This window comes from Manacus candei, unplaced genomic scaffold (assembly GCF_025592945.1).
Source record: "Manacus candei isolate 608988 ecotype Guabito, Panama unplaced genomic scaffold, ASM2559294v1 h1tg000026l, whole genome shotgun sequence".
NCBI classification, from domain to species: Eukaryota; Metazoa; Chordata; class Aves; order Passeriformes; family Pipridae; genus Manacus; species Manacus candei.
The window spans coordinates 7,223,670-7,295,758 of NW_026138074.1; the positions used below are offsets into that span (position 1 = coordinate 7,223,670).

Consider the following 72,089-nt stretch of genomic DNA (forward strand, 5'->3'; position numbering starts at 1 on the left):
GCATGGTGGGGCATGGAGGCATCAGCAGTGAAAACTCTTGCTGATGACCAGGTTGACATCTGACTGAGCCCACACATTGCCCTTACTCCAGGTGGAGCTAGAAAGAGCAGCTCCTATCCACTTGATTCCCACCTTGCAGGCAGCAGTATCCCCACAGACCCTCAGCATCTCTGAGCACCATAGCTCAGCACAAGAAGAAGAGGACCTGGGCTTGGCTCCATTCTCCCAGGATGTCCTGCACTTTCAAAATGAAGAATTGTTTTTATTATTTTAAAGAAAGATGTTTTTATTTCTGACTTTTACCTTCTTCCTAAATGGGCATTTCTAAATTTAGGGTCTTCATTAAGAAGATTCTGAAGGAGCCTTGTTCTTTAAGATAAATTTTTAATCACCTTGACTTCCAAAACAATCTGAATAATCCAGCTCTAAGTCTCCTCATTAAGGCCAGATTTATAAACTCAATCAGACTTTTGCTTGAGGTTTTGCAAACTTGGTCCTACGTATCAGTGTACTTGGACCTGGAACACAGATCAGTTTGAAACTTCAGGGAATTAAAAGAAATTTAAACCTGTACACCAAATATTCCTTCCCTTGTAGCTGTCATGAGAGAACACACACACTTTGTATGGTGCTTTTCTTCCCCATTGATTTGGTGGCTAAATTACAGCTGGGTAAAGTACAGATGAAGAGAATAAAGCTAAACCCTTCTTGATTTTCTTTTACCTTAAATCTTTCTGAAAGATACTGACTTTAGTCTTTCATGCTTTCCAAGACTTGATAAAGGATGCATCAAGGATGTTTGAGTTGCTGCATCTCCATGAAGAACCCAAATTGTTATTAAAACTTTATGATCTCTTTTATCTGAAGTTAATTAGCCACTGAAAAAAAATTACATGCTAACTGAGTCTGAGGCAGTCTGACTTAAAAAATCCCCTTTCATTTCTCTTGTTAAACATCATCTCATTTGGCTGTGGCAATTCACTACTTTGCTATTTCTGCAATCACTGTAACATTTTGCAGCCCTGGTAGGACTTCAATTTCAAAACTGAAAAGTATGCAAGAGAGAAACAATAAAACTGAACCATCTGTTTTCTGAACACCTTTCCAAGCGTCCTCCATATATCTTTTCCTTTGCGGGTGACCTGCACCAAGGTGTATTTGTCTAAAAGTTGAAGAACACTCCTGTATTTATTTCATTTGGAGTTTGTTGATATCAAGCATCCCAGCAGATTGGTCTCCCATCCATACCGTTCCCATCTAAGAATGATGAGGTCCTAGAAGAGGCTGGTAGCAAGCAACAAGGGTTTACCTTTATGGACTTGAGTATATTTCATGGAATAATAGTGATAATAGTTCTGAGTAATTCTCATTTCCTTGACAATTATAAGGATCTTATGTAGAGACAGTAACCGTACCTAAAACATTAAATAAGTCTTCAAAAAAGGTTATTTTTAAATGCAGGATGCCTGCTTGCAAACTATTTCACCAAAAATTCCTTACAGAAGCAATGGACATAATACTAGCATAATAAACGCTAACCTTAATAACCATTAACCTCTGGTTCAAAAGTACAGTTTTTAACTTACAACAAAGCCTGAGACTGAAATTTTCAGAGTTCTTTAATTTTTTTAAATCTTTTTGGATGAGGGAGATATCTCCAGACTGAGAGGAAGGTGGTCTTGAGTCAACAAGAAAATTTTTGTGTTTTAGCATGAAAGGTAGAGCATCTCATAGGTTCAGTTTTAGAAACTTGCTAATCAGACCCTGTTCATTGGCAAACAATTAATGTGATGTGAAAAAAGTTGGGGAAGATTTAGCTACATCAGCACGCTAGGAATTGGTAGAAGGGTATGAAACTTGGAGAAAAATATCAGAAAAAATGGTTCAGAGTATGTCATTTTGTGCTCACAAGATACCACTCACCCTGCTATGTACATGTGTGTGCACTCTCAAGAGGATAAATACAAAGCAAAACTAACATGGTCATAGTAGGCCTTCTGAACACACAGGTTTCTTGCTTCTTCTGCCTTCATGTCTTTGTGGTATACTAGCAGGCACTTATAAGAAGAAGGAGCAGAGACACAAGTCTTCACCACTCCCTGGTACTTCTTAGTTAGATTATAACTTCTGTTTCTTAGCTCTGTTTTACTGTCCTTGCAGTATGGCAATAACACTTGCAGTATGGTAATAACTTTGCAGTATGGTAATAACAACAATAATATTGTACTGAATAATTCCAGGGAAAAAACCCAAAAGTCGTATTGGCCTTCATAGGCTTTGGGTTAAAAGCCAGGATTGTGACTAGCTTTAAGGTGGGAGAGGAGTTCATATAGATGCTTCTTGTCCTTCCATGCACTGATGAAAGAATCCGATCTTTTCAAAATTCCCTGAAGAACATAATTAAAATTAGATTCTCTTAGTTATCTACAAAGCCTTGCAGCTGTCATAATTTGAGTGCTACTCTTCTTGATCTACTTAGCCCTGACAGCTTAAGTCAATGTTGAATTAAACTTGTGCCAAACCAACCCCTTTATCAGTATCTTTTTCTCTGATAAGAATCCCTAGGCACAACTGAAATAGGAACACCTTTAAACTAGACTGGTTAAATATTCCCCCCCAAATTACCATGGATTTCTTTCCCTCATGCTCAGTGAGGATGCTGGCAGTTAAAAATGCTTTCTGCAAGAGGACCTTCAATGAGATAAATGAGAACACCTTCTTTGATTTTAATGGAATTACATTAAACTACTGCAGGTAGGGATTTGACCCTCTACACTACTGGATTTCACCCAGGAAGGCACTACAGAGGGATAGGTGGTCTCCCAGGTCACAAATTTTTAAAAAGACATACAAAGCAGACAGGAGCAAGCAAGGGATGACTTGATTATATAGCCTGCTCCCTTCTTCACTGCATCTTCCCTGTGTTTTCAAAGGTACATACAGCTGGTTTAAACAGCTTTCAGCGGGAAAGCAGAGCATGGACATTATTTAAAAATTGCTTCCAGAAAGGTAAAATATCTTTCCTATTCAGTCTTTGATGAGGGCTGAGCAGGGAAGAACCAAGTATCAGCTTGAAGAGCCAAGCCGTGGGGTGGAAATATGGCACTGTGGGATCAACCCAGCAGCCACCATAGATTTGCTGGCACCTTTTTTCCCCTACCCCACTAGGTGGGAACTGGCCTTGCAGCAGCAGCTGCAGCAGTGGGATGCCTTCTCCCAGCCCAGGTCACCAGGCCACTAAGGTCTCAGAGGCTGCAGGTGGCACGGGAGAAACACTCTGGCCAGCCCAAATGGAACTGGGGAACTGACCTATTCATCAGAAGCATAAGCATCCCAATACCCCTCTCTCCTAGCTCAGCTTTGCCCTCAAAAGGCCTTTTCAGAGCAGAGAGCAGCATCAGAGGTATTATGGGAGGCAGAAAACAAGTCATGGTGTCAGCAAGGGTTGTGGTGACTGAACAGGAGAATTCCCTCTGCATCCCCCTCTCCCTCCCAGCAGCTGCCTGAATGAATGCATATCTCCATCCATCCTCTCCAGGGAGTTTTCTTACCTCAGCCTCTCTCACTTCTTCCTTCTCTCTCTGCAGGGCTTCTCCCATATATAGATTGCAAGCTTTCTGGGTTTTACTGGCTTTTCCAGGCATTCCTGTAGTCCCTTGCTTCAAATCAGGTCCTCTTTCATCCACCCCAGCTACTCTTTTCTCCCTGGGAGCACAAGGTGCAGATTCGCATCATGCTTCACCCTGACCCTGTGAACGACCTCTTTTCTCCAATAGGAAATGAAGTTTTCATGTGGACATGCACAATGTCTGAGAGACAAGTGGATGGTTTGGCATTGAAAGACAGAGAACTCCCCCAGGTGTAGCTGCCCGGTGAACAAAGTGTGTTTTGCTCAGACACAGATGTCCTGCGTTCAGTCAGGGATGTTCCAAGAACCTGGCTGACTCCTTGCCCTGGGGTAGTGCCCTCAGACAAAAGCAACCTGGCAGGCTCTGACATGACATATATCATGCAGTAATTAAGTGTTTCTGCATTATGGCAGTGATAAGTATTGATTTAATTACTCTGCTTTCATTTTTACACAAAAAGTTCCAGTATTAGGCCAGTAAGAGAACAGAAAACAAAATAAACATGAATCTCTTATATGAATACTGGAATAGCACATGAGTACAGCAAGCACCCTCTGACCCTCTCCCACCCACTCTCCAACATGTCTCCAGATAGTTTCCCTGGGATGCCGCCCAAGCCCATCATCTTTATACGCACTAACTCACAATGTTGGGCATAAAAATTCCTGCTCTCCTACCAGCAAGACCCAGTTGAGTCAAATCCTGCTGCACCCACACAAGTGCACACACACGTGTATGGGAACAGGAAGCTGGAACAGCTGAGGTCCGTGCTTCATGAACCACTGTGGTTTTCCACAAGGGATGAGAACTGATGTTTCAAACCAAGTTCATCAGAAACAGCATCATCAGGCCTGCAGTGAGGGGTGCCATCTGCTCACTTTCCCCAAATTCAGCCAGCCCACGCAGTGCAGGCATCTTCTCAGTTTGTGTGGAAAAGCTGGTTCTCTGTGGAGCTCAATGCAACACCTGCAGCAGAAGGAGCACGCTCGTCAGACACCCAATACTGCGCTCACGTAACGTGAGCAGTTGTCACCCATACACCCCTACCAGCTAAAACTGACTGCTGTACCTATACTCATCACCATGCTATGCCAAAACAAATCTACTGGCAGCAGAAGGAAAAGCATTTCAACAATGATTAAAGACTTGCCTGCAGGATTTTCCAAATGTAAAGCCTATTTAATCATTGCATTTCTGTGTGCTTTCAGGAAAAGAAACTCAGCTCTAAATGACTCACTCTTCTCAGCCCAAATAATTTGTTCTCTGTGCTAAGTATGGCATCTATTTACTGAGACAGTCAGGGGCCAGGCATGAAATGTGTGTCAGGTCTCCTCAGGTCCACAATTATGTACAGTCATATTTTTAATTGAGGTACTTTCCATGAAAGACCTTTCCTCCACACCCTCACAGCTTGGAAATTCAGACCTTGTTCATCCCAAGGCAACTTTCTGCTCACCTCCACAGTGGTATTCACAGAGAACACAGTGGTGCAGAAACAAAAGTAATTGGAAAAAACATCGGAATACAAGCATTTAAACAATAATGGTGCGTATTTTCCAGAAGCCTGCTGACTCCAGCAATTTTGCTATAAAGTAACTTTGTGGGTGATGCTGCCTGAACTGTGACCCATTACTAGAAGCTAATAACATGTAGTCAACCTTGTTAGATTCCTTTTTTTCACTGACAAAGCCTGCCCTCATATACACAGACTTAGGGATTCCAGAGGTCTATGTACAGGAAAATACGAAAAGACACAATGTGTCTTTTTTCATATAAGAAATAAAAATTTAAGGCAATTGTCATTGCTAATTGTCACCAGCATAAGGAAAGGCTAGTCCCTCATTGCTACTCTAGAATTCTGAGAGTGCACCACTGTAGAGCTGTGTGACATAATTTTTTGGAGGCTAAACTCAAATTAACCCCTTCAGTACAAAAGCAATTGCCAGAACGGTCACTCAGTTCACTCAAAATCAATAACCCATTTATTGCAGAAATGCTGATCCCACTGAAGGCAATAGCAAAACTTCTGTTTCATAAGCAGCCCAAAGTACATTCCTGGGTGTGGGAAGAAAGTTTTCTAAAAAAACAAGCACAAATTCAAGTTCTGCCAGGAATTTTGGTGCATTACAACATAAAAAGCCAAGACAGATATCGATTTCCTTTAATTATTTTCGGCATTGCAATTTGCATCTATTATCATGCATAGTTTCAGCGTTGCCACAGCTTTTGAAAACAAACAGATGCTTCCAGGTACTGCAGAGCTTCTTTGTTTGAAGGAATACCTTTATACCTTAACCAGCTCTTCTAAGTAGATAGCTTTTTTCTACTTCAAAACTTCAGAATATAAAATGGTAAATTTCACTTTATTCATTTAATGACTAGTCATGTTTTAAAAACAGCTTGTGTATACACATCATCTCTCATTTACTTTGTAAAAATCCCTAATATATTAATAAGTTCATGAATCTTGCAAAAACCACAAGAAAAGATCAAATCTCTGCCCACCCGTGCACATATCTCCTAGTGAGGTCTAACATTAATAGCGACAGGAAATAATTTTTGATAAGTGAAAACAAACTTGCTTGAAGATTCAGTCTGAAGAGCCATGAAGTTTATTGAACCACAAATGTAATACTAAATAACAAAAGACTAAAGATGGGGGAAAAAAATCTAGTTTGCATATAGCTGTGATGTGGTTAGACGCCCCCTTCTCGGAAATCCAACTGGCTCTGCTGGTGCTTTTCCATTTGTAATATGGAAGAGTTTGATGTCCCCAAACTAACTTGTACCACTCTGTAGAAAAGAAAGTTCCCTATGGTTTTAAAGGATCAGCTGTCTGGGATCCTGACCTGTGGTGTATCTGCTACTAGTGGTAACCAAGTCACTTCAAGGAGAGGGTTCACAGACGTCATGCAATCAGCAGTTTCCCTCCTTCTACGTATGTCCTACAACAAAATAGCTGCCAGTGCTGAGGTGGGACTCCGAACAAACTGCTCTCAGAGTGGCATTTCCCAGGCATGGTATTTCCCAAAGCACTCATCCTTAGGGACTACATGAAGAAAGAGACAAGATGTTTTGTGTTCTGTAATAGCAACCAGATCCATAGCTTCTGAAATAGGATAAAAAAGGTGTGTTGGTTGCCCCATATACAGCCACATTAAGAATATAAAAGCCAGCATTTACTTGAGAACCAGAAATCTCCTTAGTATTACCTTAATTCAACAACAACTCCTTTCCTTTGCCACTAAATTTAATTAACAGGGTAGAGCGATATTGTCTAGAGAGCTTATCTGTTGCAGTCACAGGTTATTTTCAGTCAACTTGATATGCCTCAGTACTCTCTGTAGCTAAGAACTCCATTTAAAAGAGACTGCTGAAAAAAAAGTTAATCTGGCTTAGGTACAGAAATAAAAAATTGGTAAGCCATGAAATGCAGCATTGAACACAAAGCTAATCCTCAAAGGAAGAAACAAGAATGGGTCCTGGTAGTGTTTTTTCTTCTCTCCTTTTTGTCTAGCTTTGATGTCCGAAGACAACCTGAAAGTTCTGGAGTCTGTTTTTCCTTTCCAATTTTTTCCTTGCTTTTATACATTAAAAACTTTCAGAGCATATCTGAAAGAGCATGGTTTTATAGCCACACCTATATAAAGAAAATGTATATTTTTCTGATATATACCTAAATATCTTTTTACAGATGTGCAGACAGGCATACAAACAGACCTCAGTGAGACATGGTTTAGCTAATATGTTAAACTTCAATCCCCATTTAAATATAAGTAGTGTCAGGCCATATAGTACCAGTATTGGGGCAGATGTAGTTAAAAAGACCTATTTTTCCAAATTAAGATGGAGCTATGAAGAAGTCTAGAGATCACAAACTCTTTGACTATGAGGCAGTGATTAATAATTATGAAGGATGAAGATGGACATTTTTTGTTGTGTGGGTTTTTTGTTTGTTTGGTTGGCTGAGGTTTTCTAGTTTGTTTGTCTTCCCCTCAACGTCCAGTTTAATCTCAAATTGGAGATTGCTGTGTCGTTACGAAATCTGCTTGCAGACTGCCCCACCAACGCAGCAGGATGCTCACAATGTGCTTCTGAATCCTCACAACAGCATTAAGAATAACACAGATGTTTGATTTCCCAAATAATTAACTGCTTCTCAAGTTTCCTTGCAGTAGGGAAAGCTTAAAACCATCTCATTTTTCATTCTGGAGTTTTTTTGGAATTAACAGCTGTATTCAGATTCACAAGCATCTCAAGAAATCCCCTCCAAGGGCCATAACTATCTCCTAGGAGAAAAACACAGCCAAACACATTTGTAATGCCAAGAATCTACTCATTAACAAGTGCAGAAGAGAACAGATTCAGGGACACTAGCTGCACTTGCACACTGGTTTTTACACACAGGACTGTTCCTTATGAGCTAGAAGGCCTTACATCATCCACCTAACTATTTTGCTTTCTAGAAAATTGTACTGCTTTCTGAGACAGAAGGAAAACAAAAGGTTCTTCAGAAAGGTCTGTAACAGCTTTATATGGTAACCAATGGATGTGACTAAGGATCTCAGAAAGAGGATGAGCTGTGCCAGTGTCACATTTTCTTACACATCGCGTGCTGGTACTTGGACCAGGGAACATTGCTAAAGGCTGAGGACGGAGGTGTACTTGGCTTAGAGGCAGCGTGAATCATGGCTTTGAAGCAACAAAGCAACATGTTTCATGATTAAATACAGCAAATCAAAGCATCCAAAGGAGTTCCTGTTTTATCTGTGTGCGTGTGTATATACACGTATCTGATATAGTCATGTACGTGCCTAACCGCAGGGAAATGAGTGAATTTCAGAGACGTATGGATGACCCGCACACATACATACTCGTGTATTTACTGCCATGCAAAAACCACCTACTTCATATGTTGCTATAGTACGGCACGTATAAGCTGAGTTTAATGCTTGTTGGCTGGTTTCACTCCTCAGATTAACTGACTCGGGTAAAACAAAACCAAAGCTTCCAGGGTATTTCCCTGTCATAAGTGGCATTGTGAAGTACTTTCAAAAAGTCATCACACCAGTTTTCACTTGAAGAAACAAAGATGAAGGGATTTCTTCGTGAAAAAGAAGTCTTTAGCCTCGTTTTAATGAAGAATCTGCAGGGAAATTCCCATCCTTTCTAGATGAACCACCAGGTGAGCTGCAATAGTATCAATGCAACTTGACATGTCAGGCAAGGTCTTTGAATAACTTTCCCACAGGTCCCCAGTGGGAAGCTGTCACTCCTTTAGTTAACACGATCTTGGCACAACTCTACACTGAGCATCCGAACCCTGTCCAGCTGTTAGTACTGCAATTCACCGCGAGGAGATACCAACATTTAAACATGATTTTGCTTTTCCTGGACTTCATTCCCACTCCATACATGTGAAACCTCCTTGTCCACAACAAATACCCTTTCAAGCCTCACAGGTTGGCAACATGATTTGCATCCCGCTGGATGTATGAGAGCATCGGTGCCATACAAATCAGGCCCACCTTCTCTTCTTCTACAAACACCCACAGCATCACCTCAGACAGAATAAGAGAAGCATAGACTTGTGAGTCTTTCCTAGGGAAACCATCCCTGCTTCCTGGGATGAGTAGAGACCTTCCTTGTTAAGAATTGTATCTACATAATGTTAGTATTGTTAAATGCTAACAATCTTGATTTCTGAGAATTTGTGGAGTCCTACCTTTGAATTTTTCTTCTCTACAGTACCCTGTACTTCATCATTTAAATGCATGCTCCTTACAAAAAGTATTTTAAGAAAAACCCAACACCCCTTGCCTAACACTGTCTAATCAGAACTGCTCTATCTTCTGTTGCAAGAAACAGAGATCAGACTTCCTGAAGTTACCTTTTGTGTACTACTCCAGTTATTATCTTGTGGCGTCTCACCCCCATGCTTGGGGATTTTAGATGTCTTCCCCTATGGAAACAACCTCATATCCTTCATGATCTTATCGTCTTTCTCTACCCAGTGATTCAGATATAAGTTCATCTTACTTGAAGACACGGAGAACCCGAACCGAACGCACTGCTTCAGATGTGGGTTCATCACAGATTTTATTCAGTGGTTTATCATGCCATTCCACCATGATGTTTGACTATTTCCCTCCTAATATTTCTGGTGCTTGTCATTGAAGAGCTTCCCATTGTGCCTCCAAAATGTTTTTCCATTTGATTATAGCCAATTTAGAGAATATCCCTGGGTTCATAGCTACGGATGTGTCATCTGCAGTACTTTGTAGTTATTGAAACCAAATCCAACCTTCATTTTATCATCACCTGCCAACACAGAAATGTGAGAACCTTCTGTATTTCTTCACAGTTAACTGTATGTTGGACTGCCCTCCATAACTGTTTATAATCCACAAATGTTATCAGCTCCTTTTTCCACACCACCCAGAAGTACACTGTACAGCATTGAGACCTTTGAGACACCTTCTCAGGAATTTCAGTAACCATTCTTCTTCAAGAAAATGGACAATTTCTTACTAACTCATAGGATGACTTTTTCCCCTTCTCACATGCTAGCCTAGTTTCTTTCAGAACATTTGTCCTGTCTATCCACAGTGCTCCTTAATACCCAGTTAACTCTTGGCCCTTGCTTAAGTGGGACTCCTGTTTCTGATTTGCTTAGAAAAAAAACAATGTTCCCATTTGTTTCAGCCATACTATGGCTTTACATCCAACCTTACTAGAATTCATATCCTGTTTGCCTTCTCTGGATTTCCCTCTTACAATTTAAAGACTATGTTTTTAACTCATGAAAATCTCATTTACTCTTGTTTAGTTTAGCTCTTTTTCCAGGTGTGGAAGTCAAGGAACACCCTTTTAAAATTCTGAGACTCCACGGCACATCTAAACATGCTGCAAGACTCCATGACACCTTCAAGCATTTAAGTCTCCAGTTGTTCCTTTTACTTTCTTTTTTTGCTTCTTAATACTTACAATTTAACAAGCTGAAAAACAATGTGGTAGATTTTCTGCATGGCATCTCTTTAGTAAACTAGGGTTCTATTCTCTTCTTTCGTCCCTGGGAAGATGAGAACCTGGATCACCACACTTTCTGTCCATACTCAGCCTCTGAAATTTATGGCAATTGCAGTGCAAAATCTTACTATTATGAACACTTGAAAACACAATGTCTGTAAACAATGAAGATATCTGTATCTAATTCTGTACCAAGCTAAGAGCAAAATAAAAACATGAAGTCTGAGCCTAAATACACACAGACCAAATGCATTATCACAGATCTTACAGATCATAATAACACTAGAAAATTAACAGAGAAAAATCACCATTAGTTTTAAGAAAAAATTCAAGCCTCAGAGAATTATCATTAACCATTTTTAAACAAAAACTAGAGAAGTTTTTTTTAAGAAAATCAGGGTAGAGAAATTAATGACATATAAGTTATTAAGTCCCAGCTCTACATTTCCTGAATTATCTTAATTGAAAACAAAAATAAAAAATCACTGTGTTATGTATGTCCTTCATTTTCTGTCACATGCTATCTCCTGTGAATAAGGAAACATCAATTTCCTCTCATCTGTATTTAATTGCTAAGGTATCATAGCAAAAAATACAGCAATTTACTCATTTGTGAGCAAAACTGTTTTTGTAAATAACTCCTTGAAGTGTTAAACTTTATCAAACTTAAAAAATTTGTGCCACTGACTTCAAAGGACAGAGTGTAGGCTTTTCTCCAGGGTAGTTTTGGACAGAAAGGTGTGTAGTAAATGTGAAAAAAACATGCATCTTTTCCTGCTAGAAGTTTTTATCTTTCTATTCTGTTTCTTTTCAATGAAATAAAGAGATATAGCAATATTTGAGCTGACAGGAAAACTTGCATTGTCAGGTCCACATAGCTGAGGAACAGTGATTTAACTAATTTTCCTCATCAGCTACATTCAGCTTGATGAGTTTGCATCTATTGGTTGTCCGAGTATTGCCTTGATTCTCACACTTTAAAAAAGAGATTTCAGTACAGCCTTCAAAGGAAAACTTTTGTGAGGAGAGATGTTTGATAGAGATCAATTAAAGAAAATCAATAGACCTGGAGAACTGACTGGAAACCATCCTTCCAAAACATTTCTACAGAGTAATGCTTAACTTGGTTTAAATGAATTTTGGTCTGGATTTAAAGACGTAGAGTCAGAAATTCAGCTTGGCTAAATCTATACCAGCTCCAGATGCTGTCTTGCAGATCAAGTAATAAAGTGGAAAACCAGAAAAACTAAAGATACATTCTTTACATTTTTGTCAGTCAGGTTTGGGAAGAGGGGTTCTTTTTTAAAATGTTGCTTGAAATATAATTTTTAAAACCTGCAAGTGTTTTTAAAGTGTTTTAGGACCATCCAGAATTTTGTAGATGTTGCTGTTTAAATAATTTTGTCCAAATTTTGTGTAGAAATTTCTGCATTCAGCTGTGAATAAACACTGAATTCTTGATTATATTAGTACCTCCAGCTCAGTTCCTTCTTTTAGCTAGTCCCCCCTGCTTTTTCCAAAAGAAGCATACTAGCTGGATCCTAAATATCACTTGGGGAACACAGTGATAGAAACAAAACCAATTTTATTCTGAAGGAAATTTTAGAAAAATTAGAAGAATTACATCAGGAACAAATTTGGCTCAGTCTATACAGAGGCACACACATCCCATTCAGTAGGGTTTGTTATATTGCCAGTACAGTATAATATTTTATATGCTCTCTTCAGAATCACATGTGTATTTAACCCTACTGCTTTTGGCTCCTGAAGGAGTCTATGTAGGGGACTGGGGTATATAGCCAGATAGAGCTTGGAAAAAGGAAAGTATAAAATGCTAACTAAGGAGGATGTGTAATCAACAGTCTCCTCAGCTTAGAAAATAAAATTTTTACTTAAGGGAGGTAGTTTCAGGAACAGAAATATCAGACAGCAGATATTTCCCGGACAGACTGTGCCCTTAACAAACATTAACACTCTCTTGATTTGCCAAAAACTGTTCATGGAGATAAAGCAATGCAAACAGGTAAGCTGGTCACAAGAACTCAGGTAGGACTTAGCCTACAAAGATTACATAAAAGGTTGACTCTATGCATATTGAAAAAAAAATCATCTTCTTTTTCCTGCTCTCTGACTTTGAAACAGATTTTAGTTATTCTTTTAACAATATTCTGAAAGAAATAAGGTAAACAAGCTTGTGCCCTCTAAAATATAAAAGAGTATAACTGTAACAGAAATAACAGATAATCTAATTGGAGAAATGATTCCAGAGTTTTTTCTTAATTTTTAAGGCTGTCTTTTAATACTTGTTCTAGCAAAGCAGCATTTTATATATTTTTTTATCCACCCTTCCGTAATACACATTCCAATGTCAGTTAGACGGGACCTACAGGGACCCACAGACAAGCATCATTTTATTATGGTAATAAAGAACAAGACAAATACATTCTTGAGAATTTGTTCCCTTTGAAAACTTTATCTATGAAAAAAAAATCATATTTTTAAAGACAGCAGAGATTTAAAATATCCATTTCATATGCAACACTGAGTTTAACTGCATGTGGGCTTTATATCTTCCCAAATGTTTAGTCATGAAATCATACAAAAACATGTATTTCCTATCACACAACAGAATATGTCTAGCCTATATATTAATTTATTTCCTTCATTTTTTAAAAAAGGCTATACCCTAAAAAATAAAGTCACTTTTAGTTATGAACAGATTATATACAGATTAAAAAAACCCAGGTTTATTAGGTTTTATTTTAATCATCACTAGTGGTACTCCAGTTTGAACAGTATACTAAGTTTGCTCTTGTCTTCTTGCTGTGCTCCTCAGCGCTGAGGACAGTCGCACGAAGCTCACACAAGGCAGTAAGTAGGTGTAAGATGAAAATCCACCACATTCCCCCAACTTACCTCTCTTTGACATCCTGAAATGCAGCTTCTTTATGTTTTCTCCTCCCCAGCACTGCCTAAATGCCCTCTGAGGTCTTAACCAAGCATCAGTCCCTTACACTCGGAGTCAGAGCATTCTGCTCTCCTCACACTGCACCCCTCTCCCATCTTGGTGGTCAGACCCCCAGACAAGCTACCATTCACCAGCTTTTCACTTTGCACCCATGAGTGAGAAGTGCCCTTCAGGGACCCTCCACTCCTGGACCTCTTCATCATCATTCCTCTGAAGAAACCAAGTGTGCTCTGGCACTGCACAGGTTTCTGATCAATAAATTACTGTGCTTTACATGGTTCAAATTTAAGCTTTTATTTAGTTTTTAAATTAAAAAAATAAATTTAGTTATTAAATAGTGGAATGGGTCTAAACTAATGTTTACATATTAATTCACTTGTTTTAGGATACCACCAGAGAAATAATTGAAGTATACCACCCAGACAAAACTTTCTGTTAGAAAGCTCAACAGGGGCGTAATTCAGTTAAACAGGAAAAAAAAACAACCCCAAAAGTCTTAATGTTTACAATGAACATTAGTAGTAAACCTCTGGTTTTAGCGTCATCCAATTCTAGTTCTCATCACAAAGGCAGTCATTGTATTCAGGATACTATACCACAGTGCTAATGTCATCAGCTTCATCTGGTTTCTTTTGCCTGCTTGGCAGGGATTTCAAGTACTCAAGGTGCCTCCTTGCATCCTCCTGGTTCTGTCGGACGTAATAAACTACATAGGAGATCACCATGGTGAACCAGCCAAACATGGTGACCAGCATGGCGTAATCAGTAGTCTTTTTAGGAAGGTTGCAGAGGTCAGCATCATTGGCAGCGTTGAGGAATGGTCTCCCTGCGTGTTCATCCAGCACAGAAGTCTTGCAGATGACGTTGTTGGCTGTCTCGTGGTTGGAGGCCATGCTCCGCAATACCTGCTGCAGTGTGCAGTCACAGTGCCAGGGATTGTTTGCAATCCTGGCTCTGGCCTTTAAGTTGTTGAAAGCGTTTTTGTGCACGCTTTTAATCCGGTTGTCAGACAAATCCAGAGTCTGCAAGGTTTCTGCCACCCCCTTAAAGGCATGTTCATCTATAAACTCAATCCCATTTTTTGATAAATTGAGGACTCTCAGTTGGTTCAAGTCCTTAAAAATTTCATTGGGGATAGATGTTATCTGATTGGAGTCCAAATAAAGTAAGACTGTTTCTGGAGGAAGATCTCTGGGTATTTCCTTGAGGTTTGCATTGCTACAGCTGACATTCAGACCTCCAGAGTGGGAACAGAGGCAGCCTTTTGGGCACATACTGGCAGAATGAAAGCACAGTATCATGAGGACAAAGCTTTGTAAGAGCAGACACATGGAGAGGGAACGAGTTAACCACAGGTCTACCAAATGCATGCTGGGGTGTCAGCATAATCACATGACCATTTCTCATTCAGCCAACTGTGGTGGAAAAAGGTTCGGCAAAGCTGAAACGTGGCTCCATTTTCTTCCGTGGGTTTAGTAAAAAACAACTAACACATGGGCTTCCTCATGGTCAGTGCTCTTCTTAGAAGCATGCCTACAGAGAGGAAGGAAAAAAAGTTCTTTATACCATAAACTCCAACCCTAACTTTTTTTTCATAAAAAGAAAACAGAAATTAAAGTGAAATGCAACACTAAATAAATGAGCTATTATCTTAGGTAACTCCTATTAGCATTAATCTGAGTTTAGTGCATATATCCCCTGGACATTTTTAAGAGGATAGACTGCACTTACTACAAATTGCACAGGTTTGGTCTTTAATACTTATTAGAGAAGGCACTGGTTCATTTTTATCATAGATTTTTCTAAAACAGGTATAAAACTAAATTGCATTTTCCCTTGCTGAAGTAGAAGATGCATTAATAGGAGCCAGAAGTTGTATCCCCAGCAACAGTGACAGGTAAGTGAGGAATTTGTGGTGGTTAATGTGAACTTATCTCAAAATAATTTTTGCTATTGTAAATCCAAATCAAAATACTTTAGCAACAAAATATTTTTACTATATCAAGGAACAAAAATTAGGCAAACCAAATGCTGCTGCAAGACACTACAAACATCCACCATCTCCTTGTTTCTCTCCCCCCTCCTTTGCTTCTGCTTTCGAATGCTGGACTTCCTGTACTTTCCAGCATTTTGTGAGACCCACAGACATAATTTCTACTTCCAGTTATCTTGAAAAATTTATTTGCATTTAACATAGAGAAAAAGAAATGGAACAACTGCCAAAAATTCACATACCCCACTTCCAAACCAAATAAAACTCACACAAATCTATGTACGAGCCAAACACAAAAATATCTTATTTGTGGCATATATTTTGCTAATGGAACATATGAAAAATATTATTTCTGTTCCTCTCCTCTCAAGTTAGCCTAAAAATAGTAAACATCCAGAAGCTTTTCCATTTTCTCCTTTAATTGGAACACAAACACAGAAGTCTGAAATGCTGACCTATATGGTTTCAAACACAACCTTTTCCCCCACCCCTATTATGGTAAACTATGAATTTCTAACGACAACAGGTCCATTTGTTTTCATGTACATGCCCTCTGTCTTTGTAGAAGCTCAGATATTTGCAGCCTTCAGGTTGTATTTACATACAAATGAATTATGTTTTTTTCCAAATCCACATTGTAGTCCACTAAACAAGAAAATCCCTGCAGGGAGGATATGTATGATTTTACACAAAAAAGAAGAAATTGCATTGCAATCATTTTTTGCTTGCAGAATTGACATACCAACTGCAGTTTCTGGCACATTGCAGTAATAGCAATGAGAAGTTGTGAAGTTAACCCTGGAAATGTGAAACCATTAAGAAGGGAAGTATGCAGAGTATGAAAAGCTCCTTTTGAGGAGAGAGACGTGAGGTAGCACCTCCCCAGTCGATGGAGTTCTTCATGACCTCTGTGGAAGAAAAGGGGTTAATGTGAAAGAACCCCACTGCAGTGGGTTCATCCTTTCCATTTCTCCCTTTGGCTCTCTGGTCACTGCAGTGCCTGGTCTTCAGACCAGACAGAAATCTGCTATAGAAGGAGACAAGTTCCAGAAGTTGTTTTTTCCCAGCCTGCCCAAAAGTGCTAAGTACTGCTAAAATGTGAAGCCCATTTGGAGGCCAAGCTGGAGCTGGCAGCTGCTTCCCCTGGCATTCCGAGCTGGCGTTCTGCTTCTCCCTCCAGCAGCCCTGGGTGTTGCAGCAAAATGGCCCATCCCCTGGAGATACAGACACCTATTGTCTTCTCCCTTCATGTTTACATGTCTCGCTACTGGGCTGCACCAAAAGAGTACATAAGTGGTCCAGCTCTTTGCCACAGAACGAGCATCATCTCATCACCTACTACTCGTACACAGTGGCTTCCCACTACCAACACCGGAGTCCTACTGCTGGAATAGACGGGGGTGAAAGAGACAAGACCTGAAGTAGTCTCAGATGCTTAATTTTGTGGAAGCATAATAATACTGTTGTCACCAGAGTGTGACAACTGAATAACATATTTGCTCCATTACAGGCTAAAAAATCCTGCCAACCTGGAATTAGGGCATAGACCCTGCTGAGTCTTCCACAGTGCAGTTACACCACTGAAGATCATATATCAAAGAGGCCCCAAGAACCAAAGACAATGTGGAACATCTTCATCCCACTGAAGACAAATGAAACTATTTAATGTAATAATGGGTTTAGAGTGGGAGTAGTAGGATCATTACAGACTAAGCAGGAAAATGTTTAATGAAGCAATGCCTCTTCAAAAGACATAACCAAGTAAACGGATACAGAGAGGGGAAAAGCTCCCAATGTTTTAGGTTGTTAGAAAGAGAAAACACAAATTTAAACCCATAATGAACAACCCAGTCAACAAAACTTAGCTGAACAAGAACAAAGATCAGCAAATTCTCAGTAAATTAACTGGAAGAAATGTAATAGGACTGAGCATCAGTGAGGGTAAACAGAGCTTTGTTTGCTTCCATAATCAGAATATCTGATCAAAGGGATATCTGAGGTCTGGGTTTCAACAATAAACTTACAGCAAGAACTTTCTTTACTCCTTATCATTGCAAGAAGAGAAAAGAAAACCAGGATCTACACATTTCTAATGCCAATAGGAATATTTATGGGTTCTTGAACATCCATCTAATTTCATCTGCTTGGAATACAAAAAAATAAAGAAGGTAGCAAAGTCGGAACTAACACAAGAGACAGAAACACTAAGGACTACAGAGAAAGGGATGAAAGACACAGAATTAAAATAAATACATGAATTAATTATAAATCTGCAAATAAAGAACAAAATTAAAACTAAATTAAAAAGTAAACAAAGGCACAGGGAAGTGACAGCAATCCAATGAGCACTGGTAGCAGCATGTTATAAAAAGGGTTTTTTGTGTACATTTCTAAAATACAAATACAAACATAGAAAACCTAACATACAAGTCAAATATTGCAGGGCAATAAAACTGGAGACAGACGATTGCACAAAAGAGTTCTTTGCAGTCTTGCAATTTAAGTGGGTTTTCAAGCTTTACTCTTCTCATGCTCCCCCAAGATCATTCACTCAATACAAACATCCAAAAGCGTAGAATGTACAAATCCTGAAATCCTCAGGGAAAGAACATTGCTTTTAATACATAGTGAGATTTCTACTGAGCTTCAGGTGTCAGGCACTTTACGGCAAAAAAGGTGCAGAGACTGTATCTTAGCACCCGAATGCAATATTGCTAAATTATCTGTTTGATTTATAACTTCTCCCCACAAGAAACTAATGATGTAAAGAATAAAGAAACATTAGTGCCTCCAACTACCAACATGGAAAAAGGGCCCACAGACTTAGCCAAGTCACACAGACGGTCCAGGAACAAGACTGCCTGCAATATTAATTTATATTTTGTCTTCAGGGCAAGATATAGGAGGAAAGGAAATCTGACAACTATCACACAGAACAGCCTAAAAATGACACAGACTGAGACCTTTTGTTGTTTAGGACAATACTAAGATAGCAAAAGATGCATAAAAAAAGAATCAAACATATATATAGTTAAAGATGTCTGACCAGGGGAAGAGGTTTCTACTACAGTGTAGAGACTTTCAGAGTCCACATGGCATCTTTAGCCATTACCCAAGCACTCACACATGTATGAGTAGTTCCTTACTGATCCTCCCTCCACACATCCCATGCCTCCATAAAAAGTGAGAGTAGAGGAGCTGCCGACCCTTGCACTTAAGGGCCAGCCACTGCTGTCAGAGGATTCTAAAGCATAGGCTAAAATCAACTTTAAGAGGTATTCTGCCTATAGTATTTTGAGTACACACACACAATCCCCTCAATCATCAGGTGAAATCAGCAGAGACACTTCTTGATAACACTCTCTCTGGAAATTTTTATCTTCCAGATGCGAGAGAGGGATTTACTCCCTACTTGTTCATGAGATGCCCTCTCCAGATATTGTGTATCTACATTTCAGTAGGGTCCTTCAAAGATTCCTTTCTAGCACTACAAAAATTACCTGTGACAATCAAATATCTTTGTTCAACTCACTCCAACAGGACAACACTTCCACTTAGAATTTCACCAGAATTCTCAGATGGTTTCAGGTGAATTCCCAAATATTTCTGTTGAGGAAAGATCATGAACACCACCTTTTTCCTGACAGCTGTTCATCAAAATGTTAAAGACAAAACCATGATCCAATGTATTTAAATACCTTTATGGGTTGATTCCTGTTGTAAATCACAGAATGAGGGCCACAAATTAAGTCTATAAAACAGGATCACACATGTACACACCAATGTAACACTGGGATCCTGAGGGAAGCAGTGAGGGCACAAGAACAAGGTAAGCTTATGGAGTCAAGTCTGGGGCAACAGTATGAAAGTGAGAGCACAGCTGGCAGCCACTTATAGAATTTTATTTGGCTTCTAGGGTCAGAAGGTCTGGCTACAAAGGGTTTTCACTGTTGATCTCTTATGTCGAGTGATATTTCCATCTCATGCATGATCACTGGTGCAGATCCCATAAGGTAAATTATGCCTTCACTGGCAATTGAGCGACTACACCATCCTCTTGCATGTGCAAAAAAAAGAGCTGCACATGTCTCACTGTGAAGGAAATGAAGGGATAGCAACTCCATTTTTTGTATCAATCATGTAAGGTACTAGAATAACATCTCCTCTTAAAAGCTGCATCCCCTGACGAAAAAGATTGCATCTGTTACTCCAGCAATGTCAAAGGGGTCACAGCTAACTACTGATGCTCAGCATCTGCACACGCAGTTTGTACTTAAAGTTACTTGAAGGCACCATGATTAGAGAGGAATTTCTTGTTACTGTAGCTTATGTGCTCAAAGGAGCAGGCAAGATCAGAAGAGGTAAAAGGAAGAAGCCAACAGATCAACCACAGGGGGTGGGCTGTTGGCTGCATCATGACTGTACTCAATCTGTCTGGTCTGTCACTTTTCAACCACCAGAAAAATTGGAAAAAAATATGTACAACTCAGCTTCCCAAGAACAGGGATAGTAGAGGATGATGCACAATTCACCTGCCTAGGTTCACCACGCTTCTGATGATGTACAGCTACGAAACTTAAATGACCTGTTACTAACTTAAGGCACAGTACCCAGAGAAGTCCTCATTTGGAAATGGATGCCAAATGGCACCGCAGAGCTTCGCACTCCTTGGAATCACAAGAGTCCACAACAAACATCAATTTCCTCAGTCAATACCAAAGGAATCCCTGGGAACAACTGCTGGCCCTCCACACCAGGCATGCACTGCACATGGCGAGGTGCCTCCCATACAACTCACATATAGCCCATACAACTCACATATGAATCTATAGACTGCTCCCATTTCTGTGGGCAGCAATACTGCCTTCAAAGGAAACACTCAGCTCCCAGTAAGCCTTCAAGAGATCCCTGAAAAAAATAGCTCAACTTTTCAAACCTGGTCTAAGTAAAGTTCTCCCCTTCAGAGTAACAACTTTCTTGTGTGCCAGCATTGGAAGTTTGATACAGAATTAGAAAAGTCCAGGAAATAAGAATCTTACAGGGCTCTTTTTTTAGACATCCTTTACAGCAAACTTGCACTTTGAATAAATATTAAAATTTTATAACTAAAAATCCATTAAAAGGGAACACTGTAAAAAGATCATTGTTTTATCTGACTTCTAGAAAATTACTGAGATGTTTTATAGTTTTGAAAGACCTGACATTATTATAACATTTTTCCCCCTCTTTAAGACATTTACTATGTTGGTTTATAGAAAAGATGCTCATTGATAAATCTAGTTTCCTATTCTCTACTAAAACAGGCCTTAACTTTGCCATATTGAACACTTTTGGTTTACATCAGGTTTAGCAAAGTACCCACTAAACTAGAAAATACTCCCTTTTTTAATACATTGTTTTCCTTGAGTTCTGCTTCTTGTAATGCCAGTCTGCTTGTTACAAAATGCACACAAGTACCTGCCTTGTTATCCACATCCACACAGAGCAATATTTTTTCTTTTTTTTTCCCATTGTGATGAAATGCCATCTACTACTTTAAAAAAATTCCCTTGCAGTTAGTATTGACAAGACATCCATAAGCTGGAGACTATAGGCTAAAGTTAACGGGTGATTATCCTACCTGAAAAGTCCAGTTTGCTAGAGGACTAAGGACAGGACAATTTTACCTGAACCCAAAGAAAGAGATTTGCCATCATTACTCCCTAACAATTACTAATGGCATATTTATGACAGAGAACATATCTACAGAAATAACTATTTATATACATCCTACCCTTAATCAATCTTACACTATTGGTAAATACAGACCTAGTAAGCTACACGTGGGGCTTTCCTGTGCACCTGTGTGCCATACTTGAGAACAGCAGAACCTCTGGAGGCTAACAGAATCTGTGCACATTGGGAAAAAAACCTCCATGAAATCCTGCCTGGCTCCACTAACATCTGCAGGCTGAATTGGCCCAAACTTTTTAAAAAACTGAGAGGATTGATGTAAAAATGCTGAGCCTCCTCCTTTCATATCTTACTCTAAATTCTGTTTCAAGATTTAGATGATGGTTCAAAAGTGACAGAATCAAAATAATAAAAACTAAAATATTAAAAAAAAAAGTTTTGTTTTGTTTTTTTTTCTACTTCCCTGTGGACATATGATAAGACTACACCATGGCAATGTGACAGACTGAGTGGGTATTGAGCTGGAAAATGATGATACTTACAAGTTGGAGCTGTGCAGGAGCAGCAGGACCCGAAGGAGAATGCAGAAGCCCCTTCTGATCTCTGTGCTGTCTGTGCACTACAGAACAACAAATTTCATGGTACCAAGTAAATTCCTTCAAACAAACAACACAGTTTTTCAAAACAATACCACTTGTGTACTGTCAGCACACCACAGCTAAGGGCAATCTCACTAGCTGCACAGACAGACACTGAGTCAGGCAACTCAACCTTCTCTATGGCTCCAGGACTACATGAGGAAATTTAATTTAGCAGATGAAACAAGAATCTTGTTTCGTCTCAGGACAACCTCTGTCTTTCATGCCTCTCTCCCTGTCACTCCTCAAATGTGTTGGCAGCTTCAAAGCTCAGCTACCTTGAAGGTAGGCAGTTAAAATGCTAAAAAGCACCACACCAGAGAGATGCCACAAGTTGCTTGCAAGGTGCCAGGTGATTTAAATTCCCAGAAGAAAGTCTCTAGCAGTGAAAGATTCTCACGATTGCACAATATGGCAAAATGAAATCCTAAAGAAGTAAGAAGAGAAATTAATAGAAGCCAACAGCAAATGAGGTGGGGGAAAAAAGGAGTGCAAAAGATCACCAATTCTATGAATAATTGAAATGTCATGATTAATCAGTGTAAGCCTGAACTTCAATTGCATAATGGATTCATTATCTAATGAAACACCAAATGTACTCAAACTATAATATTCTCCCCAAAGATAGAACTCAGAATGCCAGTTGACATTTTGTTCCCAAAAAACTTCCAGTATAGACATCTACGTATGTATAACTGTTCAGGCAAGACACTTCCAGTTGCAGAAGAAAACTGTATAGGTAAAATTTTATAGATCCTAAGCTATGAATGCCCTCTCTTAACAGTCACAGAGTAATAAAATGGTTGAGGAGAGCCAAATGAACATTTTAAAGCTATAATTACTTTCTGATTGTGAGATCACTGAATTTATCATTCCTTATTACAGATTAACAGCTTAATTATACTGTGTGGGCAAATGAATCAGCACTTTAAGACTGATGTGTTGAGTTCATGCTAAAGAATGTATTTGACTTTTCTCCCTTTTCACATCAAGTCAGGAATTATTTCATAACTCTCAGCTGATAAATACTTGCGTGAAGCTTAGCAGATATAATAACAGATCAATGACAGGAAAGTATTATCAATCATCTCCTAACTTTCTTATGATGTTTTGCTCTTAGAAGTCTTCTGTGGCAACACGTTTCTTGGAATGAAATTTTATATACTTGCTGGAAATGAAAGAAACAGCTGTAGGGGATGCTCTTAGGCCTAACAAAGATTGAATCACTTGCTTTTAAAAAGTGACGCCTACTTTTCCCACTTATCTCCTGCACCCTCTTCATATGATGTACACTACAAAACGCTCCAGTCCCTCCCCTGAGCAATACAGCCTGATGGGAAATATAAACAATATTTTGTATGCAAACCTATGCCACTTGAAAAAGTAAAGAAAACATTACATACACTTATGGTGCGTATGTAGCGGCAACATTAAGTTAAAAATGAAAGGCATAAGATGCAAGAGACGTCATAATCTTCAACATCATTTATCACTATATTTGGGAGAAATTGTCTTGGCAACCTATAGAAGAATGCACTCAAACTGGCTCAAAATATGCCAGTTACTTCTCAGCAAACGTATCTGCAAAATGATTTTTTTATCACTATATAAGAACATGAAGAACCACATTACAGATGCTAAGGAAAATGCTCCAACACATGCAAATGACTACTTGTGAAGAGTTTTCCAAAGTCACATAATTTGTTTCTAGATTGATTATTAGTGTGCATTAAAGCAAAAAACATTTTTAAGAGTTTGGGATTATATTCTATCAAGTCTCAGTCACATTTTCTGAGACAACATCAACAAGCATTCTGTTTAGCAAGAAAACTCTTTCCAGTAGCAGCTGAGTCAATCCTCCATATGATCTATACTAGAAAAAAAATATACTCTGAAAGCTTAAAATAACCTGAACTGGAAATACTTTGTCTTCCTTGGGTAGAGAGATCCAGACTAAAGTCTGTTCTGAAGACTGGTTATGAACAGAATACCTAGACACCTTTCATGATTGCAGTAGGTTTTCAATAAATCTGATACAATCCAAGGGAAAATGTTTTCAATGCAAAATGGCAATTTCACAATATTTGCTGATCTATTTTTCTCCCATATTATAAAAAACCATGATTGAAGTGAAACAGACAAGCGCCCAGTTGGAGCCATACCCTGACTTTATCCAGTAGCTAATGATGGATGTTCCTTCAACTTAATTCTCCAGTATCAGAACAGAGAAAATGCCGTCTTGATCTCAAGTTAATTACACTGATCACCTCAATGATTACCAGCATAATCAGTGTCAAGTCTTGCAATTCAGTCTTGATAACTGCATCTGGTGACTGCAGATGGTGTCCTTGTCCAACTGAAAAATCTCATTCTTATTTTGCAAAGTGTAAATCTAACCTGTGGTAACAAAAGCTTATCAGAAGCTGATAGGCCTTTAAGGAACCACCTTGCAAAGGCAAGATTCAGATCACCTAGATGCCTTTCTTCCACTTTTAGGGGTGTTTATTTGGTTCTGTGTACTGTGATCTTCAGTCTCATTTGAGGTTCATCCAAATGTTCCTGCAACTTAGTAGGCAGAGAGAAGTTGTAATTAGGCTGGGGAACCTGTGCTGATAATAAAGTCAGCAAGGCAGAAATAACCATGCAAACCTGAAGGGACCGTTCAGCAAGGAACATGCTAGTGGGTTCATAGAGTTGACAATCGTTGCACAAAGCAGCCAGCAGGACAGCTGCTGGCAGCAGATACCTGGGCACTGGGGAATCCTAGAAGAGATGTGTTACAGACTCCAAAGTAAGACAAGGGAGGAGGAGAATGAAGCAGAGCATGACTGAAAGTTGCTTTTTCCAGCTGACCCTCTGTCACAGAGCAGGTTCCCAGGAACTGCAATGAGACACATTTCTTGGGTTAGACAGCTTAAAAGGAAATATAGATGTGAGCAGAGGAAGTGCCCCAGTGGCAGTTTAGCATCCAGCTTCACAAACTTACTTTTCAAGTGGGATTTAGATTAACCCATCGTGTTAAGCCCCAGAAAACCAAGGCTGTTTCTCTCCGTGCACAATTGCTCAGTGACACAAACACAGAGCAATAATCCACGGCACAAGGAATTTTCAAGGAAAGAAGTTGGTAGAAGCTACTACTAAAATGAAGCAATCTGATTAATATACACAAGATAAGACTACAAAGAAAAAGAACATACTTCCAGAGCAATTACTCTTTACGAAAAAATATTAAAGGGGTTGAAAAAATCCCAGAAGATAAATTAGCAAAAGGGGACAGCAGTTAAAATAGAGTACCTCAGCAGTTATTAATTCAGCTCCTTGTGCTTTGAAATATGCTGTATAATAACAGGACCTTTAAGAGGCATGCAGAAGTAAAGTAACTCATTTAGAAAAATGCAAGAAAAATAAGATGTGCAACCGCATATAAAAGAAACCAAAAAAGTTTGAAACTTCCAATTAAAAGCTCTAAACTTAAACACCACAAAACCACAATCTCCTATTAAAGAAACTAAAATTGTGACTTATCAATGCATTTCAGAAAATAGCAAAAGAGAGAGCAAGTATGGAATAATTATGAGATCAATAAGCAATTAAGCAACTTCAAAAGATATTTAAGTGACCTTCCAGAATCTGGACACACTGAGCTAACTACAAGCCACTTGAGCTTGCCAAAGAAACTGGCTGATCAGTGATGCTGGTTTTGCTGTGTCAATGGTTATCAGACCTGCACACTGCCACTTGCATAGCTGAGAGAGCAAAGAGCACATCTACAACACACAAACACACAATGTACTTCCCATTTCTCACCAAAGGTGTCAAGCAAAGGTATCATAAATGTTTACTGTACCAAACCACCCACCACTAAAACCACATCCTCACTTTTAATACTTTAATCCATGAGCAGCTCCAAATAACTGTAATTTCTTTTTCATCAGCTTGCCAAAAAAACTTACCTTTTTTTTTTTCTTTTCTTTCTGTCACTGAATGCCATAATACCGGGCTAATAATAGATTTTCTTTCTATATTTAGATACCATTATAGCTCTAAAAGCTCAACATGTGGGAGACTGAAATAGTTAGATACAGGGCTCTTGTACCATGACAGCAACATTACCAGGTTCCCATCAGGATCCGATTTTAGGTCTGCTGGCTGCTACTGTCATTAGAAGCTGAGGAAAAGACTAGCCCAAGCAACCTCTGTAGCCCTGCTTCAGATGAGGATCCCCCAAGCAAGTGAAATCTAGCAGTGTAAAGCTTCAATGCCATCTTGTGCTGGCAGCATTTCCCTAATTAAGAGTTTAAGGCCAGATGGAGCCGTTAGATCATCTAATCTGACCCCCCGCCTACTACATGACGTATCATTTTACCCGGTAAACCTCATATTGAGCCCAGTAATTTAGGTCAGACTGAAGCATGTCAGAACTGAGGAGACTGCTGTGTACCTTCTGTACCCACTGTTCTTGCACCATCCTGTATCTTCATCCACCATAACAGTTAAACTATTCCAGCAGATGTACCAGCTCCACCAGGATCTAGACATCAAGCAAGAGCCTCTGTTTTCAAAAGACAAGCTATACTGAAAGATAATGTTACACAGTTCATCATAAACACTTACATGTCTCCAAATGAAAGTTAGAAAAACTGGCTATTTTTTAATGTGCTGGTGAGTTACATCAGGCCCTCAACTGCCATTAAAGGACTTTGCAAATTACATGTGTTACATCTAAACAACAATCAGCACATTTTCATTTTTAAATAACTACTCTGGAGCATCCCCAAGGCTTACTAGGAAGCCAGGTAATTTATTTATTATTTCTTTTAACCACAGAGTACTTTTCCAAACTCATAAAAAAACTCGCTGTGTAAGTTCCTCTTCTGAGGACATAAGATGATAGCAAGTTGTTATTACAGCTTGATGTAGCAGACTGAAATCCTTTAAGGGTTCTCTAACCCTTACTCAGCAAAAATCTTTAGCCTGCTTGCAGTTCAGCAGCTTGGTGAGAGGTAAGCCTTCAATGTTCAGGGAGCTGAAATAGAAATTGTTTATCAAGACTTGCTAAATAAAAGGAACAGCTCTAAAGAAAAAAAAATCTGCATTTTTCAGTGGAAATAAACACTAGTCTTTATCAGACATGAAATTTAGCTGCTCAAGAAAACCAAAACCAAGGCACAGCTACTTGATATTGAGTGCACAGAGATTTCCCAGTCAGTCAGTCAGTCTACCCAAGGAGAAAAGAAAGCAAGAGCCAAAAGAAAGTATTGCAATGGTTGCCTCCAAGATGAGAACAAATTGTTGAGGTCATATTTATTCTAAAGGAAAAGAGGTCTTTACCAGCTGCACTAGAGCACGACAGGAAGAGACTAAAACTCGGTTCAATAAAAACCTTATTTTAAAGAGAAGAATACACCAGCTCTTTGTGTGTCCCCTCTGAGGTTATACAGACAAGTTGACTTTGGCAGAGTTAGCTGATACAAAAAGCAGGAGTTGTGAAGGAAAAAAAAATCTTGATTAGCTGGGCAATGATCCAATAAGCAAGACACTGGAGGCTGCAAGTTCACAGCTGAAGAAGCTCAGGTAGAAATAATTTATAGCAAATTAAGTTAGGTCATGATAATGAAATTTAAAGACATGTGGGACATGATTTATTTTACTAAGGCTTGTTGGAAAGTGAAAACCAAGCAGTGCTAACAGGAGGGCTAATTTAACTCTGGTCACAGTTGGTACTGGCACTAGCATAAACTTAACTTGACATACTTGGAATGAGAAAGAGAACACAAGAATAGGATTTTTTTTAAAAAAAATTTAACACCATTTTTCCAAATTGTAGAGGAAAGCAGGGCAAATTCGGTCCTCTGAATCACTGCTGTTTGTTTCCCAATTTTAAAACACCCTGGCACGCAGCCCTCAGTGGCAAACACGGTGGAAATACCTGTCGCAAGCATTGGGAAAGGATAGAAACCAACACCTGCACTGCAAAGCCGCTGCCATCAAGAAGCAGGAGGGAGGATGGAAAAACCTAATGGGAGAAGGTCTAATAAGAGGTACAGCCCCCTTGCAGGTCACCAGAAAGTGGCAGCAATGGCAGAAGGGATGCTGCCATCTTTGAGGACTTCGCAAGTTACCTCAACAGGTTATCTCGTGGCAGCCTGGGCTTTGGCTTCATTTGGCAACAGATGCAGTGCCATTATGTCCTCAACTGTCCCTCCTGCCACCCATGTTTCTCATGCTATGAAAAACACCAGGTGAAGGGGAAAAAAGAAAGCCACTTTATAATGGATGAAGGCAGCAGTTTGCAGAAGGGGGAGAGAGAGAGAGAGAGAGAGTAATGAAAAAGTGTTAATATTAAAGTAATAAAGCTTGTGGCCATTTTTCAGTCTGAAATGCACAACACCATAAAACAACGCTTAAAGGCACTCACTTCTGTTCCAAACCACCTGCACGCTCAGGCACCCTGCTATTAGCACAGAAGTTGTTTACTACCAGTCTCTTTCAGTCTAACTCCAGGAGAGCCATAAAGCTGAATTTTTTCACTCAGTACAAGGCCCCAAGTGGCCCCAGGTTTTCTTTGGTATGCCAAGCCTCACTGTGTCACCTGCAATCCCTGCCCAGTCACTAACCCACTCATTTCAAACAAAATGTATAAAAGTCAAATCAGAGCAAAGGGAATCTGTGCCTGGAGCATGGTACACATAAACTCTCCTCCCCTTCTTCTCCTCTGGTTCCTGAAGCAACAGCTATTCTCAGAGAGGTCTATTAAGCACAGCTACAATGTCTGCCAGTAAGTGTCAGTTGTGTCCTACGCTTCCCCAAAATGGTCTGGGCATTGGTGGGTAAAATGAGACTTCTATTTCCACTCCTAAAACAATTGTTACAAAAAAAAAAGAGAGAAGTAATGAAATATTTACAGAGTAAATAAATAATGGATATTGTTCTGAAATTAAGAAAAATTTTTACCTGTTTGTTTTATTTGTCACTTGCCTCTTTTTTCTTTTCTTTTTTTCTTTTTTTTTTTTGGAGGGGGGGGCGGTGGTGGTGTATTTTTCTTTGGTTGCTTTTTTGTTTGCCCCAAATAAAAGCATATGAATTCAAAGCCACTCACTCACTTTTTTCCTCCGTCAGAAACAAACCTTAGGATTTAGGGGCTTTTTATAGAGATGGCCCAGGTACAGTGAAAGTCTTTGTCTCACTGGCAAGACTACTAATTCAAGGACTAGAAGACAGGAACATTCAAGGCTGTCAGAAAAGCCTGTGGAATTGCAGGAAGAGCAAAGAAGAAGGAGAATCAGAAATTACACCTGTGCTCTCACTGTGAAGGGAGGAGGCCAGATGTGGGAGTTTCACATGAAAGACCACATTGGCTCATAAGCTGATGGGTGAGCTCCTTACAACCTGGAGCCCAGTGAAATTGCCTAGCCTTAACCAATTCTATAAATTATACCATCTTTCCGGGAGTTACATGACAAACCATGAAACTGCCCACCATCAGCAGCATCAACCTCCTATTGACTAATAAGGTAGAAAGAGACGGACTGCTGGGGCCACCAAACCATACAGTGGTATAGTCTTTCCCCATACTTACACATCTCCACAGCAAGAGAGAAAATAATGAAAAGCACCTTGTTAACTGCCCTCCTCCTTTCAAAGGCACCTTTACCTCTTTCATGCACTCAAATCTCACATCTGAATACAAGTCAAGAGTCCAGGACACCCGAAGAAGTCCAAATGGCCTATGCAACACTGTTACCAAGTCCCAGACTACATACCATGAAGAATGGCAAAACAAAGAGTAAAACAAACTGTATCACTTGAGAGCAGAATTTTCAAATCCTTTTCCTCATGCTTCCCATCACAGGAAGCATTATGTTACCCATTCTCCTTTCCTTAGTTGCCATAGATGCAGTGCCACAGCGCTGCGGCAACAAGCAGCCATCTCCATAAGCTGGTTCACATCTGAGCACTCCCTGCTTCCCTTCTTGCTTTCAGTCAGGCAAAGGTATTCTCCAGTTCCATTCTGCCCCATCTCACTGGACAGTGAGGATAACAGACTAGTTCATGCACAACAAAACAGATTAAACTTTCGTAATGAAGGGTTGCCATACAGTTTCAGTGCCACTTGTTCTGGTCCAAAGACAGTTTGCCTGCATCCCAGAAGGATGCTTCCTGAAAATAACAGATTTTCCACCTTCATAACCGAAGAAATACCAAAGATTCTAAGCTTTCTCTTAGAATCAATGTTAGCAGTAAGATGAGAGAAAAAAGATTCTCTTTATAACCTGCAAATAATTATTTTATTTAAAGTCAATCAAGTATTTCCCAGGTAAAATTCTATTTCCTACCTTTACTCATTAAAATAGGGCATGACTCAAAGTTGGATGGTGGATGAAGAAAAAAAGAGTAAAAATAATTTAATATTGCTCCCTAAACAGTGGCATTCTTTAAGTAATTTCTTATTTCTGCTGCATTTTTCACAGCATTTGTATCAAATGCATTACTAAAACTTTAATGGATATTTTAAGGTTATTGGGACATACATATTTTCTTCTTGGATTCTATGAAAACCATTTTTATAAAATATTACTTTTCAAAAACTTGAAAAACTTTTTAAAAATTGTGTAAACCATTATACAATATGAAAATTTTCCATCAAAAATACAAAATTTAAATAATGTTGGCATTTTTCTGTCTTTCTAAAAAGATCGTATTTTTCTTCAGCAGTTCTATCACTTGGAGCTTTCACAGTCAGCTCTCTTCAAAACTAAGAGAAGGTGCTTTTTTGGTGCACTAAAGGTTACAGCCCTTTATGAACAGGTGAAAAAAGTGGCCCCACTGAACGCAGCTTGGCTGGGCTCACGCTCAAGATCTTAGTAATGATCTGAAGCAGAAGCTCAGATGGTTGTGGTGAGATCAGACAACATGCTCTTAAGACAAGACACCTAATATGGGGTATGTTATGAATGGTCTACTGTGAACAGACACACACATTGCAACTCTGACTTAACAAGATGTGATGACAACAGAAGATATGCTGAGGAAAAAAAATGACCTTTTTTGTGTAACACTGCCAGTAGAAAGCAGCCCAAAAGTTGGTACAGCTACTCTTGGGAATAATTACTGCAACCCCTGCAGGCTCCAACTAGTTTTAAGGTGGTACCAAAGTTCCCATGCAGAGCCATTCTCACTTGCGTGTAGGATGAGGAGCAACTCTGGCAGACCACCATGTGATGCTATGCTGAGTCCTCAGAGCTGTGCAACCCCCAGAGAGTCACTGGCTCTTCAAGGAACCCTAAGAAATGGAAAGGCTTTTAAAAAGTTATAACCTACTTAAAGTTGGCTGAGCCATGCTAGAAGGGTAGATGAACACTGACAAAGATGGGTGGCTCCTCAGCTCTGCCTCCATTCAGTGGGGATGTCCAGTGTCTCTCTGGAGGGCAGGGCTGACTAATCTATGCTCCCCACCGATGGTTCAGTAGGAAAGGGATGATCTGTGCTTTGCACTCCCATAAGTAGTGAGATACTTTAGCTGTGGCTGGGCTTGGAGCTCAGAAGAAGCCAGGAGACAGAATCCTGCCTCCCACTGATGGCTGCACCTGAGAGGCACCATCTTCACTTTTTTTCCTTTCTTTATTTTACCCCATTTGACAACTGCACATAAACACTTGGAGATTAGAACTGTTACAGCCCTGAAAGCTTAAAGCAATCTTGCTCGGGCACAGACGACAGCTCTCGATAGCAACATGAATGTGACTGCAGACTAATTCACCTTGCTGTTCTGACACATGAAAACCATCTCTGAAATCACAGCACTGTCTGTAGTCACTCCTGTTACACGTCTCTGCGCAGTCAGTACTCAGCCATGCCAACACACAAGAGAAGCACACAGAAAAATCTTTCACCTTTTTGGTAAATTCATATTGCTTTGTGCAACAGAATTTTTCTTTTTCAGTGTAACCATGGAAAGACATTAATAGTTTAGCTCTAAATACAGGTCTATCAATAGAGTCTAAATTTACTTAATACACACATTCTGCACAGAACTGGTTTGTGTTTAAAGCACATTAGATAGTTAGAAGGACAGATTACTATCAGAAATAAGGCTATCAATTTAAAAGCTATTTATTTCTTCAGTATTCTACTCTCAGAAATGCCAGGCCCCTGCAACCAGTGATAAAGTCTGGAGCCATAAAGACTTGCCATCAGTAGAGGAGGATCCAGCTAAGGGACATTTAAACAAACTGGACATACACAAGCCCATCGATCCAGAGGGATGCATCCACGACTGCTAAGGGAGTTGGCTGATGTTAATGGGAGGCTATTCTCAACTGCCTTTGAAGGATCATGGGGGTCAGAGGAAATCTCGAGGACTGCATGAAAGCCAGTCCTATTTTCAGGAAAGAGGATCCCATAGTATAGAGGCAGGTCAGTTTCACCTCCAGCCTTGGGAAGGTGATAAGCAAATAAATATGGGAACAATTTCTTTAACATATGGAGTAAAATTAAATGATTGGGAGTAGTCACCATGGATTTATGAAGGTAGAAATCACATCTGACCAACCTGATAGTTTTCTGCAATGAGATGCCTGGCTCGTCTCACTGAGATGAGAGAGAAGTGGATGTTATTTATCTTGACTTCAGCAAAGCTCTTGATGCTGTCTCCCATAACATCCTCATTGACAGACTGATGAAGTACAGACTAAATGAGTAAATACTGAGGTGGACAGAAAATTGGCTGAACTGCTTGGCTCAAAAGCCTGTGCACAGCAGCACAAAGTCCAGCTAGAGGCTACTCATTAGTGGAGTACTCCAGGCGTCAGTACTGGAGCCAACAGCATTTAACATTTTCACGATCCACCTAGAGGATGGGAGAGAGTCCCCAGCAAGCTGGCTGATAATACAAAAGTGGGAGGAGCAGTTGATACACCAGGTGGGTATGCTGCCATCCAGAAGGACCTGAACTGGCTGGAGAAACATGCTGACAGGAACCTCATGAAGTTCAACAAAGGGGAATTCCAAGTCCTGAGTATGGATAACTCCACGCACTACTGCATGCTGGGGCCTGTCCAACTGGAAAGAAGGTTGGCAGAAAAAGACATAAGGTCCTGACAGACTCAAAGTTGAACATAAGCCAGAATGGTACCTTTGGGGCAAGGTAATGCATCATGGGCTGCATTAGAGAGCTCATTGCCAGCAGGCTAAGGACGGTGATCCACCCCCTTTACTCAGCCTTGGTAAGACAGCTCTGCAGAGCTGGGGCTAGTCCTGGGCTTGATGTTCCATGAGAAACACGGACTGAAACAAGTCACCTCCTACTGTGAGTCATCCTCTACTGTGAGGGTGGTCAAACCTGGAACAGACTACCCAGAAAGGTTGTGGCATCTCCATCTAGGCCTGCTGGACAGCAGGCTCTGAGCAACTTGCTCCAAGTGATCCTGCTTGAGCACAGGAGTGGACTAAGCAATCTCAAGAGATGCCTTCCAGCCTCAGCCATTCCATGATTATTTCCAATCAGGTTAAATAAAATAGCTGAAAGAACGACAACTCAAGAAGAAAATACTTGAAAGCAGCATAACTTCAGACAGAGGTAAATCTAGGCTTTGCAGCATAACCTTTAAATCCTACCGAAGTACATTTTTATTTCCTGTTCATGTTACACATGGCTGTACAATCTGTGTTGTCTGTCAAGAGTAGATGCACTTCGTGGGGTTCTTCACTTGCAACAGGGAATTATAAACACACCCCAAAACAGAATTTGGCTGTAAATATGGGAAAAGCTATACCACTGTATGGTTTGGTGGCCACAGCAGTGCATCTCTCTCTACCCTATTAGTCAATAGGAGGTTAATGCTGCTGTTGGTGGGCAGTTTCCACTATGACTACAGTAGGTAAACAGATCCAATTACAGATGTTCTGTTTTAAAAAAAATAATTCTAAGACACAGTGTAAAATATTAATTGAAATTATGCTCCTTTCCACAAGAACAATACTTCCTAAGAAATGGTTATATTAGCAAAGTAACACTGAAGAGACACAATTATTGTATTGCTCTGTGACACTAAATCAAAATAGTATTCCCCTTTTTAAATTCATACGAACATCCAAAAGCAAAGGACCAAAATTTCACATATTTATTCATTTTTGTAACTGAAGTCAACAAATTGAATTACTGAATTGATAGCATGACAATACCCTCCATAAATATGCATAAACTTATTTGGAAACTCTTGAAAGGAGAAGATTTTTAAATGACAACAAGTCACACACAGTCAATTTATTTTGGTAAACAAATTCCTAAGTACCTAATGGACCAATTAAGTGATTAACTGAATTCAATGCATCAAACACTAACTTGGTTTCCTACTTTCATGCAAGCTGTTTTAAAAGCACTGCCCTTAAATGAATTAAAAAAAAAAAAAAGAGAGAGAGAGAGAGAGAGAGAGAAAATGTATAACCCTTTTTTAAATGCTTTTGGGCAGCAAAAGCCAGCAAGAAAACAAGGGGAAAATTTTGTTCTGCTTTCTGCACCCAAATTACAGAAGTCAGTCCTGCAAAGTGTAGCTAGAAGGCTTCAAAGCAAAGCAAACCCAACCCACTGAACTTTGTCCCTACTTAAGTATCTTGTAAACTGTTCCAGCGATTTCAGAAAGAGCTGAACTCACGGTAGAGCAAGCTTCCTACAATTCAACTTTTTGTTATTAATTTTAAAATGCCAGTCAAATGGTTTGTAATACAAAATACATTTTTCCATCCTTCATTTACAATCCTGTCTTAGAACATCTGAGGCCAATTCACATCCCTCTACACAGATGTGACATATGCCAAGGGAAAAAAACCCAACTCTGCAGGAATAAGCCACCACAGCTTTCCCTGAAGCCTCTTTTGGGTTTTGTAGCCTTGAAAGGACTAAGGCTATTGTTATGCTGGTCCCCAGCTTGCCAAACCAAGAGCCCCTAGATCTGCTTGGTATCTTGTGATTTCATTCACTCACAGATTCTTTGTGGCTTTCTTTTGCTATCTTCCAGCAGAGCCAGTACAACTGTTTTCATCTCCTAGTATCATTCAAACATTCTATCAGGCTATTTGCTTAACCCAGAAATCCCAGGGGCTTCCAGGAGCCCCAGCCCTGAGGGAAAGTTTGAGCATTGTAAGACATTGAAGAAGCAAGGCATATTACATCTACTCAATACTTCTACAGATCCAGACAATCTGCGGTGAGAAGGGGAGCACTTCTGCTTACCAGTTTCTTTCCAAAGCCACGGAGGGAGTCAACCATGAAGATAACCTCTACATGTAAGCAAAGGCACTACATCATGAGATCATGTAGTTCACGCCTTGAAAAAAAAAAGCACCATCTCAATTTTCAAGTTCACAGTAACAGAAATACCTTTCAAATTCATGGACTGATAGCACTGATAGCAGACAAACTTCTTTTAAATGCCCTGAACAATTTGGTTTCCCATTTCAAGGCAACAAGTTTAATTCCTTCTTCTGTTTTATGTTGAAGAGAAGCTCCCCTAATTAGGCACCAAGCCTAAAAAAGGCAGCCCACCACATTGCCCCAGTTGTTAACTCTGAGCACTGGCAACCACTGCTTACAGATCTTCTCATGGTGGAAAAGGGCCATGCATAAGAAATTCAAATGTCCAAATAACTCAAAAAAGTACTACTTAATACAGTATATTCAAGCATGGCTACATAAAGTAAGCAAGATTAAACACTATGGTAAAGAGAAGAAATTAAGTATAAACATATTTTCCCTTACAACACCAAATGGAAGTCACACTCATTTAAGCAAATATTTTGCTATATTGATAGAAGCCAAATACGTGGGGTCTTTTTTTTTCCAAAGCCTGCCTTTAGTCGTTGCTTGTAAACCACGGTGCTTATTTTTTGTTTGCTTCATACAAAATGACACAAGAAATTTGTGTTCACCTAACACTATCAATGAAATGCTCTTTGCTTTTTTACAAGTTGTTTGCAATGAACATTTTAGCCCTCTCAAATGGTGAAGAATACAATCAGCCAACCTCTTCGTGCATGTCCTATGAGGATACTCATCCTCAGTAAAAACAAATTTCACTAGCCTTAGTCAGCAAGCTGTAGTGGCATGTAGTAAAACTACAATACACATGAAAAACTTACAGACTTGCTAATTGGTAGCAAGATAACAATACAATATGCTCTCTGAAAACCACCCAAATTTCCCAAACTGCCTTTGAATAGCTTCTCTTTTTGAACAGGAACTTGATGCTTCACGTTCAATCTGTGCACATCACTTTCTCCTTCCTCCCTAAATTATAAACATTTTTCTTACATTTACTTCTTCTGAGATTCAGTAGTGACAGTTTCCTCCTTACACTCCTACATATATTTTGCACAAGCTGTTAAACAGAATTAGTCCATGCTTCTCTTTCATATCAGTCACCATTGGCCAAAAATTTTTCTGCAGAATTTGGTATAGAAGAATCCAACTGACTTCACAGCTGCAAAAGCTCAACAACAGTCAGGCTATTAAACTAAACAGAAAAGCAAAGTGTTTTTAAGTTATACTTGACCATGCAGTTGAATGCAAGGTTGTTTTCCCTGTGCTCTGAAGGAACCTAATTCACAGACTTTAGAGAAATTCCAGTTTTGACCCTTACCAGCTGGCAGCCAGGCTGAAGAAAGGTTTTATGGACTATGGTCATGCAGACCCTCCAAATGGCCACGAGAAGCATTTACTAGATGAAAACAGGTCCCCGGTGGCTAACAGCAAAGGGATATGAACACAGCCATTTGGAAGACAGGTTGAATGTGTCCAGCATAAACTCTATGCTGCCTTTAACTACCATAAGAGAATCCTTTACAAGCAGAGGACCACTAAAACATTGCCTGGTGTCACTTCATTGTTGCACTCTGCACAATACAATAACCCAGGTTAGTTCTACAGGATACCATCAGCAAGAGGGCTGGCTGTGACTTTTACCTAAATGTGGAAAGAGATTATTTATTTACTTGAGCATAAAGGTACTCCTAAAATTTCACGGCAAATCTTTATTGCAAATTCCCCCTTATCATTCAAAATCAGCACGAACAAGTTAGAATTACCTAGAGAAATGAAACTTTGCAGTTTTCACAGACTTAGCGAAGAAGAAAGATTGATGTAAGCAAATTCCCCAGCCACTGCCCAAAAGGCAAATTACAACCTGATAATTTTTTCACTTGCAGTTCTCTAATCATCTTTAGTAGTGAACAGGAACAACCATTTTGAGATAACAATCTAAACTCAATGTTTGATATTTTAAAAATTAAATAAAAATACTAGAAAAGATACACAAAGAAAACAAAGTGAAGTGACACTGTAAAACTTCTAGATTCTGGAAGATGAAATAATTCAAGTCTGAATGTCCTTCCTTTACCACGTGCTGGGACCACATGGCAGAAGGAGCAAAATCAACATGTGCAGTATTTGAAACCCATGCCACAGAACAGACAAAAATGGTAAAAATAAAGAATAAACCTATTATGCAAGTGCTGATTTTTGCATATGTTTAAATCTGGAGGCACACTACCACTTCCTGCAGAGCTTTCTGCCAAGTACAGAATCCACAGGGAAAATGGCACAGTAATGACGCAGTGTGAGAAGCCTATCTGGGACAAACTTAATGCTGCCCGCCATGCGGAGGGTGCACTTCCAGGAATAAAGAGTTAGTCACCCTGTCTACCTCCACCACTCATCTTTTCATCTTCTGCATATTCTGCTCTGCAGAGACAGGCATTCACACCTACAGGATGCTGCTAAGTCATGTGGGGACATGTCATGCAGGGAACTGCTCTTCTACAGAAAACTCCTGCAAATATTATGGACATCCCACTAAGATATCCTTCTTTACGGGGATTCCCACAGGTGGTTTTGCTATACCCCGTTCCTGAATGCAAGCACCAATCTGCTTCTGCACACCCTGACTTTTCTCACGAAGGTTAGAAAGGGGCAGAGAGCATCTTCTTACATTCTTTGCATATACTGTGAGCCATAATTAAACAGAGGAATGATTAAAAATATTGGTTTAGAATCACAGATTCATTAAAGTTGGAAAAGATCTCTAAGATCATTGAGTCCCACCATTAACCTGTCCACAACCACTAACCCATGCCTCCAAGTGTCACATCCACTCACCTTTTGAACATTTGCAGGGATCATGATTCCACCACTTCCCTAGGCAGCCTATTCCAAAGCCTGACCATCCTTTCAGTGAAGAAATTTTTCCTAATATCCAATCTAAACCTCCCCTTACACAACTTGCGGCCATTTCCTCTGGTCCTATCACTTTTTACCTGGGAGAACAGACCAACTCCCTTAGATATAGAAACACCTACTAGTTATAGAAACCCTTTCTTTTTTTTTCTTTTGTAAAGTAAGTTTCTCTGTGGAATTGTGATTTACGCTGAATGCTGTAAACATTTCTTGTTAGCTCACTCCCAAAGCTCATTTCAGAGTGGGATAAGATCACATGCATCTATCCCATGAAGCAAATGAATGAGTCATCAGTCTGCAAGTTAAACAACAGACAGAATCATAGATTCAGACCAAGGTAGGAATAGTAGTGAATGAAACAGCAGGTTCTAAATTACACCTCTGGAGAAAGCACCCTAGGACAGCAACTCATAAACATATCTGCCTAGCCCAGCATGAAAAAGCATATAGAGAATCCAGTGGGACACTTCAGAGAAAAACTCCATGGAATTCAAGGGAGAGGAAAAATCTCCCTGAAAAATGTTTGAAGCAGTTAAAGAAATTCAATTACAGCAGCATACACCTCTGTAACTAACCTAGTCAAGTCTTGTATCCTATGTTCTTGCAGGCTGGCATAAAGATTATGGACTAGGAAGATGTATTTTTTACACTGATTAAGTAATTCTAAACAATTTATAGTGAACTCTATGAGTTTTGCTCCTACTAAGATCAGTACAGTTTTCCTCACAGAAGAAAAAAAAAATAGTGCAAATGTTTTCTCATTTTGTGTTCAAGTGGTTTCTTCTTTGACTAAACAAAGACAGCAATCTCAAAAAATGAGATAATGTCTCATGAACCACACTGGCAAAAAAAGGCTCAAAATCTATCTGTGCAGTTTTGCTGGTCTAAATGCAAATAATCTAGGTAATAAGTTTAGATTTCTACCAAAGCAACTGAAAGCAAAACATGTCCTCAGAGATCTATAGCCTGATTAGTGATGGTAAGCTGAGATAGCACAGCCCCAGCTGCTTGATATTACACAAAGAAAGAAGTGGGCAGGTTCAGAGAAAGCTGCACATATTGGTTTCACTCCTATTCACAATTTACCCCTACTATCTCACCCACTCTCTCTTCACCAAAGCATGAAATGACAGTTGCTTAGATTTAAGCTGTTCAATATTCAGCTATTGCCATCACAGATTACAAAATAAATTAACAAAATGCCACCATTCCACATAGTAATTCCCCAACATCATGCTAGCCCTATGAATCTTCAGATGTTTTGCTCTCTTCCTGAACTCTTCTGCTCTGTCTCCACCTAACCAGCCACAGCACCTGCACTGTGTTGCAACCACAGTTCCTTCTTCCCTGTTCCAAGGCAGCACTGAGGATTGTTGTGGGTGCAGTACACATCAGGGGTATTTTCCCCCAAAACCTTCACCTGCACCTATACCTCACTGAGCATTGCATCCAATTAATTACCCCCTTGGTTACTGCATGATACAGAGGTCATGCCTACCACTCTCTTGTAAACCCTATCCACAGCCAGTGCACAACTGGCTGAGCTCAGTGAGAGACAGAAAAGAGAGCAGGAAGTAAGGCCTTCAGGTCTGCTCTTCAGGAAACTTTCCCACACGGTGACTGCTGGCTCAAGTGCAAGATTCACAGGTTTAATTTTGGTGGTTCTCTTCCTGCTAACACTTTATCCCAGCCACGTTGCAACATACTGTGCACTGACTGCATCAGTCTGGGCAGAGTGAACATGCTCTAAGTATCTGGCTGAGAAAGGTGAGGACCTCATCAAGAAAAATAATACCAAAAATTAAGAGAATTTTATTAAGAGATTGAGTGCTCAAAACAGGGCAGTACAGGATGATATGCCACTTAAGGACTTGCAACATATACCAGCATATTCCAAAGAGGGAATACTACTAAATTTTTATTTTGATACCTCCAAACCCATGATTCAACAACTCAAGAGGAAGATAATTTTGAAGATTATTAAGACTACAACTCTTCTTCTCCAATCTGGAGCTGCTTCTTCACTGACTGATTTTTTAAGGTAGCTCAGTTCCCATCTCTGTTTCATGGCTTCTAATTAGCTTATTTCTTATTTTAAGTATTTACAGCTTGGGAATAGAAAAAGTAAAGGGATAGGTGCTGAGCAGAAGGAACAAAACCTGTCTGTGCAGGATAAAAACTCCAGGAGATGGACCACCTCACCTGCGGTCAGGATGGAAAGCAGACTGGGAATGTCTCCTTCCTGCTCATGAAAACATAAGTGGCTGTGAAAGATTGTCTTCCCACCAGATTGTGGCTGCATCACACCTACCACGAAGTGACCCAGAGCACCCCTGCAACACACACAATTAAGTTCTGTCAAGCCTCTACTGACCACCTCTAGTGCCCAGCACATGGCACACTTTAATTTAGCATTAGCAAAATACCAATAGCCCCTGGAGAGACTTGGATTTAATTCTACTCCAAAAATATGTTCACTGTACTAGAAGCAAAGCAGCATCAGTGAATAATAATTATTAACTGTCAGCTCTTTGAACATTTTCATAACTATACCTAATGTCTTAGAAAGGATAGTTCCCCTTTCCCAATACGAGTGCCAGAAACAGCATTTTTCTAAAAACTGTCAGACTGCAGATGTTAACTCTACATTTCCTTTCTAAATTGTACAGATTCTGGAAGCAGAAGAAACAAGAATTCAGTATGTAAAATTGCAGTTCAAATATTTTCAGCAGCCCAGCAAAATCCTGTTTCTGCGAGTTAAAAACCAAATCTGCTCTGAGGCACAGCATGTACCTCATGGCAACAGTGTATATTTATGTTTCTGCTTCCTGGGAAGTCACTGCTATGTAAAAGGGTATGACTGCCTTTACAGGTCAAGGTAAAAACCTATTGTCCTGAAATGTATGGAAAATGGAAAACAGATCTAGCACCCTAAATACAAAGAGGTATCAGAAGGGGTTGAGAGTCAGGAGACATCACCATCGATTTACACAGTTTAAATAGCACAGTCAATGCCTTTCTTCTCCATGTGACTTCATGTTTTTCTTGCTTTTCAGCCCTTTGGAAACCTCACTCACAAGGGAGAAGATGTCACATTTCCCCTGGAACAAAACTGGCTTATGACACATTGTATAATTCCAAAAATACATCATGCATTAATTTGACACACTCCTGTCATCAAGACCTTAATTTCTAATATGTTCTTTTCCAGATAGTATGAAAAAATTTCTCTGCCTCACTTCAAGAGGGAAAGTGTCTTCCTGCTCATCCCAAGGTCCTTCACATCGGAGATTCCCAAACCTCTGAGGAAGGTCTGCTTGAGTCTCTTCTTGAACATACTATGTTCTCCTCCTAGCAAGTGACTGCTAGTGAGCTGCTTTTCTCAGCCAACACTTAGTATTTTAATTCCTATCATTTCTTGACTAATTTCTCCCCTCTTTTTCTGTGCATTAGTTTTTCCCCCTACTCCTGTGTTCCCATTAACTCTTTGCTTTCACCTTGGTTTTGCTTTCAAGACCCGTGTGTCCCTCTTTTCCTTTACCACCAGACTATCATGTGTGCTACAAGTTATCTCAAATTCTGCAAAGAACTACAGTCATGACTTCTGTGCTGTACTCTAGAAGTCTACGAGTGCTGTCTGGCAATTGTTCAGGTAGAACCCCAAAATTTAAGTGGAATATTTTCTGTAAAATAGATGTGCTTCCGCTACATAAACTTTATGCCCTCCTACCTTCCCTAGAATTACAGCTGCTTCTCTCTCAGTTGTAAAAAGGTAGGGACAGAGACAGGATATATGGACACACTGAAATGCTTTATAATATCTTCTGGTGGACAATTAACTGTAGTCTGTGAGCCAGAGAACTGTAAGAAATCCACCTGCTCACAACTTTGCGACCTTCTGGTGAATTTTAGAAGTTATACACCAGTTCAGGTAAGTTGCCATTTCATCTGCCCAGCAGACCTCATCTGGTTAAATATTTCATAAATCTTGCTGAAAGCAGAATCATATTGGCAGACTCTGTATTAAAATGCAACAGACCTTTTTTTTCTGTTACCTATAATACTGAGCTACCCCTGCAGTGACCTAAGATAAGGAACCAGTGACTAGGGAGGGGGTGAAGGCACAGCACTGTCAATGCCACTACAGGTAGTATTGTCACAATCTGACCCAGCTGTTTTTACGTTATCTCCCTCATTGTACATATTTTTCTCACCCTGTAAGCCCAACTGTATGCACACACAAATCAAATGATCTAATGCTGAGTTTTTTTACAGAATGTCCAAAATTTTTATTCCCTGGTTTGAGTTTGATGATACATAGAATAACATGAGTCTGTCCCAAAACCCAGAAAATCACTCCAAACTGTAAACTAATGTTGCTGACATCAAATGTGTCTCTCTAAATCAGACCTAAATTAAAATATCAAAAGGAAAGATGCTTCACAGAGATAATAAATTCTGGTAATTATTTTTCATAGCCTTCAATACACAGTCATTTGCACTTGTGAAAGACAATTACAAAACATTACTCTGACTTTATGCATCACCAAAGCAAAACAGTGAATTTGATGTACCAGTGTACTCCCTTTGCACTGCTCTCTGTGACTCTGCAGAGTCACAGGGAAAAACATAAACCAATATTCATAATTTTAAAGATTTCCTTTCTGTGTCCTCTGCCACTATTTTTTTGTTCAATCCCTTCATGGTCTCACCATCAAAAATCAGAGCACCATTTACTGTCACAAAGCTGCATATCCTGGACATCTTGGTTTTGAACCAAGTTCCACAGATGGGTACATTGCCCAAGAGAAAGCAGCCTGGCTCAGCTACGCAAGAGAATAGCAGGCAGGGGATAACAATCTTAACATTAAGGGCATAACAATTTTAATATTTCTGGATTCAGGTTTAGGAAAGAGGAAGCAATGGCAGGTGCTGTTAGCTGCAAGGGACACCTGAGGAGTCACTCCACGGCATTGCACACACGAGCCAAGGCTGATCTTACTTTTCCTTCCCATATACCTGGGCAAGCAGCCAAGCTAAATGCACACAGCACTGGCATGGAGACTCAGCTCTGAATGTGCTCTTTATACCACATACATTGGTCAGTCTGACCAAAACCACCTGTTAATTCTGCCCAGTACCAAAAAAAATTAACAGAGCTAAAGCATCACTGTCAAGTTGGAGAAAATGACCCTGACTTGGGTGAGCAGCTCTAGCAGAAACCAAGGAAAGACTGGAAGATGTGTCTTCTTTGTTTCAAACATACTCATGTCTTTGACAGTAACTACTGTTTTTCTGCCAAGTTTGCATAATCCTTTGCACAACAAGATATGTTTAACACATGATCTTTTAATGTATTTTTTAAAAAAAGAAATACAAATATTTCTGCAGCTATGAAGTTTAAAAAACTTCAGAGTACAGATTTTACTCTGGCCTACTTCATTACACACTTCATGTGCAAACTTATTACAGGAAAATGTTACCTAATTAAGTTTATTATGCTTTGTGGGTTTTTTTGGTTAATGTATTTAATTAAGAACTTCTCAATTTATGTAATTTATTACGGCATGACCATTGTTAATGAAGCTCACAAAAGGTACTGTTGCATAAATTCATGCAAAGGAGATGAAGCAGAGCAGAATGAGGGATTATGTCCTCAGACTTCTGAAGCCAAGAAGCCTGAAATAAATGCAAGTTGTGAGTCTTTGGAGCAGACGGTGCATTTATTGTAATTATTTCAGACTGCATGCTGATTGGAAAAGATTAACATAAATAGGAGCTGTTATTGCAGATGTTTCTATTCTTGCTAGGAAATCCCTTGAATATAGGAAGCACAGAATAAAAATGTGAAGATGCAGTACTACAGAATCGTAACTTTTGTTCTATTCTTTTTTCTGTTCCGGACAGAAGAAACATAAATAAGGCTGTTCATCTTCAGGACTTGTTACCTCAGTAACATGACAAAATATCTAGATGCAACCTCATTACTCAGCAGTGAGCGTTTTGGCACATGTCCTCCTCCCTTCTAGAAGTGTCCTTAGACTGCATGACACTAGGTCACCCTCTGGAGGCTGTATGGCCTGCAAGTACAACCATAGTTGGTGCAATAAAATCCACAGCATTTAAATCCTTGTTCCCCTGTTCACCACAGCAAATTGGACACATAAATAAGCCACATGTAATTCTGATATTTCCAACTTCCTTTCTACATTAACCACTGAAAAAATTTCCATTCGGTTGGGAAAAAATACACAAACCTCTTACGTTTGAAAATTTTCCAAAAATTAGAAATTGATGAAAATACCCAAATATAGTACTAGAGGTGTTTATAATACCTCTCATCATATCTTCTGATTTACTTCCTCACGTCTCATAATTTGTTTTCTTGTCTCCATAGGATCACAAGACACAGAAACCAAGAATTACAGTAAATGACTCAGGGCAGGGCTTTTTTGACTGCAACTTCAATCTGTTAAGGTCTATCACTGCAACACTTTTTAAAAGAAGAATTATACAACTATTCAGCTCTTTGGTTATTTGTGGACCAGCTTCATGCAGTATCCTTCACACTCGCAGAGATCAGTATGAGTCAAAGATGCTGTGGTCAGTACAGTGTCTGTCTACAGGCTGAACATTATTTCCTGGGGTTCTGCACTAAACTTGAAGCAAAAAGATCATATGGGCCTGTCCATACACCAGCAGAAATGGAGATGTATGTACACTATGTTTGACAGTCTCAGGACAGTCAGCTACACCACCGTGGGCCAGACCCCAGAGCTTCCCCAGAGCCTGAAGCCCCAGAGCAAGCCTCAGCCCTGTGCTTGCACTATTGGTGGTTGTAGCAACATTGCAGACCTAAACACAGTTTTCTTGGTCCAGGAAGAACATCCGCTGCTGCCTAGGACTCATTGTGCCACAAGGCCAGTGTCCACCAAGATGCACCCAGGATGCTGGGCATTTCAGCTGCCCAACCCTGCTAGCAGATGGCCCAGGCTCCTTCCGAAAAGAGATGAGGCTATTGAGGAGGATGGTCGCATGGCGACCAGCAGCTTAAACGCTGCCAGGAACCAGAATGCTACCAAGCACGTCTTTCTCACAGCACAGACACTGCCGCGGCGCCTAGCTAAGACAGCTTTAGTGACAAACTCCACTGACAGCACAGCACATCTCATACTCTAGATCTGTCCCTTTATTTCAATGTTATGAAACAGTATCATCAACTGCAGCTCAGGTACAGCTTCAAAGTAAAACGTACGAGCGCAAAGCAACAGTCTTCTCTAACATTTACAGAGCAACTTTCAGCGGAGTGGATCTCATGGGATTTCTTAAGCCTTGCCAAGCCAACTGTATAATGCCACAGGTTTTCACAAGTCTAGCTAAGGGCAGAGTTTGGGTCTCCATACATATGATTTCTTCAATTCACTGCCAGCTGGCAGGGGTCAAACACTGACAGAACACAGAAGCAATTCTCCATAACAACGCTGCAGAGGAAGGAAAGCACGACCTATGGGAGTGCCAAAGGGAATTCACCACAACTGCCAGGATTTGAAAAAGAGGGAACAAGCAAAGAAAAAAAATAATAATAAAAAAATACTGCTTCCCCAACACAGTAGGTTGCAATAGAAATTCTACCCTATTTTCATGGGGGAACCAGGAGATTTATGGGCACAATTACAAATTCTGCAAATCCTTTCCAAAGGACTGTCCTTCGAATGACTGAAGCAAGATCCCAATCTCCCCGAATTAACTACATAACAGGGCTCAGCAGGAATTAAATGCATTGTATGACTGTCACTTCTATCATTTTGAGCAGAATCTTGTTTTAGTAGCCTGTCAGATGATAAGGGTAGATATGAATTCAACAGATAAATACTGAAGTCCCAGAAACAGTTATTTCAAGTATTTTTGTATTGCAAGGTAGGAACAATACCACACTTCTCATCTGGAAATATGCTGTGTTCAAATCAGTACGAATAACACCCATTGTTAAGGTGTTTTCATTACGATTTTGCGTAAGTCTATAACAAACTGAGACTATGCACACTGTGGACATAAATCTACTATGGCTTACACCCACATAAATCACAGCAAATTCACCAAGCTTAGACATGGGTTTACATCAAGTCTTTAAATATGAGGACTGTCAAGCAAAAAAAGAAAAATAAATCCACAATACTGATGTTTCCAAAACAAATACCAACCTAATCGCAACCTCAGTACAACCCTGATCTCAGGTCTGAACCTATGCACATTCCCATGGTTTCTCCTCCTTGTAAGAATCTGTCTTGTAAGCTCCTTCTCTGTCAGCTCCAGCACAGGTACAGGAGGGCCAGTGCCAGGGATGTGCACTGAAAGTCCTTTGGTGCCCTGCTCCATGTAACCCTCAGCCCACACGAAGTGTTCAGCTGGTGCAATGGAAGAGTCCTCTGCAGCTGGCAGCTCTAAGAGAGGGGGAAACAACTTTTCCTGAAAGCAGCAGCAATGAAAAAGGTAGAAAGACAGTAAGATAAAAAGAAAACAGTACAAAGTTTAGGGACTGTAAACATTCTCATTAGTATCCAAATATTTGCAAGGAAAATGACACAAAGTTTACTTTTTATTAACTCATTACAGTGCTATGCTATAATAAAATATCTCTCCACTCTTGATTGGGAAATGCTTTACTTTTTTAAGCCTTTTTAAGACTTTTCTATCACCTGAGAACACTTTACCTTCTTATTTAGAATGGACATTTTCCCCTGAGAAAGGAAAAGCCTATGCAGCTCCCATTTCAGACCTCCTAAGCTTCTTCAAAGATTTTTTTCTTTGTTGTACGAACATCTCTAGTGGACTTTGTTGTTGGAACATCGCTTTGGTTCAGAGGAAAATTAGAACAAGGTTTTAAAAGTACTGGGGAAGAAAAACAAAAAAAAAAAAAAAGGGAGAAATGTCTGGCAAGTAAAACATTTTAAACCCACATTGCAAAATGCCACATGGGACTCCCCCATTGCTGAGAATATTGAAATCTCACCTACTCACCCTCCCCTAAGCCATGCCACTCACTAAGGAAGAAGAATTGAGCATTTTTTTCTCAGTACAGTTTTGGAAAAGCCTTCCTGTAGTCCTGAATCACTGCCTTGAAGGCTTTATGAAAACCACAGCAATTAAAACCCTCAACTCACATTAACAATATTTTAAAAAAATCAAACAGTGGTATTTTAGAGTGCAGTAAGCATAATTAAATTTGGCAGCAGCAGGTACAGAAAACTTGCCATCATTCTTTTTACACCCTGGACCAGACACCCATCCTACAAAGAAACTCCTCTTTTGTATAAAAGCCCAGCTCTTGAACAGACTTTTAAGGGAAGCCTATTACTGCTAAGAGCTGTGAGCCCATCACCCAGATGGCCAGAGACTGAGCTCCTGTCCAAGATGCTTCTCTGGATGCATTAGGAGTTCCATGACTTGTCCTTTGAACCAGTGTCCATGTCTCAGCCTTGACAAATTCTTATGTCCTGTGCACACCCAGGAAATCCATTTTCTCAGGGCCCAGCAAAATGCCTCCATCAGGGATGCCAAGAAAGTAGATGTGGGCTTAGCAAGGACATGCTTTAGCATTAGCAGCATGTTTTATCTTTTACTTCTCACCAGAAGCACAAATCTTACAGGAAATGTTTCAGCATGTTCTGATCTTTCTGCCCTTCATCTCTTCAGATGAGCCTTCTTACACAGGTATTTTATCTGGTACATCCCTGCCAGCTCTTATAGACAGCACTTCCCTCTCGTGCCATCCTCCAAGCCTGACACGCAACTCCGAACCTCTGCCACATGTGATGAATTAGTTCTGACAGAGGCTGGTGTTTTGCTTGGTCTGTTTGTTTGGGGTATCTTCTGTACAGGCAAGGAAATGAAGTTCACCCTTCAAATGAACCAAGGGTCAAACCCCTAATGAAAAATTAAAGGCTTTCACCATTACAGGGAACTACAACACAGCGTAAGGAGGCAAGGTGAACTTCACCATGTCCCACAGAGCCCCTGAAGAAAAGAGGTGTGCCCCAAAGCTGCGGCCTGATGTGGTTGTAGGTACAACATGTCCTTGCGGTGAGGAGGCTCACAGGAAACCTGCAAACACCTACATCCTTCTACAACACTAACAATGAGACAGCAGCCACACTGCTCCTGTCAGGCAGCGGGGCACCTGACGTTCAGCCCAGTGTTATCTTTGCTTGTTAGCACAGCCATAATATTCTCCTTACGGCACCTGAGGAATACAGTGTTTCTCTCTAATCTGAAAAAATATGGGCTTTGGCACAGGAAACAGGTTTCAAAAGATGGGCTTTTTTTCCCCCGCTCTGATGTGAAAATGTTGAAAAGATACTGCAAGTATTTGTACTGCATTTGTTTTGGAAGCGAAGACACAGGTTACTCGCTTTTAATTTCCTTTTTCCAGGTTCATTCTTTATTTAGTAATAAATATAAAAATTCCTCTGAAAAAGTAATATATTCAAGACTAATAAAATCCAAGTGCAAAATATTTTTAGAGAGCAGCTTAGGTACAACTATTAAGTTGTCAAATAAAATCATCTAGTCTAAGTTATACCGGAGAAGGGTCAAAGTTAATAGCTAACTTCTCAGATTGAAACTGTTTCGAGGAGCAACTCTTCTATCCAAGATGCTGCTGGGTAACTCCAAGAACAGTCAGGGATATGGGTGAAAACAGTGAACCTGAGTAGTGTTAGTGTTAGCAAGAAGTTCACCTCTCTCCAATCTCCAATTTTCACTACCACAAACTTTCCACCTCTGCAGTCAGCCTACCTCTAGATTAACTGACCACAAGCTCAGTACCTGTAATTAAAAACAAACATGCCTTTTTTTTTCCTAGATGGCAATAATGAAATGTAGTTCCTGATAGCTGATCTTTAAAAATTCAATCTCTGTCAGCTGTGGTATTTAAGGTCGCTAAAACACTACTCTATCAGTGCCCTTTACCTGCAACTGACCGGTGCAAAATGAAGAAACAACGTCAGAAGGGCTGAGACCAAATGTTTTTAGAGTCACGTTAACTCCTCATACACGCATCTGAATTTACAAAAATGTCAGTTTTACTACAATACAGCTATTTATTAAATTCAGCAGTCTTTTTTAACCCCTTGCTTTAAATAGTTTTAGAGGAAAGGCAATAATACTCTTTAAAAAAATAAATTAAGGAAACTATGGATGCATAGGAAATGGAGGAGGCTACTTGGAGTAGCTAAACGAATGGAAAAACACGTGGTCATAGAATCAGCCTTTAGTTCCCCAATGCTTTACATTAATGAAGTACTGCTCTGCAAGCCTGATAATATTTTAGTCTCCCTTTGCAGATGCCCAAGCATTTACTCAGTATTCAAAGCTGCACTCCATAGCATCTAGAATCAGAATTTAAAACTAGCAGGCTCAGCCTGCAGATTAAAAAGTGCTTCGGTGAAAAAAGAACCAAGACACATTAACTCCAGGCAACAAGACTCCTTTTGGGACCCCACAGAACACCAGAGTTTACCTGCTCTGCAACTCCACAGCAAGAGGAAAATCAAGATTCTGTCCTTATTCACCTCATGTTTTTCTAAGGACTTCCCAGCTAACTCAAATGTCCATAAACTTTTTAAAGCAATTGACATATCATCAAAGCATTGCTTGCCAAGTCATGCATGCCACAGTGCAAAAAATACTCAGATGACAGTGCATGGAGAGTGTTTCTCTGAGGGAAGACTAAGTTCTTGTCTCTGGAGAACAGACAAGGTCTGTAGAAGTATGTTTGTGGTGATACAGCCACACGGAAAGTCCAAATTGGAATGGTATTTTTATACCTGAAAGTAATGTAAAATATATTTTATTGGATCTGATCTGTGGTCAGATTTCATCTCAAGAAAGATCCCCAGCATGACAGCTTTTCGCATGGAAAAAATAAAGATACATTTGTGAGCTGAAATCAGTGACAAAGGTGTAATAGCAAATATTCCTATGGCAAGCTTGTGAGAAAGGGCCATTCTCAGACAACAAAGCCTGAATAAGAGAGGGTACATCAATTATTGCTGCACAAACCAAACTGAAAGAACAGCACACAGCTGATATGTTCATAGCTGTTCATGCAGCATGACAATGAGAAGGGCTGAGATGGTATTAGACAACACAACAGTATGCATTCAATTTTTAACAGATTTGTACTTTTTTTTTTCTTTTTTGCTCACAACCAAAGGAAGTTGCAATGCTACTGACACTGCGCAGTTGACTGTTGTTTTTCAATTTGTTAAGAAAAGTCTACTATAATTAAGGACTTGCTTGGCCTCTGTCAATTTTGTTCCACACTGCTGCCTCACACTTGTTTAAAGAACTGAGAAAAAAATTGTTGAAAATGTGGCAGATAGTGGAAAAAAAACCAAGTGTTAAGCTTGTCTCCTTCAAATTAGGTGTTATTTGTACAGATGGAGCACCTGCCATGACTGGCAAGAAGAACAGTCATGTTGCTTTGCAGGAAAAATTTTTAGATAGAAAGTTATTGAAATACCATTTGTATCCATCAGGATTGTTTTCTGAGCCAAAGATTTAGGTTTCTTGCATATCTAAATCCTGTCAAGTCCTACTCTAGCAAAATACTTGTTTATAGAATCACAGAATTGTTTAGGTTGGAAAAGATCATGAAGTCCAACCATTAAATCAGCACTGTCAAGTCCACCACTAACCCATGTCCCTAAGTGTCATATCTACACATCTTCTAAATACCTCCAGGGATGGTGACTCAAACAGCTGTTAAAATGCCTGATAACCCTCTCAGTAAAGAAATTATTCCTAACATCCACTGTGCATCAGGGCTGCCAATAAGCATACCAAGTAAATGATGAAAACGATGAGCAGAATACATATACAACGTTTTCTGTCAAAGGCCAAAAACTGTGAAATACCCTGGAAACAGAGAATGACCAACACATTTTCTCAACAGAAGTTATTAACCTTTCAATAACAACAGTTTGCTTATAACTAAGAATGGGATCAGCAATCTGGTCTGTAGAGACATGACATGTCAGCTTTGCAGCCTCAATACATACAGGGAAAGGATTGCCTGTTTACTGCATGCTGTCATCCATGTGCTGCTTTTCAGTCAGCTGAGATGTTCTTATTCTATTTGGATTGGTGTGCTTTGGTTACATGCAGTGTGCAAGAAGTGACAAGTAAAGGTCTGAGAAATACTGTGATCTGAAATATGGGGAGTTGTTTCCCTCTAAGTTAGAAGATCCTACAAAACAACAATTTCCCACTTGTATCTCATTTTATAACTTGATGTAGATAATTTCTTTGAAAAAATATTCCAGTTTGGGATCTCTCAGCTTTAAAAGATAGGGGATATCCTTGCAGCAGCAGAGTGAAAATTGGTACTCCCACCCACAGGACAGGACCAGGGACACCCAGAGAACAGCAAAACCTCCAAATGAGAAGCAGACCTCTGATACATGCCTTCTTTTTTAGTGCTTATGCAGATTGGGACTTACACATATTGAAACAGTAATACTCCGTGACAAACCTTCTTAAAAATAGACCATTCAAAAGTCACCAACTCCTATCTCAATGACTCGGTGTCAACAAAGGTGAAAACAACTGCAAAAAGGACATTTAGAAACACTCACACTATCTGAAGGTTGCAATGGTAGTTGTACTCTGTTAAGTTCATTTCAGAAGAAAAGAACTAAGGGTCTTTCTCTCTTTTGACACTACTAACAATAAAACATGGGAATCAAGCTAAATTTTAAAGACCATTTACAGTACGTCTAGGAAAAAAATCCTAACCCAAAACCAAACCCAACTCTAGCTAAACTTACTATAAGAAATGACCCCTGGATTTACTGATTCCCAGTCTTGTGAACAGTCTTCTGCCTTTGAGTATCTTCCCTCTTCTGAAGCTCCTACATTTGCACATACTAATTTTAAGATTTTTGTTCTTGGCAAATACCATTTTTGCCATTTCAAAATTAATCTTCGGAGTAAAAAAAGCACTACAGAATCTGTTTTTAAAAGTGTGAGAAAAGGTTTTTTGGAGTTTTTGCCTTTTTCTTTTTCTTAAGGTAAAATTGTATTGAAAACAATACAAAAACACCGTTAAAAGAATTAAAAATAAAATTAATTGAAATGGAAATCTAAAGAGATTGTGACAATTTTCATTGCCAAACACAGAATAAAAATGGGTTAAAAAGTCAAGAATTAAAACACCAATAGTTTAAATTTATTTTAGTTTTAATGTTGATAAGCTGAAGTTTCATCAATAAGATATAGCAAGCAACTTCATACACAATTTTTGTTGCAGTTCCTCTTTCAAGAGAAAGAAGTATTGGCCTGTGCTCTTAAAGGCGAGGGAGTACTTGTCTGAACTCAACACTATTCACCCAGTGCTTTTCCTTCTCTTCTAACTATAATGCTCTTACAATGCCAAACACCATGGATTCATTTGAATGTCCAAAGGCTTCACCCTTTTGCTGCAAATTATTCACATGCACTTAAAAATGTATACTTTGTAAGTATTACAAGAAAACTTTGTATGAAGCAAATTCTGCTAAAGCGATACACATTTGTAATCTAGGTGAGGGAAACAGCCCTCACACACTGTTCACAAGCCCCACTAACTCCCAGTGCAGGCATATTAAACACCCAGTCATTCAACCATTGTAATGAAATGCTGAATACTCATGATCTTTACATATGAAGTAACTTTACTTAGAACAGTTGCAAAAGTATGCAACCCAGTTTTGGTAAACTGCAAAAAAATACTCCCTTTAAAATCAATGCCATGATTTGGTGGAGAAAGCAATTTTAACAGAGGTAAATGATAACACCATTAAAAATAACGTCCACAAATTATACCTCTTAGGACAGACTGCCACCTTAGACATGCCATCTTTAAAAGCACATGCCCTATTAACTGAGGTTGTGCATCAGAAGGATGAAGCAGAAACGTGAAGTGACCTGCCAGGAGAACACTGTGTCAGACTTTCACAATTTGAGTAAACTACTGGTTGTTATGTAAGTGCCACAATATACAGATTCATACAGATAATGTTTTCCAATTGAAAACTCCATGGAAATTTAAGTCCATCCCCTGACCTTTGATCCCTTCCTGTCCACCTTCTACTTTCTTTATGCGTTGTTTCCCTTTTCTAACTTTTTAAAATTCTGTTTGTCTCTCCTTTTACTGTCACTTTATAACTGGACTTTTCATTTATTGTTCCTTAAATAATTAAATAGACTCCATTTGCTTTCCTGCTTCCAAGTCAGAGTAGCATCCCACTTATGTGCTATCACTCACTTCTATCACCTTTCATTTTCTCGTGTTAGCATATCTTTATAGTGCTATTTGGCAAGCACAGATTAACTTTCTTCTTCTTCCCAAAGGGTAAGTTACCAGCTTTATGAAACTGTCATTAATGAAGTGCCAAATTCTTTAAAACACATGTTAACCACCTGAATTGACCCTGAAAAGCAAAGGTAAGCCTTAATCAAGTACATCAAGATCTGCAGTGCCAATATTCATCTCTGTTTAAGTAAAAAGACCAATTATTCAGGTCAACGTATCTCTGAAAAGGCCTTTTACCAGTCCTATTTCCTCGAGAGCCATTTTTATCTACTTTCTGTCTGTGGAGTTGAGATGGAAAAAGCCAAATTCAATTCCTCAGCAAGGCTTCTAGTCTCACTCAAATTGACCAAAACATCTTTTCTGAAGGTCCATGGCAAACCCATGGCACAGTACGGAGCTGAGCCAGAGGCCTATGGCACAACCCCACCAGTCACCCCAACCTTCAAGAGTCAAGCTACATAGTTCAGCCACGACCTTTCTCCTTGCTGTCTTCTATTTCTCCTCTATTTTGAGAGCATCTGGCCTTTTTCATCTGTTCTCATTTGGTTCCTCTCTTTCTTTCATCCCTACAAAAGTTCATACCCTCCAGAGAAAGAATACCATTTTAATTCAGCAATCATTGCCTTTTCCTTGCTGATGGAAAACAGAACCCAGGAGCTGCGCTGATCCTTATGGTAAAAGGTTTTCCCCATGCCCACTGCCAAATTCAGTCAGAAATAAGCCAGTTTTTGAAAAAGATCTGCTTGCTGAAGGTACTCAATGGAGCATTTAAATATCCAGGTGGAGAGAGATAAAAGATACTTTCTTGTTCAGTAACAGTAAGCATTGCTTTTATATTTCAAAGTTCAAACCAAGTGTGTAAAGCAAGCCAGTGCTAGATACAAATGCTGTAAACAGTGCAGGTCATCAATGGCAAATACAGACACAGCCACCAGTTACCCACAAAAATCCCCATGAAGCTCGATCATACATCTTTAATTGTTGTGAAATAATGAGATTCTCCTCTACAGTGGGTTCAGCAATTGTACATCTGAACCATGAGCTCTGATGAAGCAGCAAGTAAAACTGGTGCCACATCATACTCTTTTTTTCCTCTGGGATGCACCCACAAATCTGCTGTACATCCAGACTACCAAACTCACCAGAAAGACGGAGGCACAGAAACTACTTATGAAAAGAGCTGGACTTAAACTAGAAGCAGAGATTAAATTCACCAGAACAACCCTAAATTTGATGCTACTTCACCCACAGGACATTGGATCTAAGAGCAGAAGGTACACCTTGTTCATGCATGTATTTGCAGACTGTAATCCCTATTAAAATACTTATTGAATGTGCCGAGAAATTCCTATATCCTTTTTGCTTGTACTTTCTGTAGACATACTGACATTTGATTCATACAAGACTGAAGTGCTCTACTAAAATTGCACTTTCTGGAGGTTAGTTTTACTAATAAACAAAATATAATTTTAAAATGCTTGGCCAAACAAGCCAAAGTAAATGCTACATATTCCATGAACTCAAATAATTTATTCCTGGCACAAAATACTGTCATTTTAAAAAAAGATTCTGTTTAACATTATTGTAAGTTTCTAAATTGTTCCATAAGAGCTTTCTCTAAGCTTACAAACAAATTTACACATTTTTGCTAGCCACAGAACACTAATTTAATCTACATTCTCTAATGAGGGCTGATCCAAAGACCATTCATGCAGATGACAAGGACAGTAGTTATGTGCAAATCCTGTAAATCATCAGGATGCAATATTCCACTCTGAGAATAAGTACCTTCCTTAGTTCATCTTCTGATTAACTGAAATGGTAACAACAAATATTTCTACACATATTCCTCCGTGCTTAAATCATCCACTTCATAAAAAAGTTTAAAACCTTCCTGCCAGTGAGCCATGTATCCTTGTGTTACTTCCATAAATATTCCTAGTGAAGTGACAGGAAATATCCTTAAAAGCAAGACCCAGAAGTACCTTATTATTTAGCTGAACATCTAAAGGTGCTTTTGTAATGAAACAGTACATTTTCTCTAGCTTTAGACACCTGAGTTAGCACTTCTGAATACAGTGGAATTTTATAAATTTCAGTTCTCCTGCCAAGAGGATATTTCTTGAGCTGACATATCATGCACTTGCTCTGTTACTCTAGTTACTCTAACAGTGTTTCAGTGTGAAGAGGAAGAGTTTCCTACCTCCTAAAAGATTTGAAATAGAGCCCAATAAAGCACATGGAAGAGACAAATCACAAATGTATCCTTAAGTCTTGCTATTCAGTTTATATATGGCAGAGCTCTCACAGACTGTATTAGCTCAGAACTGGATCCAGACCACAGACTTATATGCCTATTAAATTATACTTCTTTTTTGATTAGTCTCTCATTTGAGGCACACCACATTCATTTTTGATAGCTGCAGGTACAATCCTCCTCCTCATTCACTCAGGCACTGATCTGCAAGATGCTGAGCAGCTTCAACTCTCCCTAAGGCAATTGAAAACTACAATCACACACAGAAGCTCATTTTAGTTGGACTGAAGTCAGTGCAAATTTTACAGCGGACCTCAGGGAAGGCAAGATCAGGGTTCATTGACCCAACCAGCAATAGCTAAATAAATGTAAGAGATCTGGACTTAACCTCACATTCTTCTCTTACTAAAATTCAAGACATCTCATTAGCACCAATGAGCACATTCCTACATAGTGTCGTACGCTGGAACTCTCTGACAGTGGGTTTGGTCCTGCTATCTTGAGTCGTCATGGTATTACCCGTAGAAGTAATCCCACAGAAACCCACAGCAACTTGCACAAGTAAGGGCTGCAGCAATCACACTGTTATAATTAATTCCAAGCATTTTTACTATTTAGAAACTAAACTAGAAAATTAGACTCTGAACATAACAAAGGTTGTGCAAATTAGTTCATTCTACAGCTTACTTTCCCTCTAAATCAAACTAGAAGCCCACTGTGTGCCTGTCCTTTCTAATTAAATTACTAAGAACAATATCAGTGGGTAAGCCATATGAACACTGTGGTGTTCTATATCAAAGCCTTCAAGCTACCACATTCAGTAGGGCATGACGCACACCTTGCAATTTAAATGTACAAATTATTAGACAGATTACTACAAGAAGAAATTTTTTCCCGTTCATTTTCAGCATTCAGAAAAGGCTATCACATCGGAGTTTTCAGCTCGGAAAGAGGTAATTTTCCTTTCCTTTCCAAATCTGTAACATTTTCTCATGGCAATTATTTTTTTTAAATAATTACAGTAATCTCATAAGCATTGCCTTATTTTGTTATTTTCATATACATGTAAATACCTCTGGGATTACTTCTTTGAGAAGAGCACTAAATGTTGTTTGCTTGGTTTTCATTCTGAGTCTTTAAGTAGAAAGTTTATTTATGCTTTTCAAGTTATTTGGCTGTTTTTATTCTGTAATCACACCATTTCTGCTATCTAGGGACAATCAGAAAGACTGGGTGATAACCTGCAGCCTGAATTACTTTGACATTTTCTATCAGGCACTCCAAAATCTTCTAATTTTTGAAGGTAGAAGCCAAAAAGGAAAGAATTCCCATTGGCACATCTGAGGCATTTTCCAAATTTTTGGCGAGGGAAATTCTGGATGTGTAGCTCGCCAGAAAGCCGAGAGAAGAGCCCGCGGTTCCCACAAACACCGAGTACCCAGCACCCAGTTGTTACAAGCGATCCTGACATTTCTGTCCGGGCTTTAAGGTCGCTGCCGTGCACCGCTCGGGGCGCCGGGACGGCAGCGGGACCCCCGACTGCCGGTCCCCGCGCGGGGCCGGGGGGCAACACATCCCCCGCCACGGCTGCGCCCCGGAGGGGGGCATTTGCCCCCCGGGGAAGCCCCAGCGCCACCCGCTACGGTCCCGCCCGGTGCCTCGCCGTGCAGCGGGGTCGACGCAGCTCACCTGGGCGCAGCAGGCACCGCCGCTGCCCCCGCTGCTGCCATTTGTTGCTTGCGTTCGGAGGGAGATGCCCCCTCCTCCCCATCGCAGCCACAGCCGCCTGATCCGTAGCAACTGGTCTTGGTAGACCTCAAAGTGGAAAAATCCTACGGCAACACACACGGCGTCTTCCCACCCCTCTCCACCTCCACCGCCCCCTTCCCCGCCAGCTCCGCTTCGCGCTCCGGCCGCCGCCCGCACACTGATCGGCGCGACCGACCTCCGGCAGCGCGCCCCGCGCACGGCCGGGGGCAGCGGCCAGGCGCCCTGGGAGCGGAGATATATGGGGGGCGCTTTATTTTCCTCTCGCCTTTCTGATGCCGCTCCGGTACGGGACCGGGGGCCACGGGTCTCAAATCCCTCGTTTGCTCCCAAGCGAGGGGGTGTCAGCCCCCTTCCCGCAGCCTCCGCCTCTTCATTCCCTCCCCATCCCCCGCTGCCTCGGCGGAGCTCCGACCCCGTCAGCCCCCAGCACTCACAGGCACCCGAGGTTCGCCAGCACGGGCAGGGGGAGAGAGTATCTCCCCTGGCCCTCGCCGATCAGTGCCAGGCAAGGCGGCACGGCACGGCACGGCACGGCATGGCACGGCGGTAGCCCCTCGGCGGCAGCACCGCTGCTCGCCTCCCCCTCGCTCCCTTCCCGTGGAGTTTCCTCCCGGCGCTGCCGTCCCCCCAGCGCGGCCGCGGGGCCCCGCAACTCACATCGCGGCGCGGCGCCTTCCCGCAAAACTTCGCGGCTGTTGCCCCCGGCTGCTCCGCCCGGCTCCGCTCCGCTCGGCGCAACAGGCAGCGCAGCCTCACCTGGCGCGGGGCCGCCGCGCCATGGGAGCGACGGGCGGAGCCTGCGGGCGGCGCGGCCGGGGCGGCGGGGCCCGGGCACGGCCACCGCCCGCCCTGCCCTGCTGCCTCCGCCGGGCGGCTGTGCTGCCGCGCCGCCGCTCCCTCCTGCCCCTCCGCTGCGGCTGCGGGTACGGAGGGAGGAGAGAGCGGGGCGGGGAGGGAGCGAAGGAAGAGACCTCCCTCTCGCTCCCACGGCACAGCGGGGAGGTGCTGGCCGGGGCGGGTGATGCTGCCCGTCCCTCACTGGGGCTGACGGAGGGCTCTCACCCTCCAGCTCCGCGGGCAGAGTCAGGGCCGCCCGGTGGAGGCCAGTGCGCGGGCACAAGCGCTCTGTCCCGCGGGGTGCCGAGGGGCAGAGAGCCCTGCCTACCGGGAGCACCGCAGCGGGCGCGGGGTGCCTTAAGAGGGTGCTTCTGCTCCCCCCAGTGCCCGCCAGCTTCCCCAGCAAAATACGAATAAGGTTAATTGTTTTGCCAGTCTGAATGAACAGCTGTCATTGCCAATGTATAACACTTTATTCGGCAGACTTGTGTATTGTAGCACAGTTCACCTACAATAGCTGAACTTACTCTGCGCCGATCCTCACCAACTTTTTGCCTTGATCCAGTTATTCAGACCCTGCTTTGGGTTTACCACGGTTCTTACCGGAGCGACTCAATTCTCTGAGAGGTGCTTCTGTGAAATGTGCTGTGTTGCAGCAATTGCGTGGACTGTCAAAACAGAGATTTGAAGGAACATCACCAGCTGGTTCCCTCTCTCACTCAAACGTGCATTCTCTGTTGTGCATTTTTCTATTCTGGCTCTGCAAAGTAAACTTTCTATGCATCTCATGCAGTAAAGAATTTTGTTGCCTGTCTCCAGGTGAAATCACCCGGGTAGATGGGTTTTAGAAAGATCCATTTTTGCTTGGTAGCTGGTTTGCTTTAAGGTTAAAGCTGCCTAAGAGGCTGCATGGAACAGAAAATTAATTGGCTTGGATTTCCTCTGTTTGGTTTTTTTTGTTGTTATTTTTTTGGTTGGTTGGTTTTTGGTTTGGTTTTTTGGGGCGTTGTTTGTTTGGGTTTTTTTGCCTCTAACTATACAAAGTGGTTTATCTCCATATAGGCCGTTGTTAAAAAGAAACTCCTAAGTCAGAAGGACCTGTACTGTGGCCACATACAGGTGGTCTTTGGAAGGGGGGGGAGGAAAACTTGAAACTAATACATTGCTAAATACCATTTTCCATCTGTGAGTCTCTACACAAGTAAATATTTACCTTCCTGAGTAATATGTCTGAATGATATTAGCAAGATAGTGTAGGAACAGGCCTTTGTGTTATGTCAAAACCTGCTCTTTTTGCTCCTAAGAATTATTGCAAATTGATTTATGAACACTTTCATCTATGCCTGTCGTTTTACATTCTTATTAGTGTAAGAGGAAATAAAAAATGCAAAGAAACTTGATAAAAATCACTTTCATCAGTTCCTTACATGTTTCTCTCACTGACTGACTCAACCCAGCTTTGAAGACATAATCAGTTAAAAAACAAAAGCATAGTACATGAGCATGCATTTCTACGTGCAGTGTGTTGGATTGTGTCACAAAGCCAGTGAAGACAGACAGAAGAAGCCATGACTGAACTACCAGCCTTGTATTATCTGCAATGGGAAACAATTTTCAGACTTTGTGAGCTTTACTCCTTTAGCTGAAACTGACTCAGATTCATTTTAATACAATAGAAAAGTATTAATCATTGCTGAAATCTCAAATCCAAAATCTAATGTGCAGGAGCCCTTTCTTAAAATTCAGTTTGTGCTCATATTTGTACTGTTCAGTATATAGGTATCTGAGAACTGGGTATAGCACCCAGAATGGATACACTTGGTTGCTCATCCCTGCAGTACACCATATGACAAGCATTGCAAACCTCCTTGGAACAACTTACTACTCTTAAGTATTTTTTAATGAAAAAAAAATTAGCAGATCTGCTTTTCATTTGACTCAACAGTAAAAAAAACCAATCAACCAAACAAACAGAACAACAATAACAACAACCAACCAAACAAAAAAGAGATTAAATAAAAATGCGGTAATTTCCCTTTAAAATTGAACCTCTAGTTGTAGTTTGTGGAGTGAACATAGTTAACATAGTTAACTATTATAGCAATAAGAGACAACTGATCTTAGCTTGCATAACTTAATTTACTGCATTAGCCAATGACGTTATTCATCGTATTGATTTGAGTGTGATTGTTTGTGTCAAGGGAAAAAGAACCTCACAAAAAGATAGAAATACTTATTTTTGTTGTTGAAATTGCACCTTATTTTGTATTTTTAGACCAGCTGCACGAGTAGCTGGTTTGCAGGCTTGTATTCAAAGACTCGCTCCTGAGAGCAGCTAAACGTCTACAGCTTCAGTTGAAATTAATGGGTGTTCAGTATATCTCTGAAACAGACAGAAAGTACTTTTTCTGGAGGAAAATTACTATAAAGGGATGCACAGCAACTTGCTGTTAAAAATGTCACGGATTTTTAAGAACTGAAATACTGCTGATGTCATGATTGTTGTGTGCAGTAGAAACACTATATTATTATTCCAGGTGGAAGAATCTTAGGTCCTAGAACAAACCTACTAGCAGATTTGCTGACTAGCTTACTGGCATCGCATGTCCATTTTACATAAGTAGAAGTGAAAGGATTAGTCCTCTGTTAGGAAGGAGTATGAGTTTAAAGGATAAGGAGAAGGTAATTTGATTGCCCCCAGATAAGAAAAAAAATGCTAATACTCGTTGACTTCTACACATAGTTATTAAAATTAGGGAGCATAAAATAATGGGGGATACCAGATGGTTCTTCAGTTTCTCTCATAAAATAATTTTGATAAGTGTTTATAAATATTTAGGACCCAGTAGTACCAACCTTTACACTAATATTTTTTTCCTAATATAAAAACCTCTACATAATTCAGTGAGTTTGTGAGTAGGGATTATTCACACTAATAAGACTTTGCAGGTTTAGATCCTTAAAATTTATAAACATTAACAAAATATTTCAATTGATTAAAGAATCATCTGGTACTCTCTATTCCTTTAGTCTTCCCAGATATTAATCGCTTTGTACGAAAATCAGCAAAGAATGCCACTTTCGCTGCTGAGATAAATTGAGTGACCTCCTCTTTATCCATTGACTAATATTCGTTTTACTAGACGAACAATTCTCTTCATAGCCAACAATGGTATGAAATTAATATTCTAGATGTAGGTACATTAAAAAACTAAATCTCACAACGGTCTTACTTCTAGCAGCATGTGCTTAGGAGTTTAGAGGGAATATTGTATTCACGGGCCAGAGTGTGATTTTTATGTAGAGAACAGTGCAAAGGCATGTCAGCAGTGCATTCTTCTTGGGATTACTCCATACTCCAAGGAAGGACACATGCAGGTCTCAGAGCAGTAGTCTGTGTTGAGCCACAAGAAAAGCAAAAAGCACTAAATTTTTCATCCTGGGAATACTAAAAGCAGCACAAACCACAGTGTTCACACTACAGCCACATTCCTAAATTGGATACCTGATTCTGCTCTCTCTCTAGCCTGCATGGTACCAGCAGTCTTTATGCTCCTCTCAGCCCATAGGTACTGCTACTGCATGTAGCGGTGATGAGATTTTGCCCTGAGAAGATTAATAATAAATGAAAGTCATCTTTGGGGAGGACCAGTACAAATCCTTTGCGTCTCCTAATCTTGCTTAAGCCCTGTGCTGGCAATGCACAGACCATCTTGATTTATGAACACTGCTACTCTCACAAGGCTTTGAGGACTGGACATTAAACACTCTCCTCAAGAAGCACCACTAGTTTCTGTGTTCCTGTATTTGGCAGATTCTGTCACTTTGAAAGCTCTGTCTGATCTTGCACATAGTCCCTTTTCTACGTAGCAAAGAAATGAACTGAATTATAGAGGAGAATTTCTGTTTTAAATAACAGAAGGTCCCTCACAGAATAGCATGCATTTCTGGGATACTTAACTATTGGAAAAAGAACCAGAGAATAAATATATTTAATCCTGGTCAAAACTGGTTGGTGGAAGTTAGGTCTTGTAAGATATACCTGTTGTGGATTTTTTGGTTATTTCGAAGATTTATGTAAAAGATTACAGGTCTGCATGAGAGAAGCAGATGCATTGATAGAACATACTTGGATTTCTGCAAAGCAGTTAACTTAATACCACATGACATTTTGATTTCAAGTCTTGCATTACATGGAATTAACAGGTTGCCTATTGCGAGGATTAAGAAGTGTCTCACTGACAAATTTCAAAATGTAGCCTTTTAATGGAGAGATTTCATTCAATATGGGGAGTTTTCCCAGCAGAATCAGAAACAGTCTTCACCTAATACTGTTTTACATTATTTTCAGCAATCCGGGCCATGAGATAAAATCTTTGCTTTAAAGGCTTACATATGGCGCAATTTTAGCATGGTAAATAAAGAAGATATATTACTTCTGCAGTGATTTGATTTGCCTGAATGATCACTGTCCAACAAGCAGCACACTAAATCCATTTTACTACAGTCCAAAATTGTAGGAATGCACACTGGGTCAGAGAGCAGAGACTTGTGGAATGATAAAAAGTCATTTCCCTAATCATCCCTAAAATGAGGTCTCAGTACATTGCTATGGGAAGGGTTCAGCACAGTCCTTGCGTGTTTCCAAAATATCAAGCACAGTTCTGGTGCCTGCGCTTTAAAGAAGATGAGAAAATGTTGGAGAAAATCCAAATATTTTGCATGTCTAGTACAAGTCTTGAGATGGGAGGCTTAAATAGCTGGACATATTCCACTTAAAAGCTTGAAAGGACACATGGCATAGTTAACAGCGGTGAGCTTTTCCCCTTTTGCTGACAAAAGCATAACTAAATCCAGTGACTGGAAGTTTAAGGTTAGATGTAATCAACCTTGAAATCATATGCAATTTCCTAGCAGTAAAGGTAATTAAACTCTGGAAGAGTTTATGAAGGGAGGTGGTGCACTTACCATTGCTCTATCTTGTCCTAAAAAATGGCTGTCTTTCCCAGATACAGCTTTACTTCAGCTTCTGGGAGAACTTCTAATGTGCAGAGCAGACTCAGGGAGAGAAGGAGGGTCACATCAGGCTAGATCCCCTGGTGATCCCTCTAGCCCTGCATCCATTAGAACAATGTGACTGTGCAACTTCTTCCATTATGGCTGAAACAGGATGGTTTGAATTGCACCTTGTACACTCAGACATTTTCAGGTTGGCATTAGGGTAATAAGTATAATCAAATCCCATCCTTGAGAGCTCCAGTTGGCTGCCTACTGCACAGAGGAAGAATCTCTTCTCCACTCCTCTAGGAGATATTTGGCCTCATATATTCTGCAGCAGAACTTTTTCTCTTCCCTTGAACCTATTATTTATCTTGCTGTAGCCAGGAAGAGAGCAAAGCAACACAAAACATTATCTTAGACATCTGATGCTTGAGTTTGAATTAAGCCCAGGCCATGAACAGTAGAGATTTTAATAGCTCAGATTAGCAAGGATGCCATTATTTTGCATGGATTTTTTTTGTGATTGTCTGTGCATGTCATGCCTAGTAAGCTCTCAAGTATGGGAGGTGCTCAGGTACTTCTTTAGACACATAACAGTTTGGTTTTTTTAATGACTAAAATACTATGGGCTGATGAAAGGAGTTGTCTCAGCCTTGATGTACATGTACAAAATTTAATAGCCACCTATGTACAGAACAGACTTGATGTTCTGATGATCTCTCTTGGCCTTAAATTTGTGAGGAAATATAAAACTTGTACATAACAACAGCCTCCCTCTTTTCAAGGGCTCCCAGGAATGCACATGGTTACACCATGAGTCATGAGCACCAAATAGTCTCCAGTACCTCTGGTCAGAGAGAGACAAACTCACTGAGAATTCAAAAACCAAGCATCTCCCACCAAAATTTAAAAATATGCCTGCACAAAATATTGCCAATTTCTTGCAGTTCTTTGTCTTGCATGCATCAGAACTTCTCAGAGGTACCTGCCTTTAGTAGAAGAGAACTAGCCTCCCAGCTTCTGCCATCAGTAGTCCCTTCCTGACAGAACTACCAGAGAGAAAGACAGCTTAGTCATGGAAAAGCCCTATTCAAAGCAGGTTTCTGCAGACTTCCAGTCCTAACCTATGAGGTGTTCAATCTTCATGACAGATGAGGGTGCTCAATATGCCTGCATGAGAACTTGGATATTTAATACCTTCTCTGGCAAAACATTTATAAACACACCACTGTGTTTCGGTGTAGTTGCAAGGTGCAAGTGGCTCCATCTGGGAAAACCATTACGGAATAAATATAAATTAGCTGTTTTTCTGTGTAGACTGACATAATTAGTGATAACTTATTATTAACCTCTTACACAGAGAGTTATGGATTTCACTCAGAGTGGTGAAACAAGATAGAAAACACATGTACATGTATCATGTACATGTATCATACCAGTATAGACATCTCTACAGCTTAATGCTGTTGAATAATATACTTATAAAATAAGTGTTGTATTAATCACTAATAAGTGTGATGAATAGTGTGACACTGCAAAATATTCATAAACAAACAGAACCACCATGGTATTACAGATCCCCAAAACATTTGCATCTGGAAGCCTACAAAATCACAGGAGATATAGCTTCATATAATGCTTATCATCACAGAAAGTGGATAATTTTTATTGCTGCAGGGTAGGAGAAAAGGACACATTATAGCCTCAGCTCATCAAGATATTTGTCTCAGATTTATCACAGGTTTCTCTTAAACTGCAGTTTTATTTAAGAAATGGGCTTGTGTCTTTTAGTATATGGACAGACTGCAAATGATGTGTTCCAAGCAAATCCTCTATTGCATAATCTTTGCTGTCATTTTTAATAGCCAGAAGGAAAAAAGAAGTTTCCATAAACAATCATTGTTTATGATGGGACATTTAAGAAACAACCAGCACTATCACAGAATCAGTTTTCAGGGTGTCTGGGCAGAAAATGAAAAACTTTGGAGGATTTATTATCTTCCTAAAACAGAAAAAAAAGATTTTTAAAAAGTAGTCCAGCATCAACTAACAATAACATAACAGGTATTCATTTCAGCCATCTGAGACATGCACATTTGAGATATTGTTCAGAAGATATAGAAGATATTTCTTACCTTATGTAGAATAACATGATAACTTATAAAACTTGATTGCTCTGGAAGAATTCCCATGGTACCAAGGATCTGCTATCTTGAGTCTTTTAGAATAATCAGCTTGACTGATTGATTTCAGGTTGAATTTTTTAAATTGTGTCTATAGTTGTTATGTAGAAAACTGTTATCCAAATTCACTGGGATATTGTGTGTATTTACTGCATATTTTGCCATACATTCTCATGGTATTTTTCATTAATAGAAACAGAAGTATGATGTGCCCCAAAGAAACTACCAACCTAAAATCCTAATCCTGCAGGTGTTTACATATCTACTCAATATTATGCCCCAAGAGTACTGACATTGACTTCAACTGAACCTTTTAAAGGTTTTAAAGTAAACTGTGTGTCTAAGTCTTTTGTTGAGTGACACTTTTAACAATACCCACAGACACACTGAGAGAACAAAATATATAGGTTAAATGATACCTCATGCTTAGGCACCTAGATAAAATGGGAAGGTATATGCAATTTACTTTCAAGGTAAATCTTGCTCACAAGATGAAAAGTGCTACATAAAAGCAGTTATTACTATAAGATTGCTATTGTTTTTTTGCAGCCAGCGTGTTGAAAAAAAAACAACTTTAGTCTTCCCTGAAATTGTCTTGCAAGACAATTACATTATGGTGTAACAACAGGTGTGTTATGTTATAGAAAAATATGTTATGGTGTAATAACAGGTATTACAGGGGAAATTACATGATCTGTAGCAACATATATGTAGATGTTCTATGTATGAAGATTTTCTTCTCAGCTATCAGACATCCCTCGTTACTACTCTTTGTTGTGGAACATCAGAGAGGATCAAGACTGAAATCCTAAGAAGGTGTGCACTTCCCCCCACTACCCTCCCCCTCCGCATAAATTAAACTCTGAAAAGAAGCTGATGGGGATTTAACATAGTTTGTGATTCTTATAATTACTTTTACTTTTCACTAGTCTCCTTTTTTGAGAATTCCACAGAAGACAGTCCAATGTGCACCTCCCACTGTATTAAGTTTTGCCGGTACAACTGGGATGGAGAAGCACCATAAAAGAACCAGAGCTCAGGAGCAAATGACAAGCATGAACACTGTCTTTCTGTTTTTTTAGGAAGTGGTACAAGCATGACTTTCTGCAAAGAAGCCAACTAAGGGATTTTTTGTTACAGGGCACCAATTTTAGGCAAATTGCCAAAACTGAAGTTACTGACTCTTGATAGATAACATAGAGATCCAGAAGAACAATGGTAAAAAAAAGTTCAAGTAAGCACATATTTGAAGCATAATTGCTCATTTCTTCTGGTTGTCAATAAGATCAGACATTTCTGCTCTTATTTAACTAGTCAAGTACACAAATCCTGACTAGCCCTCTGTTGTGTTGAAAGGCACTAAAGGCTGCCATCCAGATTGTTTAACCCAAATAAACATTAGATCCCACTTAAAATCAGTGGTCTGCCAAGAATTCTTTCAGGCTCAGTGAAGTATCTGAAGGTATTAGTCATACTGATCATTAGTCAGAGGGGAATAATTGCCCCAGATGCCCAACAGGCCAGAGAAAATGCCCCACGGTAGCAGGGTTTTCTGGTTGCAGGGGATGCGTTTTCTCCCTCTCAGAAAAACAGCTGGAACTTAGAGCCTCTTTATTTTCCTATTATATTTCTAAGGGAGTCAATTATCCTGTGGCATATTCATTTAAAATAATTTAAATTGTAAATATGTAAACAGGATTAGACCAAGGATTTGACCTGACTCTTGTCAGTTTGGGGTAAACAGTGAGACAAGGTCCCCAAATACTACTACTGTCAGCTAACAACTTGATTCACTAAGAGAACAGTCTTGTGATGATAGTCATATTAAAAGTGCCTAAAATCATTAGAATTAATTTTAAAGTGGTCTCTAGGAAGCAGCTGGACAGGGACTTAGAGGAAGATAATGAGAGAGAGAGAGAGAGAGAAGTGAGGACATTAAAATGGACTGGTTAATAAAATATGAATGCAGACAAAGCTTTGCAGATGAGATTTTACACTAGCATTTAAAAATAGCCATACATATTATTCTGTTGCTGAACCTATATCACTTTAAGTCTTTTGGAAACATATTAAAATTACTCGAAACGGGACCATTTTCAAAAGCTCCCTGGAGTTATGAATGATAATTAAAAAGAGTTTCATTGTAAATCCTTCTGTCTTGTTCGACAGTATTATCTGCTTGCAGACAACTCTCAGAGGGCAAAGTCACAGCCTTCATCTGGCAAAATTATTGTCCAGTGATGATGCATTTTCTTGGGCTTACAGTAACATCAAATTTTATATATGGATGTTATACTGACAGGACAAAATCATCAAGTACTCCATTGTTTTTACTAATGAGACATTTCAGATATAGCATTATTCATCTAAAATCAAGGACTGACCCATATCAAAAGTCAAGGAGAACAGGGAACGGTCGGCTGTCGTACTTCAATTTTCCATTTTAGGACAAATATTCTGTAGATCGTACAGAAGCATTATGAAAATATGTGTTAAAATGAATTTGAGGGAGATGAGTGGTTGGAAACATTTAGATGGAAAGATCTCGTTGTATATATGAGTTCAGAAAATCATGATCTCGGAAATAAGATGATTTGGTAAAAAAGCAGGGTGGAAAGAAATTCTTTAATTAATCTGGAACAGGATACTGAAAAAAAAACAAAAAACAAAAAAACAAAAAGAGAACTGAATTTGAAGTTCTTGTTAGTCATCAGTGAGTCAAGACATGTATCTGTATCTGACCTACAAAGAAACAGATTCTTTAAGCAGCATACTGCTGTTCCCTGTTGGGCATGCTAAACTGTGCTACGTTTTAGAACAGCATCTGCCCTGGTGCAGAGGGAGGCCTGTGCAATTTTCTTCCATTTAAGCCTTCAAGACAGAACTAAAGTGAGATCTTTATCTTTTCTTCACTCTTAAGTCAAGTACTGATTTACACCCTCTTCCTTGTTTCCTGTCCCTCATGTTTACGTGCAAGAAGATGTTGGGCAGCACTTCCTAAACGCACTGAGGAATCTCCTCATAGAGAGGTTGTGTGTGCAAATATTGTGCATACTTTTGAGAGTGAGTCAAAATATGCCCCCTGTTACCACAGAACAGTAATGAAACAACATGTTTATTCTTATGAGGGGTGCATAGGCCCTTCCATGCTTCTTACAGTTTGGTTTGTTGTTTGCATTATGAGCCTATTAGTTCAGGGGTTTAACAGGGCCAAGCAGCTCTGCTTCAGGCTACTATTTGGCACACAACACCATCAGTACAAGAGTAATAGTTTATTTTGACAGTTTAATAAAATTCAATAGCTCAACTGTTGCCCAGCTCAAAGACAAGCAAAAATGCAGGTGGAGGTTTTTGGATTTTAGAAACTGTATTCAGACTGCACAAGGCATCTTTGCGTTTAAAGCTAACTACACAAAAAGATGAGAGTTCCTAATTTGAGGTAATTGCCTTGCCAAATTAGGCAAGAAACTTAATACAATATTGGCTGACATACTAGTAGGTAAAAATGATGTTCAGAGATAGCACAGTGAACAGTTGAAATTCAGTGGAATTTGGTTTTTAAATATCTGTTGATGACTTAATAACAACCTGAGTCATCTGACATGGTGGGGTAAAACGATGAATTGCAGTCTGTGCTCCTTTGTAAGGTGTTTTGAGATGTGTCAAAGAACGTTTCACACCTAAATACGCATAATTATTATTTGTGGAGGTCAATAAAAGCTAAGTCAATCCCAGAAATGGTTTATTCATACAAAAACTGGTATTTTACGGGTCTAGGGTACTAGATATTCGTGGGGGGGTTACATATTCATCAGGGGGTCGGCCTATTACAATTGGGGGTTTTACAGAGATGAGGTAAAGGGGAAAACCCAGGTTTACAAATTTTGGGGTCTTAACACTTACACCATGGGAGAAAACCCACTTTATCTTAGGGGACTTACATGGGGGGAACAGGTAACACAAAAGGAGAGATAAAACAGGCGGTCTTCTGCAGATGCTTGATAACATCAGGGTATGGTCTCTCTGGCTTGGGTGGGGCACTCCACACTGGTGATGTCCCATTTGCTTCTTAAACTGAGAATTTTCCCCAACTCTCGTAGCCCACGGCCTTCTGCTGAGACCACTCAAATTCCTTTCTGCAGATATATGAATTTGGGATCCAAAAATTATTGTTTAAGAAATGTATAATTCACTTAGAAACTAAACATTTTTGGTCATGACAGATCTAAATCTTCCAAAGTACTAATTGAGTCTAAAATTATTTCAAGAATGATGAGTTTGAAAACTGTTGCAATATATATGTAAGAAGCTTCATATAAAGCAAGCATAAACTTGACTAGAAATGCCTTTTCTTTTCTTTTCTTTTCTTTTCTTTTCTTTTCTTTTCTTTTCTTTTCTTTTCTTTTCTTTTCTTTTCTTTTCTTTTCTTTTCTTTTCTTTTCTTTTCTTTTCTTTTCTTTTCTTTTCTTTTCTTTTCTTTTCTTTTCTTTTCCTGTTTCTCTCCTCTCCTCTCCTCTCCTCTCCTCTCCTCTCCTCTCCTCTCCTCTCCTCTCCTCTCCTCTCCTCTCCTCTCCTCTCCTCTCCTCTCCTCTCCTCTCCTCTCCTCTCCTCTCCTCTCCTCTCCTCTCCTCTCCTCTCCTCTCCTCTCCTCTCCTCTCCTCTCCTCTCCTCTCCTCTCCTCTCCTCTCCTCTCCTCTCCTCTCCTCTCCTCTCCTCTCCTCTCCTCTCCTCTCCTCTCCTCTCCTCTCCTCTCCTCTCCTCTCCTCTCCTCTCCTCTCCTCTCCTCTCCTCTCCTCTCCTCTCCTCTCCTCTCCTCTCCTCTCCTCTCCTCTCCTCTCCTCTCCTCTCCTCTCCTCTCCTCTCCTCTCCTCTCCTCTCCTCTCCTCTCCTCTCCTCTCCTCTCCTCTCCTCTCCTCTCCTCTCCTCTCCTCTCCTCTCCTCTCCTCTCCTCTCCTCTCCTCTCCTCTCCTCTCCTCTCCTCTCCTCTCCTCTCCTCTCCTCTCCTCTCCTCTCCTCTCCTCTCCTCTCCTCTCCTCTCCTCTCCTCTCCTCTCCTCTCCTCTCCTCTCCTCTCCTCTCCTCTCCTCTCCTCTCCTCTCCTCTCCTCTCCTCTCCTCTCCTCTCCTCTCCTCTCCTCTCCTCTCCTCTCCTCTCCTCTCCTCTCCTCTCCTCTCCTCTCCTCTCCTCTCCTCTCCTCTCCTCTCCTCTCCTCTCCTCTCCTCTCCTCTCCTCTCCTCTCCTCTCCTCTCCTCTCCTCTCTTCTCTTTTTCTGTAACGGTTATTCCCTATATTTTCAGAACTGAGAATGAAGTACATTGGGAGGTATAAGGCTAAAAGCCTTGCAATTGAAAATTTCAATTTAGAGGCTTTGAATCAAATAATCTGATGACTCATGAAAATGGTAATAGTCCTTAACCAAAGTTGTGGTGAAAGGCTTGTTCAGAGTCAATCTAAGTCTCAGGTCACCAAATAGGCCTTGTGGGGGAATCACCAGCCTGGGATACAAGTGTACACTTCTCCACACTGCAAATGAGTGGTCACAGCTTGGGGCTATTGCATGATCATTTTCCCAATCCCAGCAAAAAAGTAGAGTAGTGAAGAACACCAAGTAGCCCTCTCATTAGCCTTGCTTACCCATTGCTCATTCATACAACCCTTCAAACTACACAATTTGTGGCTACTTCAAAGTATGCATGTCCTAACTGCCTAAGTATTCCTGGGAAGACTTTGCACTTCAGCTGCCCTGGCTCCCATGCCATCAGCAGCACAGAAGCTAGTTACTTTAAAGCTAGAACAGCTCTGTCAACATCAGCTACAGCCACTGTGAACAACTCAATGCTTTCATGAATGCTCAGGATCTAGCAAACCCTATTTGCTGCCTTTAAATAAGGGACTGATTGGCATAGTGGCAGCAGGCACAGTGGAATAAGAGAAGCATTTCCATTGTCTTTCTGGAACATGATGGTGACCTCTGAAGATCGAGATCAAATTGGAACAAAAGAATGTAGCAAGGCTGCATGTTTTCTTCCACTTCTTCAGAACAAATAGAGAAATATAAAATTCTCTTAGTTCTGCTGACTTCAGGAAAGCTGTGACAGCCTATACCAGTATCTGCAACTGGTAGCTTTCATAAGCATTGAAACACATGCACAAAACTCCTGCATTTGTGTTTTGGAGGAAAATTCTGTATAGAAAAAGGTGGCATATATTTTATGAAACAGCACCATTTCTACCGGCTGTATACCTTTGGCTCTGTATTGCTGGAAGAACTGTATTTTGTCATGAGTGGACATATGCTCTGCTCTCACATCCTCACATTGCTTCATGGGATGAAGGAAAAGGAAGTACTCCAGCTCAACTTTTTCAAAGTGTATCTACCTTCCAATCTCTCCGACATTCACAAACAGGCTCCTTTACAAATGCCTGGCAATTATGTCCACATCTATTTTTAGAGTTGTCTAACACACTTCAAAAAGCAGGAAGGAATGCAACAAAAACAGGGCTACCATGTGTCACTTCCTTTAAAAAA

The 72,089-nt window shown here is 40.1% G+C and overlaps 1 protein-coding gene across 2 annotated transcripts; it reads right to left on the reverse strand.

Moving 5' to 3' along the window:
* Positions 1–13,895: 13,895 nt before the first annotated feature.
* On the reverse strand, positions 13,896–58,454 carry LRRC3B (leucine rich repeat containing 3B). 2 transcript variants are annotated; one of them, XM_051789069.1, is made up of 2 exons: positions 58,198–58,454; positions 13,896–15,159 (listed from the first exon to the last, which is right to left on the reverse strand). In XM_051789069.1, the coding sequence occupies exon 2, from the start codon at positions 14,994–14,996 to the stop codon at positions 14,217–14,219; it is 780 nt and encodes a 259-aa protein (XP_051645029.1). In that variant the 5' UTR covers positions 14,997–15,159; positions 58,198–58,454; the 3' UTR covers positions 13,896–14,216. The 2 variants fall into 2 exon arrangements, with proteins under 2 accessions (XP_051645029.1, XP_051645030.1); XM_051789070.1 differs by having other exon boundaries at positions 58,297–58,432.
* Positions 58,455–72,089: the final 13,635 nt, after the last annotated feature.

Excerpts from the sequence above, each read along its gene's own strand:
- LRRC3B (XM_051789069.1), bottom strand. The coding sequence starts at position 14,996 with ATGCATTTGGTAGACCTGTGGTTAACTCGTTCCCTCTCCATGTGTCTG.